The 68774-nt window shown below is 42.7% G+C and overlaps 3 protein-coding genes and 10 non-coding genes across 28 annotated transcripts; 1 reads left to right on the top strand and 12 right to left on the bottom strand.

The window, feature by feature from the left end:
- Positions 1–2343: 2343 nt before the first annotated feature.
- On the bottom strand, positions 2344–7352 carry LOC116472437 (uncharacterized). Of its 11 annotated transcripts, none has more exons than XR_009214539.1 (12): positions 7267–7351; positions 6310–6362; positions 6080–6115; positions 5846–5885; positions 5499–5528; positions 5176–5213; positions 4790–4866; positions 4548–4601; positions 3990–4019; positions 3799–3821; positions 3571–3619; positions 3215–3389 (listed from the first exon to the last, which is right to left on the bottom strand). XR_009214539.1 is itself a non-coding variant. In XM_058442833.1 (4 exons), the coding sequence occupies exons 1-4, from the start codon at positions 4121–4123 to the stop codon at positions 3101–3103; spliced, it is 495 nt and encodes a 164-aa protein (XP_058298816.1). In that variant the 5' UTR covers positions 4124–4541; the 3' UTR covers positions 2344–3100. The 11 variants fall into 11 exon arrangements, 1 of the variants encoding a protein (XP_058298816.1); XR_009214540.1 differs by having other exon boundaries at positions 3215–3393; positions 7246–7342; XR_009214538.1 differs by having other exon boundaries at positions 7246–7342.
- Positions 3460–3536, bottom strand: LOC116473996 (small nucleolar RNA SNORD81). Its single transcript, XR_004249541.1, has one exon. It is a non-coding gene; the product is annotated as a small nucleolar RNA SNORD81 (small nucleolar RNA).
- LOC116474009 (small nucleolar RNA SNORD47) lies at positions 3684–3760 on the bottom strand. The gene has a single exon (XR_004249553.1). It is a non-coding gene; the product is annotated as a small nucleolar RNA SNORD47 (small nucleolar RNA).
- Positions 4142–4223, bottom strand: LOC116474013 (small nucleolar RNA snR60/Z15/Z230/Z193/J17). The gene has a single exon (XR_004249556.1). It is a non-coding gene; the product is annotated as a small nucleolar RNA snR60/Z15/Z230/Z193/J17 (small nucleolar RNA).
- LOC116473997 (small nucleolar RNA SNORD79) lies at positions 4667–4751 on the bottom strand. The gene has a single exon (XR_004249542.1). It is a non-coding gene; the product is annotated as a small nucleolar RNA SNORD79 (small nucleolar RNA).
- LOC116474028 (small nucleolar RNA SNORD78) lies at positions 4941–5005 on the bottom strand. The gene has a single exon (XR_004249569.1). It is a non-coding gene; the product is annotated as a small nucleolar RNA SNORD78 (small nucleolar RNA).
- Positions 5285–5345, bottom strand: LOC116474012 (small nucleolar RNA SNORD44). Its single transcript, XR_004249555.1, has one exon. It is a non-coding gene; the product is annotated as a small nucleolar RNA SNORD44 (small nucleolar RNA).
- On the bottom strand, positions 5623–5690 carry LOC116474026 (small nucleolar RNA SNORD77). Its single transcript, XR_004249568.1, has one exon. It is a non-coding gene; the product is annotated as a small nucleolar RNA SNORD77 (small nucleolar RNA).
- Positions 5953–6034, bottom strand: LOC116473987 (small nucleolar RNA SNORD24). Its single transcript, XR_004249534.1, has one exon. It is a non-coding gene; the product is annotated as a small nucleolar RNA SNORD24 (small nucleolar RNA).
- LOC116474031 (small nucleolar RNA SNORD75) lies at positions 6198–6257 on the bottom strand. Its single transcript, XR_004249572.1, has one exon. It is a non-coding gene; the product is annotated as a small nucleolar RNA SNORD75 (small nucleolar RNA).
- Positions 6952–7031, bottom strand: LOC116474010 (small nucleolar RNA SNORD74). Its single transcript, XR_004249554.1, has one exon. It is a non-coding gene; the product is annotated as a small nucleolar RNA SNORD74 (small nucleolar RNA).
- An 86-nt stretch (positions 7353–7438) lies between the features above and the next one.
- Positions 7439–26822, top strand: ZBTB37 (zinc finger and BTB domain containing 37). Of its 6 annotated transcripts, XM_032160950.2 has the most exons (5): positions 7439–7692; positions 8227–8422; positions 9510–10458; positions 12780–12879; positions 24998–26822. In XM_032160950.2, exons 3-5 carry the CDS (start codon positions 9536–9538, stop codon positions 25484–25486), a joined length of 1512 nt encoding a protein of 503 aa, XP_032016841.1. In that variant the 5' UTR covers positions 7439–7692; positions 8227–8422; positions 9510–9535; the 3' UTR covers positions 25487–26822. The 6 variants fall into 6 exon arrangements, with proteins under 6 accessions (XP_032016841.1, XP_032016843.1, XP_058298814.1 ...); XM_032160952.2 differs by lacking the exon at positions 8227–8422 and having other exon boundaries at positions 7562–7692; positions 9507–10458; XM_058442830.1 differs by lacking the exon at positions 7439–7692 and having other exon boundaries at positions 7741–8422; positions 9507–10458.
- A 17194-nt stretch (positions 26823–44016) lies between these two features.
- On the bottom strand, positions 44017–58117 carry SERPINC1 (serpin family C member 1). The gene is made up of 6 exons (XM_032160948.2): positions 57839–58117; positions 54788–55003; positions 53725–53862; positions 49885–50275; positions 47796–47860; positions 44017–44280 (listed from the first exon to the last, which is right to left on the bottom strand). The coding sequence occupies exons 1-6, from the start codon at positions 58100–58102 to the stop codon at positions 44104–44106; spliced, it is 1251 nt and encodes a 416-aa protein (XP_032016839.2). The 5' UTR covers positions 58103–58117; the 3' UTR covers positions 44017–44103.
- Positions 58118–68774: the final 10657 nt, after the last annotated feature.

The raw sequence follows: 68774 nt of genomic DNA, 5'->3' as shown, positions 1-68774 counted from the left end.
TGTAACACCAGTCCAGTGATTGATCATTTGGAAAATATTGGTTCACTGAGTTATGCAAATCTTCCAAATGTTGACACGTTTTGATATACAATATCTAAAACAAAATACCATTAATTAATATTACCACCAATCTCATTACAAAAGTCTTTAAGTCTGAGGAAGCTATAAGGGGCACAGAAGTGTATACAAGCCTTCCAAAATTTTAGGTTTCATTTGGAAGCTTGAGTTTTATCATTGGCAACAAATGTCATCAGTTTTTTCCAAGCTGACCTGTTCTTTTTTGAGCAAATCTCTGCCAAAATTACCCCTAAAATATGAATAATCAATTTGTCAGGTTTTTTTCAACTAAAAATGTTCTGTGAAAAAAAGCAGCTAGTTCAGCTTGTATCTCAAACAATTGTAACTACTTTTTCTAGGGAAAAAAAATCTAGAAATCCATACTTTGTGGCAGATGTGCTTCATGCGTACTTCCCATTTTGTCACACAGAATATCAAAATAATGTGTACTCAAGGTCAAGATTTACTAACAACTAAAATTCCAAAACTGCTAAACAGAATGCTGAATAAGGTGATCCAATTTTTTAATAATTCATTTGAGACAACATCTCACCCTGTCACCCAGGCTGGAATCCAGTGGTGTGACACAGCTCACTGCAGCCTCAACCTCCCTGGGCTCAAGCGATCATCCCACCTCAGTCTCATGAGTGGTTGGGACTACAGGCATGCACCATCATGCCCGGCTCACTTTTTTTTAAATTGTAGAGACAGGGTCTCACTATGTTGCCCAGGCCGGTCTTGAACTCCTGGACTCAAGCAATCCCCCCGCCTTGGTTTCCCAAAGTGTTGGGATTACAGGCATGAGCTACTACATACAACTGAAATCTTTTAATATGCCTGTCAAAAAGTTTTCTGATTCAGAAAATGGCACTTATATATAAAAGAGGGAACAAGAAGCTGGATGTGGTGGCTCGTGCCTGTAATCCCAGCACTTTGGGAGGCTAGGTGGGCGGATCACGAGGTCAGGAGTTCGAGACCAGCCAGGCCAAACATGGTGAAACCTCCCTCTCAACTAAAAATACAAAAATAGCCAGGCATGGTGGCCCACGCCTGTAATCCCAGCTACTTGGGAGGCTGAGGCAGGAGAATCGCTTGAACCTGGGAGGTGGAGGTTGCAGTGAGCCGAGATTGCGCTACTTGCATTCCAGCCTGGGCAACAGGAGCGGAAACTCCATCTCAAAAAAAAAAAAAAAAAAAAAAAAGAATAGAACTTGGCTGGATACAGTGGCTTACACCTGTAATCCCAGCACTTTGGGAGGGCAGGGCGGTTGGATCACTTGAGGCCAGAAGTTCAAGAGCAGCCTGGGTGACATGGTGAAACTCCATCTCTACTAAAAATACCAAAAAAAAAATAAATAGCTGGGAGTGGTGGCACACACCTGTCATCCCAGCTACTCAGGTAGTTGAGGCACAAGAATCACTTGAGCCTAGGAGGCCCAGGCTGGAGTGAGGTGGCACGATCTTGGTTCACTGCAACCTCCACCTCCAGGGTTCAGAGTAGCTGGGACTACAGGCCCACACCACCACACCCAGCTAATTTTCGCTTTTTTTCAGTAGAGACCGGGTTTTGCCATGTTGGCCAGGCTGGTTTCGAAGCCTGAGCCATCACCTGGCAAAAAGATACTTTGAAATGTAACATCGTTTTTCATTTCAAAATCAAGGTATTTTACCAACTTGTCTTTGGTACCTCCCCAAAAACTGATCTACTACATTTGCACTTTCATCCATTTTTCCAACATTAATAAACTTGAAGTACTTAACATTCTTGTGGGGGAAATAAGAACAAAACACGTAATAGGTCATGGTGGTCGCATGAAGAGTAAAGGGTAACCGTTTGGGATAGGTGGTGGTAGTTTTTTTGTGCTTTTTTCTTTTTTTGAGACCAAGTCTTGCCGTTGCCCAGACTGGAGTGCGGTGGCATGATCTCAGCTCACTGCAACCTCCGCTTCCTAGGTTCAAGCAGTTCTCCTGCCTCAGCTGCCCAAGTAGCAAGGATCACAGGCACCCACCACCACACCTGGCTAACTTCTGTATTTTTAGTAGAGATGGGGGTTTCACCATGTCAGTCAGGCTGGTCTCAAACTCCTGACTGTGTGATCCACCCGCCTCGGCCTCCCAAAGTGGTGGGATTACAGGCATGAGCCACCACGCCCAGCCTTTTCCTTTGAGATGGAGTCTCACCCTGGCACCCAAGCTGGAGTGCAGCGGCACTATCTCAGGTCACTGCAACCTCTGCCTCCCAGGTTCAGTTCCCCTGCCTCAGCCTCCCGAGTAGCTGGGACTACAATAGCTCACCACTACACCTGGCTAGATTTTTCTATTTTTAGTAGAGATGTGGTTTCATCTCTTCAATTACCAAAATGAGTTGGTTGCGATGGTAGGTGCCTGTAGTCCCAGCTACAAGAGGCTGAGGAGAATTGCTTGAACCCACGAGGTAGAGGTTGCAGTGAGCAGTGGTTGAGATCATGCCATTGCACTCCAGCCTGGGCAACAGGGATTGTCTCAAAAAAAGGAAAATTCACAGGGTAACTGAAGTTTTATTATCATTAATGGGACTGAAGTGCTTTAGCTCAGAAACAGATTTGTAAAACCATTACTGCTAACAAAGACATCATTATAAGCAAAGCTGTATCGACACTGAAATAATAACTGACCCACCTTGGAATTTTGGCCCCAATCTACCCGTTTCCCTGGGGGCAGATTGCCTTAAACCAGTTGTGCCCCTTTTACCCACTTTTGGCAACCCTTAACACTTGCTTGCCAAAAACCTGTCACCATGGCTATGGATTGTAGATTTTCCCAATTCCATTAATTCCTGTCACTAGTTGGGCATTTCTGTAGTGTCTTCTGTAACTTACTTTCCCAGCCTCAGACTCACCATGACTTTCTCCAAATAGCTCTATCAATACTTTAAGCTCAAAACCAATTAGCACGGGGGCCTATGAAACCTGACAATTTGCTCATATGGAGAATTAGGAAATATTGCACTTTAATGCGTAAGACACCTTGTAAAATACCCATAAAATTTTAACTGGCTGCAGTGTTAATGAAGCAAATGCCACGGAGTTATAATAGCCTTTGAATGTGATTTATGCTTACAACTAATGAACAAATGAAAAGCACTGTCTTTTTTCAAGTAAACACTACACACTCCAGATGGATTGCAAAAATTTATTAAAATTGGAGACATTGTTTTAATCTTCTTGTGCCATGAGACTCCATCAGGCGGTCTACAAAGACCATTGGGAGGCTGAAGATCACTTGGGCCCAGAAGTTTGAGGCTGTAGTAAGCTTCAAAGGCCACTGCACTCCAGCTTGGGTGAGGCAAGACCCTGTCTCAAAAAATAAGACAAGACTTTTAGCCACATTTACAGACTTCAATTAAAATGCTACATGGGAATGCAGAATATCAGATCTTTTATTGCCATCAAGTAATCAGTGAGAGAGTTCAAGTTGGATTGAGATCATCATGTATTCTGCAATTATAATAGTCCCAACATTTCCAATCCTTACCTTTCAAGCAGTAAGCTGCATGCTTGCTTGTTGTGGTCAATTAAAAACCCTGAAAGCAAAGCCAATATATTAATCATGGCAAAAAACAAATGTGTGATGCTTGTTAGTAGAGTAACCTCAGAATCAAAATGGAACGGTTTTATAGTGATATCATTATATTTCATTTGGCAGAATCATTACATCATTGGTTACGTTGAAAATTATCACATGTACCAAAAGCTGACTCACCTAGTTTAGGATAACAGGTCTGCCTGTTTGAAGATGAAAAATAATACCCATTTAAAATTTGCCCTACTAGATTTCCTTCTCAGTCACATTTTAACTTTTAAACAGCTAATCACTCCCATCTACAGATTAAGGTGTATATGCCACCAAAACCTTTTGCCACCTTAAAAATTTCCTTAGAAGTTTAAACTAACCTGCATTTCTTCAAGCATGAATTCTGAGTCCTGAAATTAAGGGACAATACACCGTAAGACAACTTGCATACAATTAGGAGTAATCCAAAATCTCCAAACATTATAGAATGGCTATATTCCCCTTTCCAGGGCATAAACTAGAATGTTACTGCCAGATACATCAGATAGGAGCGAAAGACTTAATATTGCTCATCAGCGTTAGTCTGCTGAACTATGTTATCATCATTGTATCGGCTTTGCAACACTTAAAAACCAGACTTGAGGCGGGGCACGGTGGCTCACGCCCGTAATCCCAGCACTTTGGGAGAATGAGGAGGGCAGATCACTTGAGGTCAAGAGTTCAAGACCAGCCTGGACAACATAGCTGTACAAAAATTAGCCAGGCATGGTGTCACATGCCTGTAATCCCAGCTACTCAGGAGGCTGAGGCAGGAGAATTCCTTGAACCCGGGAGGCAGAGGTTGCAGTGAGCTGATAGTGCTGCTGCACTCCATTCTGGGCAAGAGCTAGACTCGTCTCAAAAAAAAAAAAAAAAAAAAATACTTGGGACTGCTATACCTTTGCTTCTTTAAAACTTGCTCCACACAGTGTAGTCAAGCCGACTCTCCATACCTGCGGAAATTTAATCTCCTTTACCAATAGGTAGTAATAGGTGGATTTCTAAAAGATTTCCCAACTACTGTTTCAGTTTAAGATTAATCTCCATTTTCTTTCTCAGAGAGATTCCCATCTGCTTTAATTTTAAAATCATCACTAACAGTAGCTCAATCAATTAACGTTAACATCAACAAAACATGTACCTTTAAAAGGTATGACAGGAACTGTCTTCACGTCCTTATCCAAGCAAGCCATCCATGGATAAAAACGTTACCAGGAGCTGGAATACAAATGAGGACTTCCATTAAAATGCTAAACATCATTAAACTCTTTTCAAAGTTGTCTGTCACAGGGTTCTTCAGTGTTACCTTTGTCTACATGCTCATTTCAGGTCAGACATTTGATCAACATCATTACACAAACCCCGTTCCAAACATGCTCAAGGAAAACACATAAACACCGTTCCAAACATGCTCAAAGAAAATACAGTCAGTATTCATCAGCCAAGCCTTAAGCCATTAGCTCAGCAGTAAGCATATCACCATCAGCATTTTCATTAAGTCTATCTACTGTTTTCATTAATACTTACCAGAAACATTAGGCTGGTCCAGACAAGTTGGACTCCACCTAAGATATAAGAGTGGTCTTAGAATAGCCACAGATGTTTTCTCCCCCTGCCAAAACTAACAAATGCCTTTAGTCAGTTAGAGCTAATTAAGACCTTCATGTTCAGTCAGTGTTTGCTTATCATCACCCAGGTTGCATTTACAAACTTTCTTATTAATCATAACAAGGCAAGAATCCGCCATTTATTTAATGCATTCAGCACTGGTAGGAGGTAACTCTAAAAAGCCATTTGTGCCGTAGGCAGTTTGCCCAGTTACCTGTTTACTTGGATATAATTTCACTTACCATTTCAACTTCCAGCTTTCTGTCTAATGCCTGTAATTTTAATACAAAATTGTCAGCAAAGAATATTTTAATGGTAGATTGGTGGTACACTGCTTAACTATTAACAGCAAACCACAACCACCCCAGATACATCAGACAGATAGTACATCTCTTCATGATTCAATCTGCTGAACTATGCAACCATCATAGTATCTGTATTCACATTTTCTTCAGTATTAAACTTAGTGTCAATGAGAGCAATTCTCATTTGAAAAGGAGGAAGAGAAACACTAACATAGATAATCATCATTGCCTTGGCTATTTTCTAATCCCTTAAAAGTAAGAAGTACAATATAGAGGTTTCTCACCTGTGTGCCAATGGCTTGAGTTAGGCTTGCTCTTTAGGACCTGGGAAGAAACAACTTCATGTGAACTTTGGTGTACTCTCTAATGTTCCCCAAATCACCATTTTGGGTGCCTCAGTTAAGATAATGGTGGTTAAGATCCTCATCATTCTAGCACTCAAGAGTAGCAAATAAACTGTCATCATTGTGGCACATCCAATGGCTTTAAATCTTTTTGAGAGAGCATTTTCAACTTACTTCAGTAGCTATTCTCATCCGTCCTTTGGGACACAACTAGAAAACAAGAAGATGCAAGCTAAACAGTGACAACGAACCTCACGGCAGTCACGTTAAATATCAATGCTGTTAACATTAAAGCCTCAGAATAGAATTTCAGAAATCCCTTCTGTCCACTACTCTTAAAGCATCACAGGCTAAGACCACCTCTTAGATTTCATTCTTCCCACCACACTTTCCCCGATTCTTACCTGTCCATAAGGTGCTACCCAGAGCCACATTGCATCTGCACCCAGCACCATACCTAAAGAGATCGGGTACAGATTTTAATTCATTGTTCCACGGTTCTTTATGTCGTCTTTTTAAACCAATGATGCATTGGTTTATCTAGCGACAGGTAAAAGATACACTTAATGTTAGAAAAGAGCACTGCACCCGCAGTTAAGAACCACTAATGGCGGCCGGGCGCGGTGGCTCACGGCTTGTAATCCCAGTACTTTGGGAGACCACGGGTGGTGGACCACCTGAGGTCAGGAATTCAAGACCGGTCTGGCAAACATGGTGAAACCCCGTCTCTACTAAAAATATAAGACTAGCGTGGTGGCACGCGCCTGTAGTCCCAGTTACTTGGGAGGCTGAGGCAGAATTGCTTAACTCCGGACGGGGAGGTTGCCGTTAACCGAGATCGAGCCACTGCATTCCAGCCTGAGTGAGTGAACGAGGCTCGGTCTCAAAAAAAAAAGAAACACGAATGGAAATATTGATGGCACTGCGGAATGCAGGCACTTAAGAGAAGCACGTGGACTACCACCGACAGCCTTTCATGAGAGCGGGCGGCTGATGGAGGCTCGGGTGACGGCCCTTAACAATAGCTTACTCAGGTGACTCGGCATGTGCCACCATCAGAGCGGTTGGCATTCATCATCACTCTCAGATGTCCCTACCAACACAGGCTTCATCAGAGGCAGGGCACGAGAGCCGAGGCTTCTCCGCAGTTCTACCCGAACAACATAGTCGCAGCTTAGGTCACGCATGCACCATATGTGCAAATCCCCCCACCATCCTCAACTTGTAGGCCCTGCAAAGGCGCGCGACTGGCTTAGAAGTCCCAGTCAGTTCAGGGTCACCTTAGCAGACAAAGGCTGGAAGGCCCAAAAACCCGCAACATTCACAAAGATAAAACATACCTCACAAAAGTCGACTCCTACCTCGAAAAGACAAGATGGTGCCTGGGCTCCTGTTTATAAGAGTTCTTTTGATGACGTCACGACGCACGCTCCCGGCAGCGTCCGCTTCGGCCCCTCCCCCTAACCTCCCTCAATTTTCCCCTCATCCAGTACCACCTTCTTCCCACCCCCCTAAGCCCGCCCCTTTTCCCCGCCCTTCCTCGCCATTGTGGGCAGAGACATGACCGTCCACGTGATGCCTTGCTCCCCCCGCTCCTCCCGACTGAGGAGGAAGAGCAGAGAGGGGAGGGGGCGCGAGGCAAGGAAAGCTCTGGGGGTGGGGGAAGGGGGGCGGTGTAAGGCTGAGTGATTTCCTTCCGGCACGTCGCCCGCTCCATGGGAGGGGGTGGGGGGTTTCACTTCCGGGACGGTGTTCCGGCCCATTCCGGCCCATTTCCACCCCCGGAGGTAGGTGCTGCTCCTTGACTGGACTCGGGCCCCACACCCCGGCGCCACTTCCCTGCACCTGGGTCTCCTCGCCCGCCCTCCGCCGCAGCGCGCTCCTGGGGCGCTCAGCTACTTTCCTTCACCCCGCCTCCAGGCACCAGGCGACCTTCCACCCCCTTGGCCCCCGGCCGGGCTGATCTGCCAGACCCGCCCCCTAGCGGGGCCCCTCCCTCAGGACCCCGGGAAGGGCGGCCGCATCCCCCTCCCCCTCCCCCACCGTAGCCGGGACACACCCAGATAAGCACACCCACCTCTCGGCAGCTCCCCGCCCGCCGCCGCCTAGAGCCGGTCCCCGGGCGCCGCCCCCTTCCTAGTTCTTACCTGAGCGCTGGCTCCCCCGCCCGACGCCTTGTCCCCCCCATCTTCTCCAAAGTTCCTCAGTGACATTTTGCCCTTTAGCCAGTTCCCCTCTCCCCAGGCTTCCTAACGCAGAAGAAAGCTGCTCAAGTGCTGGAGTGGCCAACCCCATGCCGTTCCCAATTCTCCCTCTTACAGCTCTCACCCCTCCAGTGCCGACGGTAGCGAAAGACTTTCCTCCAGGGGCTTCCTCACTGGGGAATTGCCGGAAAGAGCAAACAAAAAAGGCGCTGGTGTAGGCTCCAAAATAAACACATCTGAATTCATGATGGCATCGACAGAGGCTCTTATTGGATTAAAAGTTTCAAAACAAACAATAACGCTTTGGAAAAAGGTCAGATTGGCTAAAGTTGATTGTTGAAAACAGTGTATACACTTCCCTATTTAATAAGTGTGTTGTTAATGCGGGGCAGTACTGTGAGCTTGGCAGAATAAGTTTCTGAAGTTTCAGGTGTGGTGTAACTGTGTAATATATAGATAAGTGAACGCACATTGGGCTTAAGTAAATGTCTTCCTGTTCGGATTTATACAAACTACTTTCAGTAGTTGAAACTGTACTTTCAACTATCTTGTATACAGCTTCAGGTTTAGTGTTTCAGCCATTTTTTAAAAAATATTTTAATGGAAAAATGTTGGGCATACTTGGTAAATGCTGTATTTTTTCACCGGATCTGGAGAACTAAGTTTCAGGATGGAAGTATCATCACCACCTTGGAACTGCCAACTTCGAATTTGGCAGATTTACCCAGCCTTCCTAATTTTGACAACTGAACTTTACATTCTCTGCATCTTGGTTGAATCCTGGCACAGCTGTGGGATTTTTCCTAGAGTTTGCCTCACAGCCCTATAACCAAAGTCTTTTTGTGGGGGGGGGGGGGCTCTGATTCTTAAGCTTAGAAATATTAGCCTACATTCATGTGGGATAGTCCCTTTATAAAATAATAAGCATAATTCTTGCAGCAGGTAGTAAAATACTAAGAAGAGGGATATCAAGCCACGTATGTAGAATTGCATTTATTCAGAAAGCTTTCCTCCTCCAGAGAAAAGTTGTCAAGTTATGAGATGTTATGTTCAGTCTGCAAGTATCTTATAGTTAACACTTAAAAGTCCTTCCCCCTACCTTCTGTTGAACTTCTGTTTTGATGTTATATACCTTTTTAGTAAGGAAAGCATAGTCATAACATGAATTTTTTAGGAGTCTAAAGATCACTTTTTAGTTTTAACTGTATCCTCCTGTGAAACTTAAACTAAAAAACCTGTTGGTAATTCTGTTTCCACATCTAAACATAAGGAAGGTATTTCTTTTATCTGGAGATTTTGAAATTTTACCAGATAACTATGTTTAAATACTTTCGAAATGGAAAACATCCGGGAAGTAAAATTGTAGTTATTAATGAGAATATGGTTTCTTTTTTCAGCAGGGTTGAATGCACCCTCAGGCACGACCATGGAGAAAGGTGGGAACATACAATTGGAGATTCCTGACTTCAGCAACTCTGTCCTGAGCCATCTAAACCAGTTACGCATGCAGGGCCGTCTCTGTGATATTGTGGTCAATGTGCAAGGACAAGCTTTTCGGGCTCACAAAGTGGTGCTGGCTGCCAGCTCCCCCTATTTCCGGGATCACATGTCCTTGAATGAGATGAGTACAGTCTCCATTTCAGTCATCAAGAACCCTACTGTTTTTGAACAGCTCCTTTCTTTCTGTTACACAGGGCGGATATGCCTGCAACTGGCAGATATCATCAGCTACCTAACAGCTGCCAGTTTTCTGCAAATGCAGCATATTATAGACAAATGTACACAGATCCTGGAGGGCATTCATTTCAAAATTAATGTGGCTGAAGTTGAAGCAGAATTAAGTCAAACAAGGACAAAGCATCAAGAGAGACCTCCAGAGTCTCACAGGGTTACGCCAAATCTCAACCGCTCCCTTAGCCCACGACATAATACCCCAAAGGGAAACCGGCGAGGTCAGGTTAGTGCTGTGCTGGATATCAGAGAGCTAAGTCCTCCTGAGGAGTCCACCAGCCCTCAGATCATTGAACCAGGTTCTGATGTAGAGAGCCGTGAGCCCATTCTTCGGATCAACCGAGCAGGACAGTGGTATGTGGAGACAGGAGTGGCTGACCGTGGGGGTCGGAGTGATGATGAAGTTAGAGTTCTTGGAGCAGTACACATCAAAACTGAAAATCTGGAGGAGTGGCTTGGGCCTGAGAATCAGCCTTCTGGAGAAGATGGGAGTAGTGCAGAGGAAGTAACAGCCATGGTGATTGATACCACAGGCCATGGTTCTGTAGGACAGGAAAATTACACTTTAGGGTCTTCAGGAGCCAAGGTGGCTCGGCCAACAAGCAGTGAAGTTGACAGGTAGGTTTGGTTTGGTTTGGTTTTCCCATGTAATGGCTATTGTGTAGACATCACTAAAGTGTCCTCTGTAGTACAGAGAGCATTTTCATTACCTGATTTTCTTGGTCAGAATAAGTTGATGTTGGGGAAACTGAAGGTGTGCCGAAAGACTTGCATTCTTATTTTTTTAAACCAGGAAACTCCATTCCTGAAGTATTCACGATGTTGTGAGAACTGTGGTAAAGTTAGACACTTCCATGAATCAGAATAGCATCTGCAGCCACACTAGGATAGGATCAGTAATTGCCAGGGCTTCCTCGGGATTCCAGGCAGGGAGCCGATCATCAGCTGGGAACCTAGCAGCATTGCCCTTCCTTGGTGTGTTATCACACAGGTAGGTGGCCTCCAGGAGTCTCACTTTCTTTTGTGGCACTGCTTACTTTTCTTTGCCCCCAAGTACTAAATTAGAGGAAGTATGGTACTTCCAGTAATTGTTCTTTTCAAATTAGTAAAATAGTAATTCTGAAGAAAAGCATTATGGATATTTTTCATCTCTTTTTCCCTTGTCATGTGATGGTATCTTCCCTGTTTTCTTTCATGGGTGACTGCTGCTACCACAGGCCTGACGATCTCCCTTTTTTTTCACCAGTGCTACTATGCCCCATGCCTCACTTTTCTCTTTTAATACATTGTATTTATTAGACATTTCTTTTTGGTGGAAATGCCATGGGTTTCAGTCAATTGAGAGAAAGTCTCAATTAAAAGAAAGAAATATTACTAATTTAGATTGGTAATATTTGTTCTTTTTCCCTCTTAAAAATAAATTTAAATTGACTATAGGAGCAAAGAAAACTAAAGAACTATTACTTTGGTCTTGAGAAACAAATGTATCACAGAGATTCAGTTAGTGTATACCGTATCCACTTCAGGTGGTCTTTTTATTTTATTTTACTTATCTCATTTGAGACGGAGTCTCGCGCTATCACCCAGGCTGGAGTGCAGTGGTGCGATCTCGGCTCACTGCAAGCTCTGCCTCTTGGGTTCACACCATTCTCCTGCCTCAGCCTCCCGAGTAGCTGGGACTACAGGTGCCTGCCCCCATGCCCGGCTAATTTTTGTGTGTGTGTTTTTAGTAGAGATGGGGTTTCGCCATGTTAGCCAGGATGGTCTCGATCTCCTGACCTCGTGATCCGCCTGCCTCAGCCTCCCAAAGTGCTGGGATTACAGGCGTGAGCCACTGCACCCGGCCTTATTTTATTTTATTTTTGAGATGAAGTCTCACTCTGTTGCCCAGGTTAGAGTGCAGTGGTGCAATCTTGGCTCACTGCAGCCTCTGCCTCCTGGGTTCAGGCGTTTCTCCTGCCACTGTGCCTGGCTTCAGGTGCTCTTGATTTGAGTATTGTCTTCCTGTGTCCTTATTAAAATAATCTTGAGTATAGAACTTGTCCTCCTATGTTAGAACTGTATCAGAAGTTCTCGGGTGATGGATGCACCAAAATCTCACAAATCACCAAAGAACTTATTTATGTAACCAGATACCACCTGTTCCATGATAACTTATGGAAATAAAAAAAATTTAAAAAAAGAAAACTATCAGAAGTAGTATCAGGGCCAGGTGTGGTGGCTCACACCTGTGATCCCAGCACTTTGGGAGGCTGAGGCAGGTGGATCACTTGAGGCCAGGACTTTGAGACCAGCCTGGCCAACATGGTGAAACCCCATCTCTACTAAAAATACAAAAATTAGCCGAGCGTGGTGGCGCACACCTGTAGTCTCAGCTACTGGGCCAGCTGAGGCAGGAGAATCGCTTGAACCCAGGAAGTGGAGGTTGCAGTTAGCTGGGATCGTGCCACTGTACTCCAGCCTGGGCAACAGAGCAAGACTCTGTCTCAAAAAAAAAAGTAATATCAACTTCAATGCAAAGATTTTTTAATCTCCATGATCTATATCAGTAGTCTAAAATACAGATTATTATGGGACCTTGGGAAAGAAACAGCCAAAAACCTGGTAATTATGTAGAAGAAACAAAATTATAGGCCCCGTTTTAATTTATTCTTTTATGGTCTCCCAGTATTTATATAAAGAAGAAAGGTTATATTTAGCTTTAGCTTCACCAGCTCATATGGTCTGTTATGTCGTTTTGTGTTTATTAAATTTACTAGGGCTAACCTATTATTTCAAATCAGATTATGTATTAACTCCACGAAACTATTCCTCAGTTATTTGTTGCTTGGTTTGTTCCCCCTTCCTCAGCCATAGAATAAAGAGGGGCAACATCACCATTTTTCAGGTTCTTTGATGCTGCTTTTCTATTAGTCCCCTTTATGTTCCTCTTCCAACAGATTTAGCCCCTCCGGCAGTGTTGTTCCCTTGACAGAGAGACACAGAGCCAGAAGTGAGTCTCCTGGGAGAATGGATGAGCCTAAGCAACCCAGCTCCCAGGTATGGAGTTGTGGATTTAGAACTGCTGTGGTGGTTGGAGGAATTGCTACTGTGTATGAATAGAAAATAATGAAAAAGGAAAGATGTAGGAGAGGTAACAGTGGCCCTGTTAAAGAAATACTGTATTTTTTTTCCCTGAGGGTAGCAGAAGTTTAATATTAAAATTATACAGAGACATCACCAGAAAGGAAAATTGCAGACTGGCATTTCTACCAAGCATAGATGTAAATATTTTGAAAAGAACATTAACAAATTAACACTGATAGCTGGTTTAACATTTTAAAATTAATCATTGTAATCTGTTTCATTAATAAGGAAAAAGTGATAAATTACATGTGACAATTTTGATAGATACAGAGAAGAGCAATTGGCTAAAACTCTTAGCAAACTAGAAATACAAGGGAACTGGCTGGGCGCGGTGGCTCACGCCTGTAATCCCAGCACTTTGGGAGGCTGAGGCAGGTGAATCACCTGAGGTCCGGAGTTCGAGACCAGCCTGACCAACATGGAGAAAACCCGTCTACTAAAACTGCAGAATTAGCCGGGCATGGTGGCACGTGCCTGTGATCCCAACTACTCCGGAGGCTGAGGCAGGGGAATGGCTTGAACCCGGGAGGTGGAGGTTGCTGTGAGCTGAGATTGCGTCATTGCACTCCAGCCTGGGCAACAAGAGTGAAACTCCGTCTCAAAAAAAAAAAAGAAAACAGTAAAGAAATACAAGGGAACTTTCTTAATCTGATTGAAAGTATCTATCTAAAAAATCTATAGAAAACATCTTTTTTTTTTTGAGACGGAGTCTCGTGTCTCACCCTGTCGCCCAGGCTGGAGTGCATGGAGTGCAGTGGCACAATCTCTGCTCACTGCAAGCTCCGCCTCCCGGGTTCACGCCATTCTCCTGCCTCAGCCTCCCGAGTAGCTGGGACTACAGGCGCCTGCCACCACGCCCGGCTAATTTTTTGTATTTTTTAGTGGAGACGGGGTCTCACCGTGTTAGCCAGGATGGTCTCCATCTCCTGACCTCGTGATCCACCCACCTCGGCCACTTAAAGTGCTGGGATTACAGGCGTGAGCCACTGCGCCCAGCCCAGAAAACATCTTAATAGTAAATTATTGAAAGCTTCCCTTGTGTGATGGGAAATGAGACAGACTGCTACCACCACTTCTACCCAGCTTTTTATTTGTAGTCCTAATCAGTACAATAAAGCAAGAAATACAAATTTATAGCGTAAGGATGAGAAAGAAATAGAACTTTTGTTATTAGTAGACAGCCTGACTTGTTATGTAAAAAATGCAAAGTGAAATACTGTATTTGATTACTTTTTTTTTTAATTCTTGCTTGTGGGCCTGCAGGAAAATACACTTTTGGTGTCAGCAGAGTTTGGGAAATATAAAAAAGTAAGATTGTGGAACTCTTTCCTGATTATAATAACCGTACTATAGACCTAATAGTAATAAAAAATAATCCCAGAAAACTACGTACAGGTAATTTAGGACCTGGAATGGAAAGTCTGATTTTTATACGTGTGCGTGTATGTGTGTGTGTGTACATGTGTACTGTATATACTATAGTATACACACACTATATATACTGTGTGTAGTATACACACACACAAAACACAGTTACCAAGTTACTGATTTTTTTTTTTTTTTTTTTGAGACGGAGTCTTGCTCTGTCGCCCAGGCTGGAGTGCAGTGGCGCGATCTTGGCTCACTGCAAGCTCCACCTCCCGGGTTCACGCCATTCTCCTGCCTCAGCCGCTCCGAGTAGCTGGGACTACAGGCGCCCGCCACCACGCCTGGCTAATTTTTTTTGTAATTTTAGTAGAGACGGGGTTTCACCGTGGTCTCGATCTCCTAACCTCTTGATCCGCCCGCCTCGGCCTCCCAAAGTGCTGGGATTACAAGCGTGAGCCACCGCGCCCGGCCCAAGTTACTGATTTATAGCATTTTATTTATATGTGTGTGTGTGTGTGTGTGTGTGTGTGTGTGTGTGTGTGTGTGTGTATTTTTTTTTTTTTTCTTTTTTTTTTTTTTGAGGCAGTCTTGGCTCTTGTCACCCAGGCTGGAGTGCAGTGGTGTGACCTCGGCTCACTGCAGTCTCTGCCTCCTGGGTTCAAACGATTCTCCTGCCTCAACCTCCTGAGTAGCTGGGATTACAGGCGCCCGCCAGCACGCCTAGCTAATTTTTGTATTTTTAGTAGATAACAGGGTTTCACCATGTGGGCCAGGCTGGTCTTGAACTCCTGAACTCAGGTGATCTGCCCACCTCAGCCTACGAAAGGCTTACAGTTGTGAGCCACCGCTCCCGGCCTGCATTATATATTTGTAAACAAATTGCTTATGATTTTTTTTTTCTGAGATAGGGTCTCACTCTGGTTGACCAGGCTGCATTGCACTGGTGTGATCTCAACTCACTTTAGCCTCAACCTCCGAGGTTCAGGTGATTCTCTCACCTCAGCCTCCTGAGTAGCTGGAACTACAGGTGCGCACTACCATGCTCAGCTAATTTTTTTGTGTGTTTTTAGTGGAAATGGCGTTGCACCAGTTTGCCCAGGCTGGTCTCAAACTCTTGGACTCAAGCAATCTGCCTGCCTCAGCCTCCCAATTTGCTGGGATTACAGGCGTGAGCCACTGTGCCCAGCTGCTTACACATTTTTATGTGTGTTTGCTATTTCATGTACTGTGTCTTGTCATTTATTTTCTTCTGAATATTTTGTTAGACTAACACATTCTAGAAAGGATAGGAATGATGGTTTTTTTTCTATTTTCTTTGCAACTTTCCTTAGCAACTAGTATGAGTAGTTGGTTGATATTTTTGTTTTTTTCTCACAGGTCTGATTGAATGATTTTTTTTAAAGCTCATGAACTCACCAAGTAGAAGACAATAAATTGTGAACATTTTTGCCTTTAAAAAGTAAACACTGTTGAATTAAGATTACATAGCTCATGTTTCTACCCTCTGCATTACACTGATAGTATCTTGTCTAATTTTTAACTAAACCACTGAATTATTATTACTTTTCTTTTTAGACGGAGTCTGGCTCTGTCACCCAGGCTGGAGTGCAGTGGCGCAATCTTGGCTCACTGCAACCTCCACCTCTCTGGTTCGAGCAATTCTCCTGTCTCAGCTTCCCGAGTAGCTGGGACTACAGGCACATGCTACCACGCCCAGCTAATTTTTGTATTTTTAGTAGAGACAGGGTTTCATCATATTGGTCAGGCTGGTCTCAAACTCCTGACCTCAGGTAATCCAACCGCCTCGGCCTCCCGAAGTGCTGGGATTACAGGCATAAGCCACTGTACCCAGCCTAAACCACTGAATATTTATTGTGTGCATGGTGTAGTAATAGCAGTAAGACATTGTTACAAACTACGTTTTTTAGTTTTGATAAGATGTTAGAGAAAATATTAGGAGCTTGGAGGAAAGGTAATTTCGCGCGTATTATTAGGGCCCTTTTTCTCCTCATCTCTCAAATGTGGTACGATAATGCAGAGGAGGCTGTTAAGCAGATATAGGCATGTGTCACTAATTGACAGTATATTCGGAGAAATGCTAGACCATTTTGTCATTGTGCAAATATAGAGTATACTTACACAAATTTAGATGGTATAACCTACTGCACACCTAGTTTATATGATATATCCTGTTCCTCCTAGGCTACAAACCTGTATAGCATGTTACTGTACTGAATACTGTAGGCAGTTATAAAGTAAATATTTGTGTATCTAAACATAAATTACTAAATATCGTAGTAAATATTTGTGTATCTAAACATAGAAACGATAGTGTAAAAATATTGTATTATAATCTTATGGAAGCACGGTTACATATGTGGTCCATCATTGACCAAAATGTTATGTAGTACATAACTGTAAATTCAGTAATGAGACAGACATTACAACTTAATGGGAGCATAAGACAGACTAACAAATACACACAAGAAAACTGTAAGACTCTACAGTGTAAACTTCAGTAATAGTGTTGTGGGACTAAGATTGCTTAAAAGGCAATGGAATAATGAAATCAGTGTCCACTTAAGGAAAGTGTTGTCAAGATTTTCTTTTTTTTTTTTTGGAGACAAGATCTCGCTTTGTCACCCAGGCTAGAGTGCAGTGGTATGATCATGGCTCACTGCAGCCTTGCCCTCCCTGGCTCAAGCAGTCCCCTCACCTCAGCTCCTGAGTAGCTGGGACCACAGGCATGTGCCACCACACCCAGTTAATTTTTTTTTTTTTTTTTTGTAGGCACAGGGTTTCACTGTGTTGCCCAGGCTGATCTCGAATTCCTGAGCTCAGTGGTGGCACACACCTGTAATCCCACCACTTGGAAGACCAAGGTGCAGTCCTCTCACTTTGGTCTCCCAAGGGGTGGGACTACAGATGTGAGCCACCACATCCAGCCTCAAGGATGTTTTAAATGCAGTTTTTAAATAAGTTAGGAAGGGATAATTTATTCCATTTATAGATGAGATAGGGATAAGAATTAGAATTCTGTAAGAATATTTACCTTCTTGAAGCAAAAGGTACAGACAGGCTATAATGAAATAAGAGATAAGTAAGATTGTGGGAGATTATATTAAGGGTAATATATATGCCTTAATGGATATGAAAGTTTAATATGGTAAGTCTACTCACCAGTTTTTTCCCCCTACTACAGAGAACTACAACAGGGCAAGGACTTACAGTAAGAATGAATATTGATAGATTTGAAGAGCTTCCTGATTATGGGGGTGATTAAACTGGAACACACTAATAAAGTTACTCTTTTACTTAAAAACATTCTGTATCTTTTTCTATGACATGAAGATTAATATACTTGGCCTAATTTTTCAAGTGATTTACAGTCTTTTTAACCCAACTTTTCCCACCACTCATCAGCTTCACTGTCTCAAACAGATAGACTCTCCCTGTGTCAGAACCACATTAAACTATTTCTCTTTCTGCATCTAAAGTCTGAATGCCTCATTTCTTTTCAGGTGTCTGGGTTCAGCCAAGGCCCAGCTCCTAGTTTTATCTGTCCTAACAGCTCCAGTCCTCTTTGATTTTTCCTTTTTAGGCTACTATTATAGCATGGTACAATACAATTTTTCCTAATTCTCTAGACTCAATATATGTTGTTCCTTTTTTATTTACATTAGTTTTGTGTCTCCTATTAAACTGAAATCTCCTTGAGAGCAGAGACCACATTTTCTTTCCTCTTTTTGTTTTTGTCTTTTGACAGTTTTAGTACCAATAAGTCTTTGTTTATTCATTGTATTTTCCCAGGGAAAGGAGAAGGGAAGGAAGGGGAAAGAGTCAGCCTGTGTTACAGAATGAGTAGAAAATGGGCAAGGAAGTACCCAGTACAGCAAAATCAACCATCAAATAAACACACCCCAGCGATGGGGTCACCAATGCCCAAAGAGGCTCTGTCTCCTGCAGTTCAGGAATGAGGGGAAGGGACCAGGAAAAGAACAGACAGGTACAGACTTTCCTATCCTCCCTTCCACCTCATAAATTCAAGATTTCACATAAACCTTTAGTTTCTAGTGGTAAACATGAAGTTACATTTGTTCATCTCCTATTAAGCAATCTTGTGGCCACTTTGACATAAATTTCTTACACCTGTATAAAAGTTCTTGAGTGACTTGGATATAAATTCAACATTTAGGCCGGGCGCAGTGGCTCATGCCTATAATCCCAGCACTTTGGGAAGCTGAGACGGGCGGATCGCTTGACGTCAGGAGTGAGGTTCAAGACGAGCCTGGCTAACATGGTAAAACCCCTTCTCTAGTAAAAATACAAAAACATTAGCCAGACGTGGTGGGTACCTGTAATCCCAGATAATTGGGAGGTTGAGACAGGAGAATCGTTTGAACCTGGGAGGTGGAGGTTGCAGTGAGCCAAGACCGTGCCATTGCCCTCCAGCCTGGGCAAGAAGAGCAAAACTCCATCTCAAAAAAAAAAAAAAAATCAGCATTTATTCTCTTTCTTGGCTTCCTGACCTCACTTTCTACATGGAAAGCCCCCAATTGCTTCTCTCTACTTTAGGATTAAAGATAAGGTAGGTTTAATCCATCCAGAATCCAGCAGTGTCTTAAGGGTTTAGCATGAATCACATCAAGAAAAATGGTCTTGACTCAGGAGGGACGGGGGTTTCCTAGCTTCTTCAGGATTTTTGCATCAATCGGTTCAGAGTTGTGGAGATGCCCTAAAAATTAAATATGTGTATGCGTGGGTGTGTAGATTTTCTTTTGGGGGTCAATGGAAAAGAGGGAGAAGGGTAGGAGACAAATTTTTAGGACAGAAGATCTGGCCCAATAGGTAATAGGGAAAGGAGAAAATAAAAGAAAGGATGGTTCAAGATCCCCACTTTTAAGAAGAGGGCTCCCCAGTCTAATGTTTCAGATTTTTTGCCAGGTACAGAACCTTCTGTCAAAGATGCTTTGGCTATTTTTCTCTCAATACAAAAAGAAGTTTGTAAACAAACCCCAGAAGAACACAGAGAAGTAATTTGCAACTATCGGCTGGGTGAGGTGGCTCACACTTGTAATCCCAGCACTTTGGGAGGCCCAGATATGTGGATCACCTGAGGTCACGAGTTCGAGACCAGCCTGGCCAACATGGTGAAACCCCATCTCTGCTAAAAATAAAACATGAGCCGGGCATGGTGGTGGGCACCTGTAATCTCAGCCACTTGGGAGGCTGCAACAGGAGAATCACTTGAACCTGGGAGGCAGAGGTTGCAGTGAGCCGAGATGATGCCACTGCTCTCCAGCCTAGGTGACAAAGCAAGACTGTCTCAAAAAAGAACATGGAGAAAGACCAGCACATTATATTTAGACAAACTAGGCCACCTAGCAATCACCAACTCAGTGAAGTCCTACAAAGCCCAGACAAATACAGTAACTAATGGGGTGTGGGGGAAAGCATTTAGGGGAAACAAGAACACGGGATCGGACATACTACCCAAGTGTGTTTTATTGCATTTGAGAGACCACATTTTCTTATCTTTGTATCTCTGACATTATCTTCTTAGTGCCTGATTAATAGTTGTTTTATCTCTAAGTAACTCTAACTAAGTTTACTTAGTAGTTGCCCAATAAATAGGCACCTACTAAATAGGGAGTTATTTAGTTACTTGTAAAATCCTTAATTTTGGAGATCTTTCAAAACCATTAATACACCAAACCAAGTGACTTTTTAAGGCCCTTCAGTTAACTTTGGATCTGTGGCTAGTAACTGAAAATTAGAATGGTAGAAGGCTTTGAAGTCCATGTAAAGAATCTAGACTGATGTTTGTTTTAGAAAATATGGAAACTTTTCATTTATATGGAGTTTTCATATAAATTATATGGAATAATTCATTAAGAAATAGCTATTGAACCAGGCACTGATCAAATTCCTAGATATTTGGCAATGCAGAATGTCCCTGTGCTTACAACAGAGTTTACAATCTAATAGGTAATTGCCAAGTGAGAGGAATGAAATAATCCACCTCTTGACAACAGAGAGAACCATGAGGTAGCCATTTTTGCCTTTGCTTCTTTTTAAAGTTTAAAACAAAACTACAAAAAGTATATTGCTGCCATTGACAAGGACCCAATCTACATTTTGTGGTGTTCTATTGCAACTTCACTGCAGTAATTTTTTGGATGAGACTGATCATAATGTGTGATGTTTATGCTTACAGTTTATCACTGATTACTAAAATGCATTTACTTTCTGCATGTGGACAATACTGTATGATATTACCTTCCTTAGAGTTGGGGAGATTTCTTTTTTTTTCTTTTTTTTTTTATTATGCTTTAGGTTCTAGGGTACATGTGCACAACGTGCAGGTTTGTTAACACATGTATACATGTGCCATGTTGTTGTGCTGCACCCGTTAACTCGTCATTTACATTAGGTATATCTCCTAATGCTATCCCTCCCCCCTCCTCCCACCCCACGACAGGCCCCGGTGTGTGATGTTCCCCACCCTGTGTCCAAGTGTTCTCATTGTTCAGTTCCCACCTATGAGTGAGAACATGCGGTGTTTGGTTTTCTGTCCTTGTGATAGTTTGCTGAGAATGATGGTTTCCAGTTTCATCCACATCCCTACAAAGGACATGAACTCATCCTTTTTTATGGCTGCGCAGTATTCCGTGGTGTATATGTGCCACATTTTCTTAATCCAGTCTATCATTGTGGACATTTGGATTGGTTCCAAGTCTTTGCTATTGTGAATAGTGCTGCAATAAACATACATGTGCATGTGTCTTTATAGCAGCATGATTTATAATACTTTGGGTATATACCCAGTAATGGGATTGCTGAGTCAAATGGTATTTCTAGTTCTAGATCCTTGAGGAATCGCCACACTGTCTTCCACAATGGTTGAACTAGTTTACAGTCCCACCAACAGTGTAAAAGCATTCCTATTTCTCCACATCCTCTCCAGCACCTGTTGTTTCCTGACTTTTTAATGATCGCCATTCTAACTGTTATGAGATGGTATCTCATTGTGGTTTTGATTTGCATTTCTCTGATGGCCAGTGATGATGAGCATTTTTTCATGTGTCTGTTGGCTTCATAAATGTCTTCTTTTGAGAAGTGTCTGTTCATATTCTTCACCCACTTTTTGATGGGGTTGTTTGATTTTTTCTTGTAAATTTGTTTGAGTTCATTGTAGATTCTGGATATTAGCCCTTTGTCGGATGGGTAGATTGTAAAAATTTTCTCCCATTCTGTAGGTTGCCTATTCACTTTGATGGTAGTTTCTTTTTTTTTTTTTTCTGAGACAGAGTCTGGCTCTGTCGCCCAGGCTGGAGTGCAGTGGTGCAATCTCTGCTCACTGCAAGCTCTGCCTCCCAGGTTCACGCCATTCTCCTGCCTCAGCCTCCCAAGTAGCTGGGACTACAGGCACCCACCACCACGCCCAGCTAATTTTTGTATTTTTAGTAGAGACAGGGTTTCACCATATTAGCCAGGATGGTCTCAATCTGCTGACCTCATGATTCACCCACCTCGGCCTCCCAAAGTGCTAGGATTACAGGCATGAGCCATTGCGCCCGGCCCTGATGGTAGTTTCTTTTGCTGTGCAGAAGCTCTTTAGTTTAATTAGATCCTGTTTGTCTATTTTGGCTTTTGTTGCCATTGCTTTTGGTGTTTAAGTCATGAAGTCCTTGCTGATGCCTGTGTCCTGAATGGTATTGCCTAGGTTTTCTTCTAGGGTTTTTATGGTTTTAGGTCTAACATTTAAGTCTTTAATCCATCTTGAATTAATTTTTGTATAAGGTGTAAGGAAGGGATCCAGTTTCAGCTTTCTACACATGGCTAGTCAGTTTTCACAGCACCATTTATTAAATAGGAAATCCTTTCAGAGTTAGGGAGATTTCTTAGGGTATTGTTACTCTCAAGATTATAAATATGAATTTGTAATGTTTAATAATAGCCAACATTTATTCAGCACTTTAGTGTATTAACTCATTCAATGCTCAAAGCAACTAGTGAGGGGATGCTATTACTATATTCACTTTACAGGTGAGGAAACTGAGGAATAGAAGTGTTAACTAACTTGCTGCAAGTCACACAATAAATAGAACTCAGATTTGAACACAGGTTCCAGCATCTTTAATTGCTATGTAATATTATGCATTCATTGCATAATATTTTAGGACCATTGAGGTCCTAAAAGTTACCATTGTATTTAGAAAAAAGAGTACTGTTGGCCGGGCACGGTGGCTCAAACCTGTAATCCCCGCACTTTGGGAGGCCAAGGCGGGCAGATCACCTGAGGTCGGGAGTTCGAGATCAGCCTGACTAACATGGAGAAATGCCGTCTCCACTAAAAATACAAAAAATTAGCCGGGCATGGTGGTGCGTTCTGTAATTCCAGCTACTCGGGAGGCTGAGGCAGGAGAATTGCTTGAACCCGGGAGGTGGAGGTTGCGGTGAGCCGAGATCGCACCGTTGCACTCCAGCCTGGGCAACAAGAGCGAAACTCCATCTCAATAAAAGAAAAAAGAGTACTGTTACTGTGTTCAGTTCTCATGAGACTCCTCTAAAGCTGGCAAATCATATGATAACCTTTGTACCTTATGGATGAGAAGACAGCCTTAGAGAAGTTACTCTGTTTTGTCCTTGGTCACCCAAGACCTTTAGTGGGATGATTCCTCATTCTTTATGTGAACTCAGTTTTTATTATCCAGGAAAATGAAGCAGAAAGAAATATTAATATAAAACAAATAAAATAATCTTAAAACCTCAGTCTTAGTATTCAACCCTTGACTTTACATGCTGCTTCCCAAACCTGTTGAGAACTGCCTTTATTGGAAAGGCTGAATAGCACCGTCAGCATAGGAAGGGACAAAACACATTTAGAAATTAAAAGGGCACAAGATCTTCTATATCTTAGGGGGAAAAGTACGGGCACAAGATTAATTGCTAACTAGATGAATCTTGCTTCAGTTACTCCGGAATCAACTTTGACATTTTCTTCTCTTTGCATTGGTACTTTATCCTTTGTTAAACATATAATTCCCTCCTAGATATTTAAAAAGGTTTTTATTCCCCTAATATGATTTCAGAAGTCAGTCATTATTAACTCAGGGTAAAAAAAAATTTCTGATTGATTTTTTAAATATAGAATTTTGAAAAGAAGCATTTCTAAATCCAAAGATTTTTTTTTTTTTTTTTGAGGTGGGGTCTTGCTTTATCACCCAGCCTGGAGTGCAGCGGCCTGATTACAGCTCACTGCAGCCTTGGCTTCCCAGGCTCAAGCGATCCTCACACCTCAGCCTTCCTAAGGAGCTAAGACTACATGTGCGCACCACCACACCCAGCTAATTTTTTATTGTTATTTTTTGTACAGGTGGGATCTTGCTGTATTGCCCAGGCTGGTCTCAAACTCCTAGGCTCAAGTTATTCTCCCACCTCAGCCTCCCAAAGTGCTGGGATTATAGGCATGAGCCACCACATCTGGCCTTAAATCCAAGATTTTTAAGTAATTATTGAAAGGAATATGTTCATACTGCCTCCTAGTTTTCAGATAAAAGAAACCCATGCCCTCAGACAGTTTACTCTGAAGTCAATTAAACTTTAATAGTCTTTAGAGTGCAAATAATATGTTCGTATGATACTGAATATTTTACATAAAAAGGAATACTGTCACCTACAAATTGTATACATTTTTATAAAGCTAGCTACTGCTAGATTAAAATGTGGTATTAATGATAATGTCACAATTTATAATATGTTGCCATTATATATTCTATACTATCTGATATAATAAATGGTAGCCATTAGCCACTTGTCACATGTGGCTATTTAAATTTCAATTGTAATTAATTGAAAGCACTTACAATTGTAAAAATTACTCAGTTGTATTAGCCATAGCAACTCAATAGCAACAGGTGGCTGGTGGCTACTGTAGTGAGTGGGGTAGAGCATTTTCATCATCACTGATAGTTCTGGCTGAGTGTCGTGGCTTACACCTGTAATCCTGGCACTTTGGGAGACCGAGGTGGGTAGATTGCTTGAGTCCAGGAATTCAGAACCAGCCTGGGCAACATGGCAAAGCCCCATCTCTGCAAAAAGTACAAAAATTATCTGGGAGTGGTGGTGTGTGCCGGTGGTCCCAGCTACTCAGGAGGCTGAGATGGGAGGATCATCTGATCCTGAGGAGGTCTAGGCTGTAGTGAGCCGTGATCACACCACTGCACTCCAGCCTGAGTGAGAGTCCCTGTCTCAAAACAAAAACAAAAACAGATAGTTCTGTTAGACCAGCACTGCCTAAGTATTTGATTGTCTAGAATATAATTGTAAGATTAGGATCCAGGGTGTAGTGTAAGTGGGCTTAGTTTCTCCTCAGATTACTATAAAATGGTACATTCAGCAGGGGTTTAATAAGCATCCAGTTTGTCAGCCAGAAAGTAACTTTACTGTGTTGTTCTTTTATAGTAATGGAATAGAGTAGTCTCAATTTTTTAAAAATTATTATGGTAATATCTTTACTTTTTGGTAATAATTTTCTGTTTGATTCGCCACTAAAAAGGTACATATATCTTAGTAACAAGTAAAAATAGATTTGATTGCTTTTAATGTGTATGCTTAATAATATTTGTTCCTTCTTGGTTATTTTCCTTACCTGGTACAGGTAGAAGAGTCAGCAATGATGGGAGTAAGTGGCTATGTGGAGTACCTCCGAGAGCAGGAAGTATCTGAGCGGTGGTTCCGGTACAACCCTCGTCTCACCTGCATCTATTGCGCCAAATCATTCAACCAGAAGGGAAGCCTGGACCGCCACATGCGCCTACACATGGGGATCACGCCATTCGTCTGCCGCATGTGTGGCAAGAAGTATACCCGGAAAGATCAGCTGGAGTATCATATCCGCAAGCACACAGGCAACAAGCCCTTTCACTGTCATGTCTGTGGCAAAAGTTTCCCCTTCCAGGCCATCTTGAATCAGCACTTTCGCAAAAACCACCCTGGCTGTATACCCCTGGAGGGGCCTCACAGCATCTCCCCTGAAACAACTGTCACATCTCGAGGACAAGCTGAGGAAGAGTCACCTTCACAGGAAGAGACAGTTGCTCCTGGGGAAGCTGCCCAGGGCTCTGTGTCCACCACTGGGCCAGATTGAAACATCCAGGGGGAGGGGGCTGACCCTCTTCCCCTTTGAGCCATAAGCAGCCAGCATCAGAGCCATGGGCTGATACTTAGATTCACAAAATGCCACATCACTAGGCCAGAAGATGCTCCCAAGATGTTGCCAAACTGGAGGATCAGCAACATACACAAAAGCACTAAAGGCTCCTCCCTTCTTATTGCCCGCCTCACACTTTGGAAAATAATCAAGCAAATCAACTTTCTAATTCAGGGATCAACAGCCTTGGTTTGTTAACTTTATAAGAAAAAAGGTTTTTTAACAAAACGATGGTGATAAATGGTCATTTATCTATCAGTCATGTTTGAACACTGTACTTTGGTCCATATCATCTTGGTGGCTATAATTGCCCAGATCTAAAAAATGCAGCAGGAGCCTCAACCATCTGAAGCAGCCAACCACAAGAGAGGAGGTAGTCATGATGGTGATGAGGAGGAGAAATTTCTCCTCTTCCTTCCCTGCCATAACATGCATTTTTGTGTTTCAAGAAAAAACAAATGAATACTGGTGGTTCTTATTTTGAAAGGTTAGACTTTATCTTTCCCCTGACTAGGCATCTAATACTTTGCCTGGTTATTTCATATAATCAGCCATCTTGAAGCAGTATTCTAGTGGACAGCATCACCTGAAGCACTTGGCAACTGGGAGTGAAATGAGCAGCAAAGTGTATGCAATAGGTACTGCTACATTTGGGGGCTTGAGTGTTGTGTTGAGGAAGAGGAGAGCAGGGAGGGAAGTGTTTATATGTTTTGCAAATATCAAACAGCACAGAGCCGTTCTGCAACTTCCTGACTGGTATTTGTAAACCATAGTGCTACACATCCTTGGGTAATGGCTCTAGTTCAGGTGAATTAATGTGTTAGGCTGACTACCAAAGTTTCATCCAGTCTCTTTGGCTCCTATTTTCACATTCAGCAATATTGTACATCAAAAATGTCACTTTCCAGTGAAATGAGCCTGGATTGTATTTTTAAATCCACAGGTCTCCATATTTGATAACTTTTATATGAAGTTTTAAACATGTTTTTTCTGCAGTATTGTGGTTGAAGAAATTCAACTCTATGGTTCTTACTGCAACCACAATTTCATTTCCTTATAAATATGTAATAGTTTATATTTTCAGGCGTATAGAAGAACCTCACTTAAACATAACTATGTCTCGGGTCTGCAAACCTAGTAATTCATAAACCAACCATCAGCAAATAGCTGGTGACTCCAAGAGCTTTGCTTTTTAATAATATACTACAGGGCACTTATCAGAAAACATCATGCAGAATCATGTTGCAATAAATGATCAAAGGATCAATTTTGATCAGGTTTGGTTACTTAGTCATTCCTAAGATTTTTAAAACTTCAAGGGACCCTTTTAGTAATTCTGGGTATTTCTAAGATTCTTAATCCAGCACTGAGAGAAAGAACTTACCAAACATGTAGAGCTTTAGATACCCTGTCTTTCATGCGGTGAGAGAAGGAGGAATATTAAGGGATGCGGGCAAATAGATGCTTATAACTTACAGTGCAAGTTGAAAAATCTCTAGCTTCTCTTGACGGAGCACTAGTTGTTGGGGTTCTTTTAAGTATTTAAGTATGTAATGGTTTAAGAAATTGTTTCAGTGCAGAGGCATAGAGTATTGTAAAAGAGATTTGGCAGAGGGGCAGGTCATACCTGCACTGGTGAACCATTTGTGAGAATGTTAGTCATGTGCTCCTTTCCTGAGATTGCTTTGTGGTTTGTGAAAAGGTGGGTAGAAAAGAAAGAAATTTCTCTGAGATAAGAAATTAGAATGCAAAGGGTAGATCTTAAGCAATCTGAGAATTGTACATGTACATAAAGCTGCACCCTCTCACAAGAGAAAGGTTATTTTATCTTCTGAAAAAGCATAGAAATGCATCTTTTATGGGAAGATAATGATGCTACCATTTAATAAGAGCCTACCCTTAAAGGCAGCATTGAAACTGTATTTTGTCTTTAGAAGACATAGACTGGTGCATCCTCCGCTTTAGTTAGGCAACAGCATGATAGGGAAAAAACTGTCTTCTAAAGCCGTCTTTAGGGACTGGCTATGCTCTGTGGCATAGAAAAGGTAAAGTTGAATTAGACAAAAATCTTTAGGGAAACAACTGGCAATAAGGTTTTCAGTGGACAGATTTTGTCATTACTAAATAGGCAGTGAGGTGAGAAGTACAGATTATGCTGCTTTGGATGGAGCTTTTAAGCCTACCAAAAAACTTTTAAGTCCATCCTACTTTTGAGAAATAGTATGCTAGAAAGTTCTTTTTTTCTTTTTCTTCTTTGTTGTATTTTTTAGAGACTGTGTCCTGCTCTTGTCACCCAAACCAGAGTGCAGTGGTGCAATCGTAGCTCACTGTAATCTTGAACTCCTAGGCTCAAACGATTCACCTGCCTCAGCCTCCAGGTAGCTAGGACTATAGGCATGCACCAGCATGTCTAGCTAATTTTTTAATTTTTTTGTAGAGACGGTGTCTCTACAAAATTTGCCTAGGTTGGTCTTGAACTCCTGGCCTCAAGTAATCCTACCACCTTGACCTCCCAAAGTGCTAGGATCACAGGCGTGAGCCAGTGAACTTGGCCTGGAGAAAGAATTCTTTGTTGCTTTGTTAGTTTCTTAGATTATATGTGAGAAAATGGAGCTTTTTAAACTATTACCAAATTTTAAAGGTGAAGTGCAGTAATTTCTGTAAAGAGAAACTTTGCAGCATTTGTCAATTCTCCATCCAGGGTTAGCAACAAACAAATGAGGTAAGGACTATCTCATTCATGTGGAAATGCTATGAATGTTTGGTGGGTTTCCCCTCCCTTTTCTTTTCATTCACTTTAAATAGCTTTTTCCTATATTGATACTGTGAATAGGGTGCTTCCTGGTTATCTAGGACCGCTTTAGCACAATCATGTTTGCTGGTTCTCTCAATTGGCCTAGCCAGAGCCACAAAATTCATGAAAATTTAAGGCAGACTAGCTTTTAAACAAATTAAAACTTCTGAAAACAATTTCGGCATTTTCGTTAGAAGAGATATCATTATTCTAAATAACTGTCCAAGATTCTTACCCACATACACTGTGACATTGTCCTAGTTCTTAGCTAACAACACGTTGGTCATAGGAGTTACTGATGTTCTATCTACACACCTATTGGTGTGTGCACAGAGGACACCTCTCAAGGATGTACTAAATGGACTTTGGTTGATGCTGAAAATTAATTACCAAATCCTAACTTGCAAGTGTTACCTTGTGAAGGGAACTGCATTAGCAATGAGAGCTACATCATCATGAAGTACTTTAATGCCATGAAATTGCAAACACTGGGACTGTTTTCATTTATTGAGTGACACTTAGTAGCAAAGGAGCTATCCAGTAGTCTCAGCAAAGAAGAGAGACAGAAGTATATTAATCTATTTTCATTCTAAGATGTTCCTTTATTATCTCTGAACTCTAATACCAGTATAAAATATAGCATTGGCATGAACAGTTAATGCTGTACTTAGGCAGAAAGGCTCCTTTTAATGACTTGTTCTCTCTTTACTCAGAACCATATTTACCTCTGAACCAAGTTGAATTTTATTTTATCCAAGTTGCAAACTACCCCATGCCATTTTTATTATAATAGAGGGTTAAATCTAATCTCAAATACATAAAGGTAAATTCATAGAGGATAAAGTTTGGGAATGAAGAGCAGTTAAGGAAAATTTTATTTTTTGTCATTTTTTAAATGTTTCCTGTTCCCTCTACGTCAGTGAAACAAGGTTTTCCAAAGATGGTTTGAAGATAGAAAAAACTTTTTCCCCCCAGCTTCATAGTTGACATCTGGCATTGGTTGGAATTGGTCTGGTGGCAGAGTGAAATAGGGAACTTCATGTTTTTCTTTTTTTTCTTAAAGGCAGGATCTCACTATGTTGCCCAGGCTGGTCTCAAACTCCTGGGCTCTAGTGGTCCTCCTTCCTCAGCCTCCTGGGGAGCTGGGACTACAGGCATGTGACCACACCTGGCTGTAAATGTCATTCTTAATAGCTGAATAATCTTTGGTCAAGCAGTAACTTTTCCAGAGTTTTAGCTGTTACTTGACATTAATTATGTTTCTTTTAACTGGTGAAAACTGTGTTTATTTTGTTTGACTAGACTAACTTAAATTAAAGCAATGGATAATGGAAAGGAAATTGAACAAAGACAAAAGTCTTCATCATAGTGGAAAGGCATTTAATCAGGAAGAAGTTGGAATCCTGGAAGTTTTTCTTTTTTTCAGGTACAAGAGGCATGATTTTTTTCTCTTCCTAAAATGTTCTTCCCCTTATCTGTGTACTTATTAGTTCAACTGAGTCTTAATTGAACTTAGTCTTTGGAAATTGAGCTCTTTATTTAGGTTATATGTGAAAGAGTTTAAAATATTGAAATACTTTGGTTGCTAAGCAGATCTAGAAAAGGAACAAGCAATTGTCAGGCAAATCCCTAGGTTTGAGAAGATGTCCTCAGCAAAATATACCCCTAGGACTTATGGAATTAGATCAGGGTTCAGCAAACAGTAGTTTGCCAAATGCTGAGGCTACTTGCTTGTGTAAAGAAAATTATAATGGAATAGGGCCGCACTTGTTTAGGTATTGTTTATGCCTTCTTTCTACTATAATGGCAAAGTTGAGTACTTGTGACAAAGATCACATGGCTGCAAAGCTTGAAAATATTTACTGTGGGGTACTTGTTAGAAAAAATTTGCCAACTCCAAGAAAGAATTACCTCCTAAAGTTGTTACTCATGACATTTTGCCTTTGTAATAGTTTGGTTGAAGTTTTAAATTCATGTTGTCTCATATACATGTTTTCTTGAAAGAGTTTGCCAACTTTTTCTAGATCCTCTTCTCATAACTCTTTTTGTGCTCCTTCATGATTCCCATTGCTTTAAAAGCATTTAGAATTGGCCTATGGTTGGCCGGGCGCGGTGGCTCACGCTTGTAATCCCAGCACTTTGGGAGGCCGAGGCGGGCGGATCACGAGGTCAGGAGATCGAGACCACGGTGAAACCCCGTCTCTACTAAAAATACAAAAAATTAGCCGGGCGTGGTGGCGGGCGCCTGTAGTCCCAGCTACCCGGAGAGGCTGAGGCAGGAGAATGGCGTGAACCCGGGAGGCGGAGCTTGCAGTGAGCCGAGATTGCGCCACTGCACTCCAGCCTGGGCGACAGAGCAAGACTCCGTCTCAAAAAAAAAAAAAAAAAGAATTGGCCTATGGTTTGTCCTTGCCTTAATGGTGCAGGTATTTTAAAGTTTAGTTGTAAGTAAGTTTTGCCATTCCTCTGAGTTAACTTGAACTGGTTTGCATAATGGTGACAAGAATGAATTCTTTCCCAAGTGGATTAAAAACTAATTTCATTATGAAGAAGTATTTTGATTCATATCCAAAGTACTGTTTTTCTAGATTAGAACCCCTACCTTTCCCTTTACAATGTATCTTAATTTCAACTTCTTTAAACTTACTCTGTTCCATGTAGAGCAGTAAAAAGCCAAGTTTTTCTTCTTTTTTTCCTGGATGTTTTGAAACATAATGAAACATCTGAGGATTTCAAATTCTTTTTAGTCCTCTCTTCCTATTTCTGTTATTGTCTATAATTCTTCTAAATACATATTGGACCATTACATGTTTGCTTTGTGAATGTTCATTCTTAGTGTTCAGATAGCCTACTTATACTCAATGTGGGAAAAATGGGAAATGTTAGGGGGTTAATAAACAGAAATCCTTGCAGGAAGCCGGGTGTGACAGCAGACACCTATAATCCCAGCTACTTGGGAGACTGAGTTGAGAGGCCCACTTGAGGCCAGGAATTTAAGGACCAGCCTGGGCAACATAGACCTTATCTCTAAAACAAAAAAAAAATCCTTGCAATAGAGGAGAATAATTGCTTCCCATTTGGAAATGATAGAGGGACTTTCGAATTAGATCTATCTTGACAAAGTTTTCTAGGCCATGCTGATACAGTATAGGGAGTTTGATTCTGTTGTGAGCTCTGTCAACATAGACAAAGTTCAGGTGAGTAACTAGCTTTCTATAATAGGGACTCTTCACTAGGTGTTTTAAAGTTGCTGCTTTCTAATTGGTTATTAGGAAGTTTTACATGATATACCCTCTGAGTAATAGATAATCCTCATCTATAAAGTTCCAGAATATTTGCCTAGGTTAGATCTCCCCTGGCTTAGAGCAGTTATACCTATAGTAACAGTAGGTTTTTGAGATTTTGGAGTATTACTTTTCTGATTAACCTAGGATTCTGATTAACCTGGAATGTGGGACTTGTGAAAGAAATTGGATTTTGTTAGCCCAGTGAATGATCTGCTCTATTTGAGGTCTTGGTAATAGATGTCAATTTAAATATGCATCTATTGAAAGCAATGGAGTTTTCCAAGCATTATGACTTCCTTGATAATTTTCAGTCTTATCTTTTTTCTTATTTTCTAGCCTCTTTCCCTGTCTTTAGTCTTCTTCCTCTTAAATGGTGCTTTTTCCAGGGCCAGTCTTTTTACTTTCTAAGCAAGCAGGCTTTTTTGTTCAGGATAAGCCAGAGTTAGATATTATGAATACTTTGAAACATCTGAATATGTTACATTCCAAAGTATGTAATTATTGATAGTAGGCCGGGCGCGGTGGCTCACGCCTGTAATCCCAGCACTTTGGGAGGCCCAGGCGGGCGGATCACGAGGTCAGGAGATCGAGACCATGGTGAAACCCCGTCTCTACTAAAAATACAAAAAATTAGCTGGACACAGTGGCGGGCGCCTGTAGTCCCAGCTACTCGGGAGGCTGAGGCGGGAGAATGGCATGAACCCGGGAGGCGGAGCTCGTAGTGAGCCGAGATTGCGCCACTGCACTCCAGCCTGGGCGACAGAGCGAGACTCCGTCTCAAAAAAAAAACAAAATAAAATTATTGATAGTAATATCAAAACCTGAAAGATATTGGTGCAGATTATTCAGTTTTGCTGTGTAGGCAGACTATGTTTCTCCTCAACTGTGACACACAACAGTGACTTGAGAAGGCAAATATTACTTGAAACCCCCATTATCTTTATAAAGGGTACGTATATAAATAAATTTCTTACCTGACATTTTTACCATTATCAATATATCAGTAGCTCGCATCTTAACATAGAAGAAGCCCATTAGCTCAAATACTGGAAGCTTCAAACAAGAAAGTAAATTACAAAAGCAAAGCAGTTAATGAAAAAAACTTGTCTATTGCCTGCGTCTTTCATGTCTACTCAATAGGTCCTGTTGAGGAGGCTAGAATACCCCATCCAGTTAAGAAAGGGGTTGTTTTGTTTTCTTTAAGACAGAGTCTTGGTCTTCATCCAGGCTGGAGTGCAATGGCTCAATCTTGGCTCACTGCAATCTCCACCTCCTTGGTTCAAGCAATTCTCATGCCTCAGCCTCCCAAATAGCTGAGATTACAGGCGTGTGCCACCATGCCTAGCTAATTTTTGTATTTTTAGTAGAGATGGGGTTTCACCATGTTGGCCAGGTTGGTCTTGAACTCCTGGCCTCGATTGATCCTCCCGCCTCGGCCTCCCAAAGTGCTGGACTTAGAGGCATGAACCACTGCACCCAGCCCCAGTTAAGATAGTTTTATATTCAGCATCTCATATCGCCTACACCATGATTTAATATACTGTGAATCTTAAGATTTCAGTTAATCCGTAATGCCAGGAGTTAAGGTATTTCATGGGAACATATTTCGTCTTCTATGAAATCACCTGTCTGCAGTGATAGGTAATATATAAGAGAATCTGTTTCATTAAGTAAATATTAAGTACTTTTTGATACCAGACAACGTGCTCGGGATTTGTATAATAAAACTGGTTTTAGACATAGTTTAGACATGATGTGTCTTCCTATACTTGAGAGTCCTAAGCCCACTTGGTTGGTCGTCTGGGATGTATTGCTTTTGAAAAGCCTGCACTTTTTACTGTAGAGATAAAAGATCAAAAAGGGGACAGAATTAGCTTTATTAAGTGCTTTATCATCATAACTGTGGTTAATACAATAATACTATGAGGTAATAACAGTAATGTTAAAAATAACTAACTTTTTTTGAATGCTTACTATGTGCCAGGCACAATTCTATGTGCTTCACATTGATTAACTCATCTAATCCTTATGACAATCCCGTGAGGGTAGATAACATCCTCATTTTAGATGGGAAGAAACAGACACAGCTGACTCAGGCTAACACTAGAGTTGCCTCTAGTAGGTGTAATTATATCACATTTTATAGATAAGGAAACTGATGAACCCAAGGTTACATAACTGGTAAATTACAGAGCCAGTATTTACCAATCTGATTCCAAAGCCCAGACTATCTGCATGATGTCATATTGACTCCATTTACTTATCAAGAGTTGAAGTTGACTGGAATATATAGTAGCCAGCAACAGTACTGCTTTTTGTGAATGTGTAATTCAAGAGTGAGTGATTAGAAGATTCTTCAGAAGCTGATGCAGTTGATCTCTAAGCAGAGTTGAATAGTGAATATTTTTGGTGGATATTGCCCACTGATTCAAAGGAGTCACCCGTGTGGTTAGGTCTAATAGTGAGTGAGGTACTATCAAGGCAGAAATTGAAAGATAGAGTTCCAGTTACCTGTTGCTGTGTAACAAACTTAATTAAAATTAAGTAGTTTTAATTACTTAAAATCAGCCATTTCCTATATCATGATTTTGTGAATCAGAAAATCCAGGAAGGGCTTGTCTGGGCAATTCTACTCCCTGTGACAATGAATTAGGTCACCTGGTGGTATTCAGCAGGTGGTTAGACAAGTCTGGAAGGAGTGTCCAAAATGATCTTACTTACATACCTGACACTTTGGTGGGGAGACTGGAAGGATGGGCTCAGCAGGGCTCCTCTTTCTCTCCATGAAGTCTAAGGACTCTTCGTATGTTCTCTTCATCAAGGTAGTCAGACTTACTACAAGGACAGCTAAGGCCTCTGAAAGGCTGGGCAGAAGAATCTAGTCAACTTAAAGGCCAGGCCTAGAACTATTATATAGCCGCCACTGTAATCTTGGTCAAAGAACTTAATGGTAAGATGACAGCAAGAATGAGGGGGGAAAAAAGAACTCAATGGTCAGCCCAAATTTAAGGAGAGAAGAAATACCCTACCACTTTATGGAAGGCATGTCCAGGACTTGGGGCTATTTTTAATGTGTTAATGTTTTTTTTGTTTTGTTTTTTGTCTTGACTCTTTGATGTTTATTCGTCAGTTGTTTGTGCTGTAGAAACCATTTATTATGTCTACCATGGGTCACTAAAGGAGCTAGAAGGAGAATGAGACAAATATCTGGAGCATACTTCATTTGCTGCCCTCTCCCTCCAAGTTTCATTTATATTATAGCAAAATTTTCATTTTGTACTGTGTTCCAAGTTGTGAACATTTGCCTGTTTTTGCTCTGAAGCCACAGTAACTACATGCGGAGCTGGAAATACTCTAGAGGGAGTAAAAAGCTTACTTTTTTTTTTTTTTTTTTTTTTTTTAGGACAGAGTTTCACTCTGTCACCCAGGCTGGAGTGCAGTAGTGCAATCACAGCTCACTGCAGCCTCAACCTCCTGGACTCAAGCAATCCTCCCATCTCATCCTCCCAAGTAGCTGGGACTCCAGACGTGTGCCACTACACCTGGCTAATTTTTGTGTATTTTTAGAGATGGGATCTCACCGTGTTGCCTGAGCTGGTCTTGAACTCCTGGACTCAAGAGATCCACCTTCCTCGGCCTCCTGAAGTGCTGGGATTACAGGCATGAGCCAATGTGCCAGGCCCCAAAAGCCTACTATTAAATAATTTGATTTATTAGAGATATCAGTTGTATTTTAAGTTTACAAATAGGTGAATACTCTTGTGGTATGGAAACATTGCATGGCTACTGAATCTCTTTCAACAGGAGTTTCTATTGGGTGGCTACATGGATCATATTCTTGAGATAGTGAAAAGTTTTACCTAATTATCTTAATCCCATCTCTACCTCTACACCTCCTCCAGCATGATTTTGTGCTAGATGATGAATCAGTTCCTTTCATTCTTGTTACTTTTCATACAGGAAAATTCATCGCCCAATTTTATATGTTGTTAATATTTTAAAATTAGCAGTTGTTACCAGCCTCTCTCATTTAAAATAACAGATCATTGAAATTTTTTGATTTTTGGTTAGATGTGTCAGATTTAGGATGCCTTATTTAAACTCGTGCTGTCTTACTAGACTGTTCCTGCTCTGAGAAGAAATATGGACAGAGGATGAATTTCACTGTCCATATTGATGAACCCCAAATCAATACACTTCTTAAGAAAGGTTTGAGATTATCCAGTCCGTGTGCAATGAATTCTTGGAGCATTAGCTGTGTGGGCTTCCTACTGATCATCTGCAGTTATCAGAGTAAAGAGATCTCTGTTCTAGGTCAGGCCTCAGCAATTACAAATACAGGAAATAAAGGAGTACTCAATGCTGAAGACTTAATTTAGGGTACCTACAAAATCCTGGGAAGGGAAAAAGAAGACCTTGGCATTTGTAGTTGAATAACCAGAGATGGAATGTGTGAGGCTTTTAGGCATAAAGATTTTTTTTTTTTTTTTTTTTTGAGATGGAGTCTGGCTCTGTCACCCAGGCTGGAGTGCAGTGGCGCAATCTCGGCTCACTGCAAGCTTCGCCTCCCGGGTTCACGCCATTCTCCTGCCTCAGCCTCTCCGAGTAGCTGGGACTACAGGCGCCCGCCACCATGCCCGGCTAATTTTTTTTGTATTTTTTAGTAGAGACGGGGTTTCACCGTGGTCTCGATCTCCTGACCTTGTGATCCGCCCGCCTTGGCCTCCCAAAGTGCTGGGATTACAAGCGTGAGCCACCGCGCCCGGCCAGGCATAAAGATTAATTAGATTTATCATATGAAGATTAGGGCAAATTATTTGATTTTTTTCCGGTTCATTCTTAACATGTTAAGGGGCAAATTTTAATGAATAAAAATTTAAAGGCCTTAAAACTTTCTTTTGGATTCACGTTTCCACTCTGGTATAATCCACTCTGGTGTAGTCTGCCCTTTATGACAGAGAAAGCCTTTGAAAATATTGTCCCAGGGAATGAAAAATCTTATGATGATCTATGGAAATGTCTCTCATTCTCTATTACAGCCCTTTGGGCCCTCCTATAGATTCTCTGTGAATCTAAGTTTGAAATCATTTGGTGTTTGCATGAAAAATAATTCTTACTATTCATTTAAATAATTCTTAAATGTGGTCTTAAATTGCAAGAGAGAACAAAGCCAGAAAAAAGGGAACCTTGTAGATTGACCAAATATTTATTCTTTATTTGCAGCATCACAAATCTAAACCATTTCAAGCTAATACAACAACCTGAGTGAGTAGAAATTCCTTAAGGTTTAGATTTCTGCTTTTAGTCGCATCTTGAAGCAGATGTTTATGACATATTTGAAGATGATCCACTGAGTTTCCTATAAAGTAGTAGAATCCTAACTATAGTGGTTCTTTAAGAATCACTGAAAAAACAGAATTGCAGTGCAGGGAACAAAGCTTAAAATGTGTTTCCTCTGGAAGCCAAGATGCTAAAAAAGGGGTCACTAAAAGTGTGACTGAAGTCCATCTCTAGAATGGCTATCAGTTAGATAGCAGAAATATTTAGAATGTATATGGCATTTCTGATATTTTTACAAAAATTTAAATCATGTAACTTGAATTTTTTTTAAAAAGTCTGTTTTCTTTTTGGAAAACTGACACAATAAAAAGAACACTAATATAATTCCATTGTATATGCATGTGCATTGAACCCAGAGTGGGTATACTAAAGATAGTTCATGCAAATAACTTATGGGAAGTTTGGCTATTTTTTCATAAATGTATGTTTATAAATATATTTAGTCATCTACTGTGACCTTGGTAGCACAGAAGCATTTTGTTAGCTGTATCATTAATTCTAAAAATCAAATTCTTGGCATAGTAGGCTAAGAGCTTTTTGTTACTTTGTATTTTGGCTAAGAAAATTATTTCTTGCACTTTCTATTTATAAAGATGTTATAACACAATGCACCCACTTAATGCAGCTTTTCTTTAGAGAAAAAAGATGTAGGTGTAAAAGTGAAATGTATGTTTTAAAACCTGGCAAAAGGAGGGACCTCAAAAAAATAAATTTGGCTTGCCATCTACCTGAGTAGGGTTGGGGATTAATATAAAACTTAGGTTGAAAGTAGCTGTTGGGATAGGTATACTGTTGCTGTGAATTGCAATATTGCTGTGAGTTGCCAGCTATGTGTGTGTAAGTTTATGTGAGTATGTGAGAAAAAGGTATTTCATGAAGGCATAAAAGTCAGTGTAGAATATCCTACCTCCCACTAGAGACTGAGCATATTCAAGATTGCTCTGTAGTCCCTTGGGCAGGAAGCTGGATTCCTCAGCCACTGTCTACCCCATTCTTCTCTATACTCACTTCAGCTTCTCTACCTCTGAGCACTTGGCTGAAAAAGAGTATAGCTTTCTGTAGCAAGCAAAGGAAAGCCAGACCCGAAATACAGAGGCTACAGTATCTGAAATTCTTACCATGTTCAGATATTAATATTTGATTTTGTTGCCCAAATCAAACAATGTCGGAACACTTGAGTTTAGTGCTTTTTTTTTTCTCTCTCTTCCACAAACTTCTCCTGGTTTACTGCTTTTATCCACTGGCTTCTGTTTGGCATGAGTAGCCAGTGGAGGTCAAGTCTGTTTTTAAAGACTAAAACACCTAATTCCTTTTAATGATGTGTAACATTTGTTTGAATCCTCAACTTTTTTGGGGGGGGGGTAGAGATGGAGTCTCCCTATGTTGCCCAGTCTCCTCTTAAACGTCTAGGTTTGGCTGGATGCGGTGGCTCGCACCTGTAATCCCAGCACTTTGGGAAGCCGAGGCAGGCGGATCACCTGATGTCAGGAGTTCGAGACCAGCCTGGCCAACATTGTGAAACCCTGTCTCTACTAAAAACACAAAAAATTAGCTGGGTGTGGTGGTGGCATCTGTAATCCCAGCTACTCGGGAGGCTGAGGCAGGAGAATCGCTTGAACTCGGGAGGTGGGGGTTGCAGTGAGCCGAGATCGCACCATTGCACTCCAGCCTGAGCAACAAGAGCGAGACTCCGTCTCAAAAAAAAAAAAAAATTCTGGGCTCAAGCGATCCTACCACCTCAGCCTCCCCAAAGTGATGGGATTACAGGCGCCAGTCACCACACCTGGCCCATGATGGATTTTCAGATGACCTCTTTTACTTTTAATCTCTCCAAAGAGATATTCTTGTTTTTAATGTCAGTATTGTTATAATAGTCATGATGTCCTCACCTGAATGTTGTAGGTGTCAGAAAGTTGTTTCAATAGTAATATGCCACTAGGCAGACCACCTAATCTTTAAATCCAGTTGTAGCCCTCAATTTATTTTCTGTTTGGGGCACTAGTGCACTGAGCCAAGTCAACTTGCCCACTTTTCTAATATTTCTTACAGCTAAGGAGGAACTGTTGGTCCTTTGATATCCCAGAATGCTTTCTACCTTGTGGAAATGCTTTTCACCCTAATACACTGATTATATTGTCTAAATGTCTAAACAGGGATTCTCTGTTTAGAAGTGAAATGAGAGAGTGATCCATTTTCAGATTTTTAAAGATTGGCTCCCGTATTTTAGGTACTAGCTGATAAGTATTTAGTTTCCTGGTGACTTTGGATACGGCAAGTGGAGATATAGAGAATGTGAAATTCCAAATGATAAGACAAGCATTACTCACAAATGACAACTGATACAGTAATTTCTGCCCAAATGCAATAAAAATCTTGTAGGGAGATGAAGTGGTAAAATTAAATTATATGAATCTTTTTACCACGACTGTTTATTTTTTTTCCTACCTGTAGCATAGTTCTCTGCCTATAAACCATGCTAATATCCTAGACCCAGGAATTAATTCTTGCTTAGGAAAATTTTTCCTTCTGGCTTATCTTTTGTTTGTGCCCAGAGTTTTGTCCTAGGCCTGTCCCCTGATCTTTTGCTGTAACACATACTTAAGGTGCAGCCTTCTTACCTAAATCAGTACTTTACTATTGGTGTTGCTGCCTATTACAGCCAGTTATTTATTTAAAAAGAAAGTGAAAAAATGCCTAGGTAGTTTGATTGCAGCATGTTAAATCCATAAATCTGGACAGAAGCCATGGAGTCTTACCTTTTCTCTCTCTAGCTTGGATGAACACCGGCCTTATGCTTTCTATTACAGGACTAGTTGACCCAGTTCTTCATATTGGTTGCACATTAGAATTGCATAGGACCCCCCTCTAGACATTTACATTTTGTTGGTCTGTTGTGCAACCTGGGCTTTAGGTGATTCTAATGTGCAGCCAAGGTTGAGAATCACTCCCTATGTAATCCCTAGTGGTCATTGGCAGGATAACCTCAATACAGTTCTCTTTGACCTGAAAATATCTTTATTGATATTCCATGCATGGCTCTCAATTCAAAGTGTACAGTGGATCAAGGCTTAGGTAGTAAAATGGATCATCCATTTGTCCTCAGAATAATTCTGGAGGGAGATACTGTCATCCATCCAGTTTCCTCTCTATACCAAATACAAAGTACACATAAATAAGCAAAAAAATTTTCGAAGTTCCTTCTCTAGAATCCTCTTTCCTTTGCATATGTAATTTCAGTGGAGATTTCTCAACTAGCTGAAATGGAGCACTTGAATACATTAAAAGAGCCCAAACTGCTTACAGCAATTTCTATTTGTAAAATAAACAGGTGGTATTGTTAATGGAGAAAAGGAAGGATCCTGCCTGTGGTGATGGCAATATGTTTGATTATTTGTCTCTTAGCCTGTCTTCTAAGTGGGATTTCAGTGTCAGTTAACTTTCACTTTTCTTGGATTGTTTTTTTGTGAATGAAATGAACTAGCTAAGGCTTAAGTATTTCTGAATAATATATGAAATGTGAAATGAGTCATTTTAGGATCTTTCTTCTGGGATGTCAAAGACCTAACCAAGTAACTGCCAAATGAGGTTCCAGATTCATTTTTCTCATCCCAGGTAGTAAAGGTGTTTTAATGGGTTTGTTACTTGCCTGTGGCAACCTCACACAGAGGGGAGAACTGTTTTATTACCCTAAAATAGTGAGAACCACTGTTCAAACTAACTAGCTACCAAGTGACTTCTAACTCATGAAGAAAATTTATATTTAAGAGCAAGTTCAAATGTAGCAGTCTCTCTTCTGAGAGTATTCTGGATACCACGGAAAGTTTCATTTATATATTGCGTACAAGTGATTGGTAATTTGAACTTCAGTAGGTGATGTGTGCAAGGAGAAAAAGTAGGTCAAGGAGAAAGTTGGTTAGTGCAGAGGACTGAATTAGCATCAGTCTGTGAAATTTCATTAAAGTAGCACTAAGGCCTGGCTGTTTGCTTAGCATGTAAATGCTGCAGTGTCCGAGAAAATGCCTCCTATGCCTTAGAAAATTTGCTGAAGGCTTCCTGTTACTGGTGGACTAGAAAAGCAATAGCCTTTGAGACTCCAAAGAGAGTAGCCCCCTTAGGGTTTTCATACTGAAGAACCTTGTGGAGTACTGTGAAACATTGTTGAACTTTATGCAAATTATACTGCACTGGATTTTAAGATTTTATGGGGGGAGAGTAGAGCAGAGTGGGGAAGTAATGATAAAAGATAAATACGTAAACTTGTACTATATTTTAAGCAAGGAATGAAACAAATTCTCTAACAGGAATTCCCTGTCAGCACTGTGAAGTTTGGTCAAGTTCTGCCTAACGGGTTGGCTTGCTGATTCCTCTTAAACCTCTAGGAAATCCTTTCTAAAACAGCAAAACAAATGTTAGTTTGAGTACTGTTTCACCACCCTGCTCCATCCCCCTACTCTCAACAAAAGAAAAGCATTCCCAAACTATAGGCAAAAGAAATATGTTCTCAGTCCATTAATTTTTCATCTGCTATGATCTCAGTTCACAGTTTTAGCACATTGCATTATTTTGTGATCTGATAGCAGAATATCAGGAACTAATGGCTTCCTTCCCTTTAAGAAACCTTAAAGTTAGAACTGTTTTTTTGTTTTGTTTTGTTTTGTTTTGTTTTTGAGACAGGATCTTGATCTGTCACTCAGGCTGGAGTGCAGTGGTGCAATTATAGCACACTGCAGCCTCCACCTCCTGGACTCTATCCTCCTGCCTCAGCCTCCCAAGTAGCTGGAACTACAGGCATGTGCCACCACACCCAGCTAAATTTTCTATTTTCTTTTAGAGACAGAGTCTCACTATGTTGCCCAGGCTGGTCTCAAACTCCTGGGCTCAAGCGATCCTCCCACCTAGGACTCCCAAAGTTACAGGCATGAGCCACTGTGCTTGGCCTAGAACTCTATTTTTGGCATTTCTTTCTAAATGAGTACATTGAAAGAACATTTAGGTTTCTAGGCTCCTCATAATTTCTGAATGGGACCCGCTCTGCTCTGCCTCTGAAAGGAGAAGAAAGGCTGAGGGCTCAAAGACAGAAAAGTCAATGTAGCAGAAATTTGATTTCCTTCAGATGGACGTAGTCTGAAAGAAATCTATCCAGCTGTTCTCTATGGTGCTTATATGATGGGTGACAGCTGTCCCCATCTACCTGTCCCTGGCACTGTGCCTTCACACTGGTCACTGTGAAAAGCAGATCACACTGGACTCAGAGGCCAGAATCCAGGACAAGATCCCCCTTCTCATCTTGAGCCCATCACGTCTTTGTATAGCTGTTAATGTAGCATTTACTTCTCTATGGGAAACTCTTGGGTTTTTAACCCAAGAAGAAATTGTAAAGCATTTAAACTAGTCAGAAAATAAGATTCTGATGGTAGCGATCAAATAAAGAGATCATAGGAAAATTTCACTTCCTCTCAGTTGATATTAATAGCAAGGATCAACTACGCCCACCTCTTCCTAAGTTTCTAAAGGCTACCATAATATTTGTAAACAACAAATTTATCTAATATTTTTTACAACTTGCTAATCAAGGAGGATTCGTATTAAAACAGACAATCAGTTTCTAAAATGTTATCCCTGAAAGGGAATGGAATAGAGTATTTTTAGCTGTAAGAACCTACCAGTCTGTTTTTTCCCTTTGAAAAAAACTAATGTTTGAGATTTGTGTCTTTTTATCTGAAGCAGTTACTCCATTAATAGTAAAGATGCCTCGGGAAAGTCAGTGAACCAGAATAGTGCTCTTGCACCACTGAGGGTGCTAGACTGGCTTTGTGCATCTTATTTCCTAAGAATATCAGTTTTTATTATGACCTTAATTATAAATACCTATATATAGGAGTAGGATTTTCTCTCACCCAACCCTACTTTAATCATTATCACTAAGTGTAAACCACCACCTCCCCCTCTTTCCCTTTACTGAAAAAAAATGCACTTTAATTCCTAAGGAGAGTGGCTGTTCCTGGCCCTGAAACCAGATTACTTCAGGAGGAGAGTTAAGGAGGGAGAACTCTTACCAGACCCTGTGAAATGAACCAAATTTCTTAATGTAAACACACAAGTAATAACATCCACTTTTAAGTGGCCCCCACTCCATGCCAAAGGGAAAAAGAACCACCAAATTGAAAAAGGGTTCTAAATACCTGTCCTGATTTTGGAAGTTTCACTGGGGAAAAACTACCTAAGATTTTCACAGCTACCAATTTGTCAGAAATTTTGGGGGTATTTTGTGGGAGGCTGAGATTTTTTAAATTAAAAATCAAGTGAAAACACAAAGACTCTAAGATATGATCCTGATTTGTGTCATTTCTAAGTATCAGATTTGTTCTCCCTTCATTTGACAGGTGTTCTCAGTCTCTCCTCCTGTAAGATTCTGTCCTTCCCCTGAAGACAAGCCAATAGTTCTTGGTGGGGTTGCATGTCTCCTAGAGCCCCAGGACCCCTGTCATGTCGGGGAAGGAGGGAGGGCAGGAGGGTGGGCAGAGACTCGGGTTGGGGGAGGGAGATTCAAAGAAAGAGTGAAAATATGGGTTTATATAAACATATTTAAAGCAGTTTAGCAAAAGCTTTCTCGTTGAACAGCTTTAAGAACAATGTGAATGAAATCTTAGCAACTTGGTTAGTAATCTGAGAAGTCTATTAATGTATACTTGAAATTCTGTTTGTATAAAAATGCATTTTCCCCTTTATTTTAACACTGTGTAAAAGAACATTATGCATGTGAGTGGTTTGAGAATTAAATGGTTTAATACTCAGATTTGAATCTGTCTTTTCTATATATAGAAACTAATTTGTTTAAATTTTTGATATGTTTTAGTGTGATGGAAATACTCAGAATTCACTCTCCCTTCCCTTTCTGGCTCTCTACCATCTTTTATCGCTCTCTCCCTCATTTTCTTGATCCATATGTGGTTACTGGGTAAAGAACAACTTGAAGGCATCATTTTACCAAATGCCCCAATAGCATGTTTCCCCTTTCCTTGTCTTCATTTCAAATGCAGAGTCCATTTATAATGTGAGATGGAAGTAGTTGTATTTATTTTTACTTCTATTCACAAACCAAAATAGGAAGAGGTGCAAAGAATAAGAACATTTTACTTAACACAAGGGTTGGCTACTCTGCCCATGAAGATAATAGTGTTCAGAGGAACTTCTCTTATAAAAACCAGGAAAGGCCTGTTGGCCTTGAAAGTCACCCTGTTGGGGTTTAGCGAACGGCCAGCAATCACAACAGCGGTACTTGCAGCTGCTTCACTGCCTTCTTCATTTACCTGCAGGTCACATGGGGAATAAAACTACATTAGCCACTCTGCCGTTCATTATTGGCAGGTAAATCATCCACAGACACAGCAATTCCTCAAATGCTTTTGTTTTCCAGTAAAAAGTACATTTGGGTCAGGTTGGATTCCCTCCAGAATCCTACTTCTACTCATTCTTTCATGCAGAGAATGTAAGGTACTTGTGTTTGTCCAAGCCTTGTGCTAGGTAATAAGTGTAAGAGTTCCATTCAGATAACCCAGAAATCTGAATGTACACAGGTTATCACATTTCTGGCTGGTACCACTGTAAATGGTTTTACAGCAGATTTTTTTTTGTGCCAGCCGCTGAAAGATTTTTGGCTCAAGATCTGAACTCCATAGTTGAAACAGTTTCACTCTCGGAGCATCAAGATCCAAGATACAGCTACTCCAAAGAGCCACTCAGGAGCTAGGGCCTGTGAAAAGAGGTGGGTTCTCTGGCTGGACGAGATGCCATTTTCTTGGAGTAATAGACTGAAACAATGGTATTTGAACATGGCCGATAAGCAGGTCTAGGGAAACACCTTCAGAAAATTTTGCCCCTGGACCCAGAATATCACTAAAACTCTGTTTCTGCTCTTAATGAAAGCACATGATTAACCGGCTCCCTGGGTTTTGTGGAGCTGGTTGATGGTGTCTTCTCCTTCCTTCTCACTCTTCCTTCCCCTTCCTTTGTTCCTCCCTTCCTTACCCGCTATCTCCCCATATTACCTATTTCATGCTCATTCCAGCACTAAATTTATTAGCAGACTAGAGTGTTTGCATGACCAGGATCCTTTTATTCAAATCAGATTCTGGTTTTTAATGGCTTCTCAGATCTACCATTAGTTGGGGTCCTGTTTATTAAGGATTCCCAGGGTTTTCAAAGAAAACAGCTTTGTTGTAAGAACCATGGAAAAATCTTACATCATTGTGTACTGGGCTCAGGTGGATAAAATGAATCCAGACCTCTGCTTCTTCCTAGCAGTAACTCAGACCCCTCAAGGAGGTCTGAGTTGACCACTTCTAATTGGAGTCCTTACAAGAGGATATTCAATGACAGTTAAAACCCTGAGGACTCAATTTCCCTTGCAGTCTGCCTAAGTATTCTTTCTTCCAAAAATCCATGTGAAAGAGGGTGTGAGCAGTGTCATCTTAACTTCCAAAACCATTAATACAGCACTCTTGTAAAATCCCTTGTTCTGACCTCAATACCTCTACTCTTGCTATTGTCTTAAAGGTCATTGACATTCATTGTCCTATAGATTATATCCCCACACTGATGATTTTTGTACTTAGCCTTTCTGTCCACTCCAACTCCTGCTATCATTTGAGGCAATTAAAACATATCAGTAGGCCGGGCATGGTGGCTCATGCCTGTAATCTCAGCACTTTGGGAGGCCGAGTCGGGTGGATCACTTGAGGTCAGGAGTTTGAGACCAGCCTGGCCAACATGGTGAAACCCCATCTCTACTAAAGATACAAAAGCTTAGTCGGGCGTGGTGATGGGCACCTGTAGTCCCAGCTACTTGGAAGGCTGAGGTGAGAGGATCGCTTGAACCCAGGAGGCGGAGGTTGCAGTGAACTGAGATCATGCCACTGCACTCAAGCCTAGGCAACAGATCAAGACTCAATTTCAATAAAAAAAAAAAAAAATCTCATTAGGAGACCCATTCAACACCCTAGTCTCCCATTTCTTCCATCTCATCAAACCTAATGAGCATTACCTTCATTCCACTTAAGCAAACCTGTCCATGGCTACACTTTGGACTTGCCATCTCAGAACTGCTCTCCACCTTGGACTTGCCATCTTAGAACTACTCTACCTTTGAAATTATATTAATAGCATCCTTTTCTCAGACTATAACCTTGTGTTCTTTCAAGCTGTCACATTTCCTCACTCCCGTTAAAATTCCACTTTCCTCTGAGTTTGATCCCTGGATCTATATTTACTTAGCACCATTCTCTGAAACCTTTCTCTTTGACTACAACCTTCATTCTTTTCGATTTCTTCAATTCTAGGAACTTCTCTACCATTGTCCAATCTCCTTTCCCTCACAGCCTGGCTCCCGCAAAAAATAATCTATACCAGTGGTTCCCAAATCTCATTGTGCATAAGAATCCTCTGAGGAGTTTAGTACATACACAGATTCTCAGGGCCCATCCCAGAATCTCCAAAGATAAAGCTCCCCAGATAACTACTGCTGTTGGTCCATAGTTTTGTGTTTACTTAAGAACCAGAAGTTCCACATGCTGTACACAGCTATTACTCTAACACGGGGTTCCGTGCACACCTCAGTTGGGGGAACACTAGGTTAAGTGATATTCAACCATTTTCTTTACTGTGGGACTTCTCAGACCTCAGCATGCCAGTGTGTACTGTTCATCTCCCATGAGAGGATATGCATTTATTTGACCACCTTTTTGTTTCCTCCAGTGTAGTCTAGTGCTCTTGTTGTCTGGAGCACACTCTAAGACACTGATGCACACTCACCAGCTTCCCTTTCTTACCTTCCATTTGCTCTTTATCCATTACAATTAGGCATGTGGCCACACTATTCTGTCCTCAGGGAAAGGTAAGCTATGGGCAGTCTCCAAACTTGTTTTTTTTTTTTTTTTTTAAGATTTTTTGGTAGAGACAGGGTCTTACTGTGTTGCTCAGGCTGGTTGCGAACTCCTGGGCTCACATGATCCTTCCATCTCAGCCTCCCAAGGTGCTGGGGTTACAGGTGTGAACCACCATGCCCAGCCCGGGAGTCTTCTTACTTGATGCTATCCATTTTCTTAAAACTTCTCCCTGGGTTGGCCAGGTGCAGTGGCTCATGCCTGTAATCCGAGCACTTTGGGGGTGCCAAGGAGGGTGGATCACCTGAGATCGGGAGTTCAAGATCTGCCTGACCAACATGGAGAAACCCTGTCTCTACTAAAAATACAAAAATTAGCCGGGCGTGGTGGCACATGCCTGTCATCCCAGCTACCCAGGAGGCTGAGGCAGGAGATTCGCTTGAACGTGGGAGGCAGAAGTTGTAGTGAGCTGTCGCACCATTGCACTCTAGCCTGGGCAACAAAAGCGAACAAAGCTCTGTCTCAAAAAAAAAACAAAAAAAAATTCTCCCTGGGTTTCTGCGACCCCATACTCTTCTGGTTCTCCTCATGCTGTAAATTTCTTCTTGATGGCCTTTGCTGGCTTCTTTTCCTGTATCACGCTCCCTAAATGTTTGTGTTCCCGCTTGACCTGCTGCAGAAGAGGTAGTGGGAGGGAAGGCAAAACAATCACACCATGAGGGTTTCCGGGAGGGCTGTATTATAGCAGGCCTTGTGGAGGCCTTTTGCATGCCTTAACACTGGAAACAGGCCTTTTCCACATGTGTTCCTGTTGTTCATGCATCTCCTGTCTGTACCCTAAGAGCTAGTGGAGCAAGAACTCCAGAGTTAGAAATCACATGAAATACTGAATAATAAAGTGGCAGAAAAGTAGCATAGGAAGAGAGTGGGGAAGGTGTACTCACCTCAAGAAATGCCTTATGGAATGCATCTGAGACATAGAGGTCATCCCGGCCTTCTGCAACAATACCTGGAAGGAAGACCGGAGAAGGCTTTGTGAGATGGGAGAAAGTTGGCTTCAACCCACAGATGGGAATTCAGTTTGAATTAAGAGATCCTTTGGGCCTTTTTGAAACATAAGAAGAAATCCTAAATCTTCACCTAATCATACTCTCACAATGAATATGTGTTAAAAATAATAAAGTACTTTGGGGGCCGGGTGCAGTGGCTCACACCTGTAATTCCGGCACTTCGGGAGGCCAAGGCGTACAGATCACCTGAGGTCAGGAGTTGGAGACACTCTGACTAATATGGTGAAACCCTGTCTCTACCGTGAAAATACAAAAATTAGCCAGGTGTGGTGGCACATGCCTGTAATCCCAGCTACTTGGGAGACTGAGGCAGGAGAATTGCTTGAACTCGGGAGGCGGAGGTTGCAGTGAGCCAAGATCACGCCACTGCACTCCAGCCTGGACAACAAGAGCAAAACTCCATCTCAAAAATAATAATAATAATAAAGTACTTTGGGCTTGTTCAGCGTGGCTCCTGATGATTCATTCTCAGGCTTCAGCTTTTTGTGGGAGAGAGAAAGGGCAAGACTCTGTTCTTACAGAAAAAACTCGCTCCATCCAGAGGGAACATCTTTCTTTCCAGTCTGGCAACATTTTTAGTTTTCAAAACTAGCTTAAAGACAGCCCAATAGCGCAGTGGCTCATGCCTGTAATCCCAGCACTTTAGGAGGCCGAGGCAGGTAGATCGCCTGAGGTCAGGAGTTCAAGACCAGCCTGGCCAACATAGTGAAACCCCATTTCTACTAAAAATACAAAAATTAGCCAGGCGTGGTGGCAGGCGCCTATAATCCCAGCTCCTTGGGAGGCTGAGGCAGGAGAATCGCTTGAATCTGGGAGGTGGAGGTTGCAGTGAGCCGAGATTGCACCACTGCACTCCAGCCTGGGGGACAACAGCGAGACTTCGTCTCAAGAAAAAAAAAAAAAAAAAAGCCCAATAAAGATAAATCTAATTACTTAACATCGTAAACTTATTTTATTATTTATTTATTTATTTAGTGATAGGGCCTCACTCTGTTGCTCACTCAGGCTGGAATGCAGTGGTGTGATCACAGTACACTACAGCATTGACCTCCCGGACTCAGGCAATCCTCCCAGCTCCGCCTCCCAAGAAGCTAGGACTACAGGTGTGCGTCACCATGCCCGGCTAATTTTTTTTATTTTTTTGTAGAGACCATCTCACTATGTTGTCCAGGGTGGTCTCAAACTTGTGGGCTTAGACAATCCTCCCACCTCAGCCTCCCAAAGTGCTGGTATTATAGGCATGAGCCATCCTGGCCAGCCAACTTCTTTAAAAGATATTTTAATGCGCCAGGTGCGGTGGCTAACGCCTGTAATCCCAGCACTTTGGGAAGCCAAGGCAGGCGGATCACAAGGTCAAGAGTTCAAGACCATCCTGGCCAACATGGTGAAACCCCATCTCTACTAAGAATACAGAAATTAACCAGGTGTGGTGGCGCGTGCCTGTAATCCCAGCTACTCAGGAGGCTGAGGCATAAGAATCACTTGAACCCGGGAGGCAGAGGTTGCAGTGAGCCAAGACCGCACCACTGCACTCAAGCCTGGGCAACAGAGTAAGACTCTGTCTCAAATAATAATAATAATAATAATAATAATAATAAATGTCAGTGAGGCCTGTGTAATGGGAACCAAATTTCCCCAGCTCTTAATATCTGTCTCTTTGCTCTGAATTCCAATGCCCCTTCAAATTCCTCTCCACCTGGTCCCGTCTCCTCTACCTGATACAGATTCACAGGGCACCAGTGCTGGCTGGGCCCATGGAGATCCAAGAACAAACTTCCCTTTTACAGAAGAGGAAACTGAGGCCTCAAAAGGAAAAGAGATCTCCACAAGTTAGCAGTAGAAACTAGGATCAGTATCCAGGAGTCCTGACTTGTTGCTCCTTTCCATTCTTTCTCCAACTCTTCCACTTTTGGTCAGACTACCTTGCGGGTAGAGAAGGGAGGAAACTCCTTCCTAGACAAACCTGGGAGTTTGGACTTTTCAGGGCTGAACAGATCGACAAGGCCCATGTCTTGCAGCTGTTCCTTCAAACTGAAGCCGTCCTCAATGCGGAAGTGGGGCATGTGGACCACCAGCATCATCTCCTCCAACTCATCCAGCCACTCCTGCAGCACCTCTGGGGTGAGTTGCTTCTCCACCTTGGCCAGGCTCTTCTCAGGCTTGGGCAAGATGAGGACCATGGTGATGTCATCACCTTTGAAGGGCAACTCAAGCACCTGGGTGCCTTCAGCCACGCGCCGATAACGGAACTTGCCTTCCTGGTACATCATAGATGCTGAACACGACTCTCCATCAGCCTTGTAAAACAGTTCCTTCCTTGTGTTCTCAGGGCTGAACTTTGACTTCCACAGGCCCTGGAAGAGAATCACAAAGTAAGAACACAAACATTCATAGGAGGATAGTTATTGACACAAGACATATCCATATTATAGTGTTACATTAATATATAATTATTCGGAAAAAAGACTGGCGGGATATGCACAAAAAGGTTAATAATGACTGTGTCAGAATGATGGAATTATGAGTAGGTTTTTCTCTGTGTACTTTTCTGTATTTCCCCAGATTTTCAGCTGTGAGTATTTGCTTTTATAATCATAAAAATAAAAACCAAAACCAAGAACAATCTAGAAGCCTCTCTGCAAGTCTCTTCTTGAGTTTAAATCTAATTGCTTTGTGCTGTCTGCCTTCCACCAACTTTTTTTTTTTTTGAGACAGAGTTTTGCTCCTGTTGCCCAGGCTAGAGTGCAATGGCACAATCTCGGCTCACTGCAACCTCCACCTCAGGGTTCAAGCAAATGTCCTGTCTCAGCCTCCCAAGTTGCTGGGATTACAGGCACCCGCCACCACGCCCGGCTAACTTTTTGTATTTTTAGTAGAGACGAGGTTTCGCCATGTTGGCCAGGCTGGTCACGAACTCCTGACCTCAGGTGATCCACCTGCCTAGGCCTCCCAAAATGCTGGGATTACAGGCGTGAACCACCGAGTCTGGCCCCACCAACCTCTTTTCTAAGGGCCAACCTCCAAGGTCCTGGGCTCCGCCAGACACAGACACAGATAACAGGCAGAGGATGAGTCTTGACTGACTTCCTCTTCAAACTGGGAGGGACCCTGAGATAGAAGACACACTTTTCAAAATTACCATTCTTTATCACTTTCTAGCTCTTTAATTTGGGGACAAGCCACTTAACTCTTCTTCTTTTTTGGGTGGGGGGGACAGGGTCTCACTCTGTGTCCCATGTTGGAGTGATGCAGAGGCAAGCTCATGGCTCACTGCAGCCTCAACCTCCCAGGCTCAAACTATCCTTCCACCTCAGCCTCCCAGGTGGCTAGGACTACAGGTGTGTGCCACCATGCCCAGCTAACTTTTTTATTTTTTGTAAAGATGGGAACTCCCTGTGCTTCCCAGGCTGGTCTTGAGCTTCTGTGCTTGAGTGATCCTCCTGCCTCAGTTTCCCAAAGTGCTGGGATCACAGGTGTGAGTCATCATGCCTGGCCCATTTAACTCTTCTGAGTGGTGGTTTCTCATCTGTAAAACTAGGAGCTGGTGATAGCTAATATTTACAGAATGCTTACTGTGTGCCAGGAAATTTTCTAAGCATTTCGCATGTATTAACTTACACCTTATTTACATGCAGTAACTACCTCAGTATCCCTATGCAGTAGATGTATCATTATTACCACATTATAGGTGCAGAAATTGGAGCATAGAAAGATCTCGGATAACTCACCCAAGTTCACGCAGTCAGAAATGGAAGAGTCGGGATTTAAAATTAAGTAATCTGTCTGAGTGGCCCAGGTTTCATTTGTGATGTTGTGAGGATCAAGAGGGCTAATAAATGGCAAATTGTTCTGCAAACTGTAAAGGGCAAATACATATGGTGGAAATACAGTCTGCTCTATACTTGGGGAGGGGAAACCATAAGAGACAGAGCGACTGACAGCAGCAGCGACTGGCTAATCCCTTGGGCCCTGTGGGAGGGAAGAATGTACCTGGAGGCACATCCCAGGATGGGCAAAATATGCCACAATTCTACCTGCCTTAAACTGGTGGTCCCCTGAGTGTCAGTAGTCTGCTTATTCCCACTCCCCTCTTCCTTTTCCTTCCCAAATGTAATCAAGTTGACACAGTCTTCAGAACACTACCCTGAGGAAAACAAAGCCTTCTGCATCGGTAAATAATAGCACCTCCACTAAGTCTGAGGTGAGCCTGTTACCTAGAAGCGCAAAAGATTTAAGCTAAAACTGGACTTTACAGGAAAGAAAACATTTTTTAAAAAGATAAAATAGTCCAGGCGCAGTGGCTCATGCCTATAATCCCAGCACCTTGGGAGGCCGAGGCGGGCAGATCATCTGAGGTCAGGAGTTCGAGACCAGCCTGGCCAACATGGTGAAACCCCATCTCCACTGAAAATACCAAAATTATCCAGGAGTGGTGGTGGGCACCTGTAATCCCAGCTACTTGGGAGGCTGAGTCAGGAGAATTGCTTGAACCTGGGAGGTGGAGGTTGCAGTGAGCCGATTGCACCATTGCACTCCAGCTTGGGCAAAAAGAGCAAGACTCTGTCTCAAAACAAAAAACCAGCAAACAAACAAAAAATAAAATATATAAAAATAAATTTTAGAAAATAAGATTTAGGCAAAGGGAACTTTGAGTCATTGTAGAAGCTGCTCCAGGTGATGGGAAAAAAATCGCAGCACTAAAGATTGTGAACACATTGACTCTGTCATTTCGTTCCAGATTTCAAAATGGAGTTAACTGGACAGCAGAATCACATATATATGAGAGTTTGTCACTGCGCACACCTTGCAGTGAGACGTGATGGGTTTGTTTGTGTGCCCACTCTGCCATCAGCCTGGGGACACTACCACACCTCCCTGGATGGTAGCCCAGCAGCCATGGTTCAAACGGTTCTGGGCTCTCAGCAAATGTTTTGTCTGCCCAGACCGTGCATGGACCATTTCTCAGAAAGGGTCTACCTACACATGCCCAGTAGTGTTAAAGAGGATAAGCTGGCCGCATGTGGTGGTTCATGCCTGTAATCCCAGCACTTTGGGAGGTCAAGGCAGAAGGATTGCTTGAGCCCACGAGTTCAAGACCAGCCTGGGCTGTGGCATACAAAAAAATAAAAAAATTCATCTGGTATGGTGGCATGCACCTGTAGTCCCAGCTACTTGAGAGGCCAAGGTGGAAGGATCGTTGGGATCGCTGGGAGGTCAAGGTTGCAGTGAGCTGTGATTGTGCCACTGCACTCCAGCCTGGGTGACAGAATGGGATTCCGTATTTAAAAATAAAATAAAATAAAATAAATGGAGGCGAGAAGGAAATAGGGCAGGGACAAAGAGGCAGAAGCAGGACCTTTGGAGAAGTTGATTCAGCTCTGCCTTCTACTGTCGGAATCTGTTCCTGTAGCCCTTAGGCTTTTTTTGTCCATTTAGATTGACCTGCCGGCTGGGCGTGGTGGCTCACGCCTGTAATCCCAGCACTTTGGGAGGCCGAAGTGGGTGGATCACGAGGTCAAGAGATCAAGACCATCCTGGCTAACACGGTGAAACCCTGTCTCTACTAAAAATACAAAAAATCAGCCAGGCACTGCACTCCAGCCTGGGCAACAGAGCGAGACTCTGTCAAAAAAAAAAAAAAAAAAAAAAATTGACCTGCCCTGCTGACCTGTGCCTGTGTAGCTTTAGGCAGTCCATTTGCCCTCTCAGGGCTTCGGTCTCACCATTTAAAAAAAAAAAAAAAAAAGGTAAGCTGAAGAGCAAGAGGAAGTCCCTGGGGTCTCTCCAGGGCCATTCTGAGTACCTTGAAGTAAATGGTGTTAACCAGCACCAGAACAGTGAGCTCGTTGATGGCTTCCGGGGGAATGACGTCGGTGATTCGGCCTTCCGTCTTATTGGACACCCATTTGTTGATGGCCGCTCTGGATTGCTCTGCATTTTCCTGAGGAGAACAGAAAATAAACCTACGCACCTGTGCTATTCAACTGGCTTCTCCATTTTCCCAGGCAGCATTTTATTTTTCTCACCATCCCTCTGCCCTTTCCCGCCATTTGATTAAGAAGCCATCGCTCTAACCCAAATTGGGGAAGCCTCACATATCTAATATAGTTCCATGAATCTTTCCTGTAGTTGATAAATATTATCAGAAGAAAAAGAACAAAAAGAAATAGGAAGAAATAAATGAAAAGAAGGAAGGCAAAAATAGTTTGGGAAAAAGAAGATAAAATATTATTTTCTCTGACTTTGGAAAATCTTAACTCACAGAAGTAAAATTTCCAAGGCATGTTCCAGGGGGAGCAATGAATGATTGCAGGTTATATGGGGTTAGCAGGTTATATGGGGTTAGCAGGTTATACGGGGTTGGCAGGTTATATGGAGGAGAGAAATGCCCATGCAGTCAAATACATTTGAGGAATGCTGATTGAATAAAGCCAACAGATTTCTTTGTTTCAGAGTTTCTCAGAACCTTCATAGGCCCATGTGCTTCATGAATCTCCAAGAGGAGAATATAACATGCATCATGTACCAACTTTATTTGACCATGGTAACTGTTCAAATTAAGTAAGATATCTTGTAGGACTGGCATCTTCAAAACACTCTTTGGTATATATTTGAAATTGGTGGATGGAATGAAGAATTGATTATTTATTCACGTTTTCTGGGCAGTCACTACAATCTAAGCATGGATACCATTGATTTCTCAGGTTTCAAGTAAGAATAACTATTCCAGGGGTTCTGACTTGTAGTCAGCCCTCCAGCAATCTTCAGCAGCAAAGCAGTGTGAATTTGGATGCTGTTTCTCCACCTCCTCAATCACTGAGTGGAGAGGAAGAACTCGGAGGTCAGGAGTAACATCTGCAACTCACCTTGAAGTCCAGGGGCTGGAGCTTGGCTCCATATACCAACTCACTGATGTCCTGGTAGGTCTCATTGAAGGTAAGGGATTTGTCTCCAAAAAGGCGATTGGCTGATACTAACTTGGAGGATTTGTTGGCTTTTCGATAGAGTCGGCAGTTCAGTTTGGCAAAGAAGAAGTGGATCTGATCAGATGTTTTCTCAGATATGGTGTCAAATTTAAATACCTATAGAAGTCAAAAAAAATGGTGGTGGGTTTGGTGGGCAGCCTAGCTAACATGGGTGGTGAGCACATGCTGGTCAGTCCCTGACTAATAGCCACCTCAGTTGTGAATTCCTTCAAGCACAGTACCTGGGACAGCATAAATGCTCACCTCTTGTGTTCTGATGAATAAAAGGATAAAAGAAGAATGAAGGGTAGGAAGGATAAAGGGAAAAAGAGAGACTAGGTCGCCACCTAAAGTCTCTAAAGGGCTCTAGATCAACACACAGATGTTTTCTTGCTGGAATGGGAAAAGCCCTCTTGGTGATTCTGGACAGAGAAGAGAATCAGGACAGCGTCCTTCTTGTAACAAACACTTTTGTGGCATCTACTGGGGCCAGCTGCTCATGGAGGCTCTGGGATATTGGTGGTAGAGGTGAAAAAGGAAGAGCGAATCTATCAGCAAGGGATTAAACAGGCTCAGAATTAAAGAGTCTCAGGGTTGAAAAGGACTTAGAAGTCATCCATGCTTTGAAGCTGGAATCCCCCAGTGCCCATTTTCACCATCCCCAAGGCAAAATGGGCGAGGCTGTTCCCCTCCTGCCCTTTCCATGCTCTCTCCTCAGGCTACAAAAGACCTTTTGGTTTTATCTGTTCTCTGCCTTTGGTTTTCCTGATTTTGTTCCAATAGGCACTTTTTTAGGGGGGGGATTATGCTTTTGATCAAAAGCTTGGTGCTGAATTTCCCTTTTCTCCAGAGAGATTCAGTCTCACCCTGCTTTCCCAACACATGCCGTTTGTGTAGAGGGGGGGACCCAAGGAACATGTGTGGTTTGGAAGCAGTGTTCTGTTCTGTTCTTCTTGTAGGAAGTGTTACATTTAAGATCTTACTTGGGGACAGAGACATGAGGGATATGGAAGTGCTTTGAGACCAGTACCAATGTATACAAAAATGACTGAAGGGCCCAGAGAAGGCAGTATTACGTGTCTTAAGAGTTTTGTTTTTTTTTTGAGACGGAGTCTCGCTCTGTCTCCCAGGCTGGAGTGCAGTGGCGCGATCTCAGCTCACTGCAAGCTCCGCCTCCCGGGTTCACCCCATTCTCCTGCCTCAGCCTCTCCGAGTAGCTGGGACTACAGGCGCCCGCCACCACGCCTGGCTAATTTTTTTATATTTTTAGTAGAGACGGGGTTTCACCGTGGTCTCGATCTCCTGACCTCGTGATCTGCCCGCCTCGGCCTCCCAAAGTGCTGGGATTACAAGTGTGAGCCACCGCGCCCGGCCTCTTAAAAGTTTTTAAACCCACAATTTCTCTCAGGGAGTGAAGACTTGGGTTAACTCACCCCAGAGCCCTGAGCAAAGGTGATGAAGTTCCATGGAAATTGACCACTAGAATAGAAGGAACCCTCCTAAGACCCACAGACTTTAGTGTCCAAGTTTCAAATAAGCACCATATACCATCTTGAAGGGACTCATGCCTCCGTATTGATGAACTCTGCTTCCAAAGTGTGATCCAACCTGAAGAAAGACTGTCAGGCAGCCAAGCCAAGGATAGATTAAAGATCTAGTGTTTCCATCCATGACTTATCATAGCCCCAGAGGCCAACAGTGATCAATCAATCCATGACATTTCATCTTATCATGTCCTACTTCCCTCCCACAAAAGGCAGTGGGGGGAAGGGGGTGGGAACTAAGTCACTGAGCTGAAATGATCCATACTTCCCAGAGCCAGAAAACACCCTCACATCCTTGAGGCTTCTCTTGGCTTTCCAGGGCCCCTGGTCTCAATACACCATCCTAGGCCCAGTGTAGTAGCTCATGCTTGTAATCCCAGCACTTTGGGAAGCCAAGTCGGGCCGATCCCTTGAAGTCAAGAGTTTGAGGCCGGGCGCAGTGGCTCATGCCTATAATCCCAGCACTTTGGGAGGCCAAGGCAGGTGGATCACGAGGTCGGGAGTTCAAGACCAGCCTGGTCAACATGGTGAAACCCCATCTCTACTAAAGATAAAAAAATTAGCCAGGCATGGTGTCGGGTGCCTGTAATCCCAGCTACTCGGGAGGCTGAGGCTGAGAATTGCTTGAACCCGGGAGGTGGAGGTTGCAGTGAGCTGAGATCGTGCCACTGCACTCCAGCCTGGATGATAGAGCGAGACTCCGTCTCAAAAAAAAAAAAAAGTTTGAGACCAGCCTGGCCACATGGTGAAACCCCATCTCTACTAAAAATATAGAAATTAGCTGGGCGTGGTGGCGTGTGCCTGTAATCCCATCTACTCAGGAGGCTGAGGTGGGAGAATTGCTTGAACCTGGGAGGCGGAGGTTGGAGTGAGCCGAGACTGCACCACTGCACTCCAGCCTGGGCAACAGAGCGAGACTCCATCTCAAAAAAAAAAAAAAAATACTATCCTAGAATTTCTTTCCACAAGAGCCCATATGCCTGATGTCACCAGATGGTAAAGCTACTCTTCTTCCACCAGAGGAGGGACTGGCACAACACATTGCCTGGCACAGAGGAAGTGCTGAATGAATAAATAAATAAGTGATCAAATGAATGAGTAAGCATATAGATGAAAGAATTACTAAAAAGAGAAGTTGAAAGAAGATACAAGCCTTCCCCCATTTTAAGGTGCTCAAAAGAGGAAACCAGGATTTAAAAAGTAGATAGCCAAGATTCCTTGGCTAATTTTTTAAAAAATGATTTTCAAAGGGAATTATAACACAGTAGTGATTCAAAGGGAATCGTAATGCATAATGAGCGCCTCTAGTGGCCTGCAGTGTCAGTTGAGGAGTCATTGGACTTGGACCTATGGAAGCCCCAAAGGTGCTCCTAACAAGGTGGCTGGGCAGAAGACCTTTGGGTCGTACCTCCATCAGTTGCTGGAGGGTGTCATTACAGGCACCCAGCTTGGTCATAGCAAAAGCCGTGGAGATACTCAGGGGTGACAGGAAAATGTTATCATTGTCATTCTTGGAATCTGCCAGGTGCTGATAGAAAGTGGTAGCAAAGCGGGAATTGGCCTTGGACAGTTCCCAGACACGCCGGTTGGTGGCCTCAGGGATCTTCTGTTCTGAGCCCTCATCCTCAGTTGCCTTCTTCTCCGGGGAGCGGTAAATGCACATGGGATTCATGGGAATGTCCCGTGGCTTGGCTGTGCAGATGTCCACAGGGCTCCCGTGACAGGTCACACAGTCCCAGAAGCCAATGAGCAGCAAGGACAAAAGATAAACCTTCCTGCAAGGAGACAAAATGCCGAGTTAAGCTAGGCTGCGACCCCTAGCCCCACTGCCCACCACAGGGTTGCCCCAGTAAAGCAGAGGATTCCAGCCCACCTGGTGTGACCAAGAGAAGGGTTAAAGCCTTTGAACCAAGTACAAGGGCCCAGGGCAGGTTCAGTCCTAGACTTCTTGCCAGGGGATAGTTCAGTTGCCTGGACATGGTCATGTTGGAATTAGAATCAACTGATGGTTATTTGGAGTATTATGTGCTCAATTCCCCATGCTGGGAGAAAAAAGAATGAGAAGCTTCCTGTTTGTGACATGGAACGTGCATGCCTAAAAAATCGGCTTTAGTGCCCAGTGAAGAGTCAGGGTGGTAGGGGGAGCCATCTACAGAAACTGTTTGGGGAAGGACTCTGATAGATGCAACAGAGAGATTTCAGCAACACAGGAGAAGTAAGAAGAAATGGATGGAGCAAAGGCAATATCTGGCCAGGCGCGGTGGCTCACGCCTGTAATCCCAGCACTTTGGGAGGCTGAGGCGTGCAGATCACTTGAGGTTGGGTGTTCGAGATCAGCCTGGACAACATGGTGAAACCCCATCTCTACTAAAAATACAAAAATTAGCTGGGTGTGGTGGTGCACACCTGTAGTCCCAAGCTACTAGGGAGGCAGAGGCAGAATCGCTTGAACCCAGGAGGCGAGGGTTGCAGTGAGCTGAGATTGTGCCACTGCACTCCAACCTGGGCGACAAAGCGAGACTGTGTCTCAAAACAATAACAACAAACAAACAAACAAAAACAGTGGCAATATCTGCGTGCTGAAGATTCCCACCTCTCTAGTTCCAGCCCTAACCCTTCCACTGCGCTCCAGACTGACTATTTGCTGGACAGTTCCACCAGGAACTCCTACAAGTTCTTTAGGGAAACAGGACCAAACTGAACTGGTAATTAATTCTCCCCCACATGCCTGCTCATGTGAATGGGCTCAGTGAATCCCGTACGGAAACCTGAGAATCACCCTGGATTCCTCTCTCCTCCTCATTTAGTCAAACCCCAGAGTCAATCAGTTCACCCCAGAGTCAATCAGTTCTGTTTTTTTACTCTTTCACCAGTTATTGCCATTGCTTTAGTTCAGGCTCTCATCCTTTTTTATTGCCTGGAATTTTTAATAGTCGCCAACATGGATTTAATGAAGGTAAATGAAGCTAATTTCACATTTTTAAAAAATGAGGTAGTTGGGACACTCGATGAAGCAAATCAAGAGATAAAGTCTCTTGTAATATTTTTTGTAGATAAGACAGGGTGGGGCAGGGGCTGCCTCCAGCTGGTTTATGGTTCCTGGGTGTACACAAGGGAGTCTGTCTGTGGGTACTGGATCTTCCCATCTTCTCCTGGGAGAGAAAGACAGGCACCCAGTGCAGATTCACGGACGTGGTCTGCTGGGCAAGCGTGGGGCTGGCTAGAAGCTGGGGCAGCTGAGGGGGACTTGCCTTCTTGCATGGTCTGAGTCCAGTTCTGCAGCCCTTTCAAGAACAGAGGTGCAAAGCCGGAGAGAAGCAGCGGCACCAAGGGAGATGTGGAAGGAAGGCTGAAGAAGCAGAGAGAGAGAGGAGAGGACCCTGCCATTCGTCTTCCCATCTCCACTGCCTTCGGTTGCCCACTCAGTCCTTCAGCTACATTTGGAAATGCCACTCGAGGCTGAGAGGACCCTGGGAGGGCTATGAAGCACAAATTAAAACCAAGACGGTTGCGCCACCACCCCGTTTCTAGCCTCCTGTGACAACTCAGATGAAGAAGGTAGTATGTGTGGCGTTGAGGGAGGGACAACTCTCACTGTGAGAAAAGGAAGCAGTTTCGGCCCTTTAGTCAAAGGTCACTGGGATTTGGGTGGGGGTGGAGTGGGGTGGATCTGAGTGGAAGAAAGAGCAAAAAGGTAGTGAGGAGGTCCTCATGGGTAACATTTGCTCTCTTCCCGGATGTATGGCAGGCCCTGGGGATTCCCCTTGGAGCGTCCCCTGGATCCCGTGAGTGCTGACGTCCTGCACAGCATCTTTACACCAGGGATGACATACCTCTTGTTTCTTAGGCTAGGGACGCAAGGTGTAGCTTAGGAAAGGCCTTACCCCAAGAGTGGGGGGTGGGAGGGAGAGCGCTTGAAATGACGTCTTCCAAACAGGTCTTTGACCGTAACTACCAGGGAGAGGGCCTGGTCTTCTCAAAGGTGTTGGAGGTCATTCCTGTGAGTCCTTTGGAGGTCAGAAAACCCAGTGGGGGCACGCAAGGGGAAAGCTCACCCCTCTTACCTTTTTCCAGAGGTTACGGTTCCTATCACATTGGAATACATGGTCGCTAATCTTCCACAGGCCTGGGCAAGTGGAGACAGTGTGGTCTGAGGCAATCCGTCTGAAAACTGGTTCTTTCCTCTAAATCTCGCAGAGGTTCCAGAGGCCAGGGTGGGGCAGGGAGCTGGTCAGGATGGGGAACTGAGGTCAAAGGCTGATGACCAGTTCCCAGGGTTAAGCAAAGTGTAGAGCCCAGTGTTGTTTAATTAGTAGAGAAGTTTTAAAGTTCAATCAGGCCCAGGGAACGCCTGAGCTGCCTCTCTTGCGCACGCTCCCTCGCTCTTCTCCTCAGCTTTATAGAAAAGGAAAAGGAGAGTATGTTCATACCCTCAAACTTGGTTAGGAAATACCTGACTGAGGAGAAACTTGTCTGCAGGATTTTTTGTTTCTCGTTAACCAAATCCGAAGATAGAAATAGTTAATGTCCAAAAACTTCTAGCCTTCTACCTGTAATTCCCTCTCTCATAGTTTTCTTTATGGAGAGAGGGAGAGAGAGAGAGAGAGAAATATCTAATTAGAGGAGGCAAAGAGGGACAAGCTGCTACCTTCAGGCATCTGAGCGCCAAGGTGTCCCTGGCGCAGACAAGGAAAACACAATGGTTACACCTGTGGCCCACAGAGAGACCCATTCCCCAGCAGCCCTGAAGTGGTGGGACAGGGACAGAAGAGCAGGGGTGTGAGCAGCTAGGAAATACTTAGTAAAACTCTACCGGAGGATCAGGAGGCAGAATGTGGGGCAGGTAAAAAACCCACGTACAACTGCTGAAATAAAAACAAACTAAATTATATTTATGTGTATCGTTATTTTTATTAGTTATTGGGGAGATTGGGTAAATTCAAACTAATGGAGATAAAGGGCAGGTTTGTTTACATTTCCCTCTTCTGAAATAGCCAAAAGCTCCACCACAAGGTTTGCAGCCGCCGAGTTCACAGGGCGCGTGTGCCTCCTGTTGTGTGATCAAGGACTCCTTGTAGTTGTTGTTGCAGTCATAGACATTTTAGAGAGCTCTTTGTTCATGAGAGAGGACGTCTCTCCTGGGCTGAAGCTGTGTCTAAGTTCTTGGCTGATTCAGACCCTGGATCCTTTGAAGCCCTCCATGTGCAGTGTGAACAGTTGCCAAGAACTGTCCCAAAGGGCCCCAGAATGCCCAGAGGCTCATCTGTCACCCTAGATTAAAGACTATTGAAAAGGCTCCTGTTCAACCACTTGAATTCAACAAATACATGAGTGCTACTTGTGCCAGCAGACACTGTTCTTGGGGCTGGGATTCCATTCGGGGGACACATGCAGCAATCACATAAAGAATCAGTATTTTAGGCCAAGCGTGGTGGCTCACACCTGTAATCCCAGCACTTTGGGAGGCTGAGGCAGGTGGATCACCTGAGGTCAGGAGTTCGAGACCAGCCTAGCCAACCTGGTGAAACCCAGTCTCTACTAAAAATACAAAAAATAGCTGGGCCTGGTGGCGGGTACCTGTAATTCCAGCTACTCAGGAGGCTGAGGAAGGAGAATCACTTGACCCTGGGAGGCAGAGGTTGCAGTGAGCCGAGATCACACTATTGCACTCCAGCCTGGGTGACAGAGCAAGACTCCATCTCAAAAAAAAAAAAAAATCAGTATTTAAAAAATAAATATGTAACGTGCCAGTCAGATGTTAATAAGGTTAATGACAGAGCGAGACCCCATACAGGTTTAAGCCACTCTGCCTGGTGCATATTCTTTTCTTCTTCTTCTTCTTCTTCTTCCTCTTCTTCTTCTTCTTCTTCTTCTTCTTCTTCTTCTTCTTCTTCTTCTTCTTCTTTCTTCTTCTTCTTCTTCTTTTCTTCTTCTTCTTTCTTCTTCTTCTTCTTCTTTTCTTCTTCTTCTTCTTCTTCTTCTTCTTCTTCTTCTTCTTCCTTCTTCCTTCTTCTTCTTCTTCCTTCTTCTTCTTCTTCCTCTTCCTCTTCCTCTTCTTCTTCCTCTTCTTCTTCCTCTTCCTCTTCCTCCTCTTCTTCTTTCTTCTTCTTCCTTCTTCTTCTTCGTCCTCTTCCTCTTCTTCTTCTTCTTCTTTTCTTCCTCTTCTTCTTCTCCTTCTTCTCCTTCTTTCTTCTTCTCTTCTTCTTCTTCTTCCTCCTCCTCTTCCTCTTCCTCTTCTTCTTCTTCTTTTCTTCTTCTTCTTCTTTTTCTTTTTTTGAGACAGAGTCTCACTCTGTCGCCCAGGCTGGAGTGCGGTGGCCTGATCTCAGCCCACCTCCAACCTCTGCCTCCCAGGTTCTAGCAATTCTCGTGACTCAACCTCCCGAGTAGCTGGGATTACAGGCCCCCGCCACCATGCCTGGCAAATTTTTTTGTATTTTTAGTAGACATAGGGTTTCACCATGTTGGCCAGGCTGGTCTGAAACTCCTGACCTCAAGTGATCCATCCACCTTGGCCTCCCAAAGTGCTAGGATTACAAGCATGAGCCACTGCACCCAGCATAGTTTTCAAATACAGTACTATTTAAAATTTTCCAAACCTTATTCTAATTTTGCCAATCATCCAATTAATGTTTTTAGAGACAGGTTGTCACTCTGTTGCCATTAGAGACGGGGGTCTTGCTCTGCTGCCCATGCTGGTCTCAAACTCCTGGCCTCAAGCAATCCTCCTGCCTCAGCCTCCGCACTAGCTGGAATTACAGGCAGGAGCAACCACACCTGGTTATCAAAGCAGTGGTTTTCACCTTCTTTGTTTCAGAATCCTTTTATAGTCTTGCCAAAGAACATCTAAATGTTATTATTAAAATAGTTACGTATTAAAATAGTTTTGGCCAGGCTGAGTGGCTCACACTAGTAATCCCAGCATTTTGGGAGGCCGAGGCGGGAGGATTGCTTGAGCCCAGGAGTTCAAGACCAGCCTGGGCAGCATGCTAAACTCCATCTCTATAAAAAAAATGCAAAAACTTAGCTGGGCATGGAGGTATGCACCGGTAATCTCAGCTACCCAGGAGGCTGAGGTGGGAGAATCACTTGAGCCCAGAAGGTTGAGGCTGCAGTGAGCCATGATGGCACCACCACACTCCAGCCTGGGTGATGGAGTAAGATCCTGTCTCAAAACATAAATAAATAAAGTGAAATCGTTTTGACCTCATATACCTACTGAAAGGTTTTCTGAATCTCCTAGGGTCCCTGGACCATGCTTTGGGAAGCACTGATTTATAGCCAATAAAAAAGAAAAGAAATGAAAAGAATTTTTTTTTCTCCTTTTCCTGGGGCAGAAGCACACATTGCATTTAGTTGTCATGTCTCTTTAGTCTTCTGCAGCTTGAAAGAGTTCTTCTCGTCTACGGTCATACTACCCTGAATGTGCTCGATCTTGGAAGCTAAGCAGGGTCGGGCCTGGTTAGTACTTGGATGGGAACAGTTCCTCTCTTTGTCTTTCATGATTTTGGCTTGTTTGAAGCATATAGGTCAGTTAATTTTGAAGAATGTCTCTCAATTTGGTATGTCTAAAATTTCTTCAGAATTAGATTCAAGTTATCCTTTTGGGGGCAGGAATACAACAGAGGTAATACTGTGTCCTTCTCCGTGTATCGCATCAGGAGGTACAGATGTTAATTTATCCCATCACTGGTGATTAACTTGGATTACAAGATTGTGTCTGCCAAGTTTCTCTGCTGTAAAATTACAATGTTCCCCCTTTTGTTAAATGTCTTGTGGGGATACTTCACATACTTGACAGTATGCAAATATATTGTTTTCCATCAAATTTTCACCTGCTAATTTAAGCATCCCTCAATGATCCTTTTGCAAGACTTAAAAAATTTTTTTAAATTAATCTTTTTTCTGAGATAGGATCTCACTGTTGCCCAGGCTGGAGTACAGTGACACCATCTTAGTTCACCGCAGCCCTGAACAACTTGGGCTCGAGGAATCCCGCAATCCTTCCATCTTAGTCTCCCGAGTAGCTGGGACTACAGGTGTGTGCTACTGTGTCTGGCTATTTATTTATTTATTTATTTTGAGAGGGAATTTCACTCTTGTTACCCAGGCTAGAGTGCAATAGCGCAGTCTTGGCTCACTGCAACCTCCACCTCTTGGGTTCAAGCGATTCTCCTGCCTCAGCCTCCCAAGTAGCTGAGATTACAGGCATGTGCAGCCATGCCCTGCTAATTTTTGTATTTTTAGTAGAGACGGGATTTCACCATGTTGGCCAGGCTGGTTTTGAACTCCTGACTTCAGATGATCCGCCTGCCTCGGCCTCCCAAAGTGCTGGGATTATAGGCATGAGCCACCGCACCGGCCTTATTATTTTAAAAAACTCTTTGTACAGGTGGGTTTTCGTCATGTTGCCCGGGCTGGTCTCTAACTCCTGAGCTCAAGTGATCTGCCTGCCTTGGCCTCCCAAATTGTTGGGATTACAGGTGTGAGCCACCACACCCAGCCCCTGCAAGACTTTTAAAGCACTCCTCCCTCCCTGTTATTTCCATGTTTCTCTAAAAAGGATTATCACAAAAACCATTAGAATTAAAAGAGATTAAGTTAGACAATACACTAGGCTGTGAGGAAACAAGCTGTTTCATCCATTGCTCTTCGGGGTACAAAGTGCCATAACTCTTTGTAGGTCCTTTGTAGGGAAATGTGGAAACACCAAAATTACAAATGCACGTACCCTGTGAATCAGACAATCCACTTCAGGAAATTCATCCTACAGCTACACCTGCATGGGTTTCAACAAGGTTAGCTGTCATGACCTGATTCATAATAATGAAAAGTTGGACACCACTTCCATCTGTAGATTGGTTAAATAAACCAAGGCACATCCCCACAGTGGAAAACTGTGCCATTGTGTAAAAGAATGAGGATGCTCTATATGGATGTACTGATATGGAAGTGTCCTTAGGATAATTATGTGGGGAAAAAGCAAGCTGCAGAAAGTGTTTATAGTATGCTATGTTTTTGTAACACAAAGTGAGGATGATGGGGTGAGGGGTGGCTAGAGACAAGGGTGGGAGTAGACTTATCAATATGTACCATCTTATTTAGTTTTCTAATGTTGAACATGTCAATGTATCACCTATTCAATACGTCTTGACTTTATGACACAAGAGTGTCAGTGTTGTATTCACACAGAAGCTTGGGGAGAGAAGAGGAGCAGGGCAGGATGAGGGCAGTGGCAGCACCAAAGAGGAACCTGAGGCAGGCTGAGCATCTGGCTGGTGACAGGGGAGAAAAGGAGAACAGGTCTGCAGGTGGAAAGAGGTGTTTAGGTGTGCCCCGCCTGTGAAAGTAATTTCTAATGGCTGTATAATATTCAATAGTCTATAACTTAACCATTGCTTTAGTGTTAGACATTAGCCAAGGTCAGACTCTTTAAATGTTTGAATATGATTTATGATCATATAGGTGCCATTTTAATAGGTGCTATTTAAAAACACTATATACCAGGGTCTATACTAAATGCTTCTCAGGCATTAGCTTATATAATTATCTCATCGGCTCTACCAGAAAGATACTAATTATGCTCAGTTTACAGATGAGAACACTACTATTCACAAGGGTTATTTGCCCCAAATTGCAAAGCTAGCAGAGCTGAGATTCAAACCTCCCTCTGCTTCTCTCAAAGCCCTTGTGTCCCAGCACGATAGATATGAAAGAAATGTCCAGGACTTCCCATGTTACAAACCACAGTGTACAACTGCTTTTCATCTGGTTCTCCTCTGGATAGTCTCTGTCGAACTTGTTCACAATTCCCTCCAAATCCAGTGCCCAGATATGAACCCAGGGACTACCACCTTTTCCTTTGCCTCTCTCTCTCTCTATATATATATCTATCTATATATCTATCTATATATCTATATATATCTATGTCTATCTATCTATCTATCTATCTATCTATATATATCTATCTATATATCTATATATATATATCTATATAGATCTATATAGATATATATATATAGATATACAGCCTTCACAGCTGAGACTACAGTATGCTCCACCACACATGGCTAATTTGTTTTTTGTAGAATCGAAATCACTATGTTCCCCAGGCTGCCCTCGAACTCCTGGTCCCAAGCGATCTTCCTGCCTTAGCCTCCTGAAGTGCTGGGATTAAACGCATGAGCCACCACAGTCGGCCTGTCTATCCATATTTTATTTGATGCACATCCCAAACGAGCATACTCACATCTCAGCCTGGGCATTCAGCATACTAGCTCTTTCTTTTTCCACAGGTCAGTCTATAAGCCACATGATGAAGATGAGACTGATCCTAAGCCCTGGAAGTTATCAGCCCGGGTATTCCCTGCCTCTCACCTCTTGGACCCAGCACTTTTGGGAAACTGAGATCCCATGCCCTGGAATGAAAGAAGTGGATCTATAATCATGTTTCTGGACCTAGAAGCCATGTGCCTCACTCTGTCCTATCCAACATTGCCATCAGTGGTTTGGAGGAAGACACAGTCAGGAAACAGTCAAGGGACAGTGGGTGCAGCGATCATCTGCTGGATCCCGGGCTGCGTCGCCCTCTCCACTACGCTTCTCCAGCAGGTCTCCCAAGAGTTCTCATTGGTTTCTGGGAGTCTTTACCACCAGCCTAGTCTCTGGTACTCTTCACACAGCTCCCCTTGGCTTTTATTATACTATCAAGGTTTGGATGATCCCAGATCCCTTTCCTCTTGGTTCATCTTAGACCGTTTAGACTGGGAAAGAAAAAAAGAGCTTGTATGCTGGGCAAACTAGTTTGTGACCGTGTGTGTGCTTACACACACAGAGGTATTCTGAATAGTATTTTTTTGTGTATATTTAAATATAATAAAGATATTTTAGGTTGGTCATGGTGGCTCATGCTTGTAATGATTTGGGAGGCTGAGGCTAGAAAATGGCTTGAGGCCAGGAGTGAAGAATAGCCTGGGCAGCATAGCGAGATCCTGTCTTTACAAACCATTAAAAAATTAGCCGGGTGTGGTGGCGTGCACCTGCAGCCATAGCTACTTCTTTATTATTATTATTATTTTTATTATTTTTGAGACGCAGTCTTGCTGTTGCTCAGGCTGGAGTGCAGTGGGGCGATCTCTGCTCACTGCAGGCTCCACTTCCCGGGTTCACGCCATTCTCCTGCCTCAGCCTCCTGATTAGCTGGGACTACAGGCGCCCGCCACCTCGCCCGGCTAATTTTTTGTGTTTTTAGTAGAGACGGGGTTTCACCGTGTTAGCCAGGATGGTCTCCATCTCCTGACCTCGTGATCCGCCCGCCTCAGCCTCCCAAAGTGCTGAGATTACAGGTATGAGCCACTGCGCCCGGCCAGCCATAGCTACTTCTTAAGTCCAGGATTTTGAGGCTGCAGTGAGCTATGATCACATTACTGCATGCCAGCCTGGGCAATAGAGCAAGGCCCTGTCTCTAAAAAAGAAAGAAAAATAATTTTTCTTTAAATTAATATTTTCATGGAAATTTCTAATATTTCTAGAACTGGAAATATTAGAAAGAGATAGACATCTTAAGAACTTTTATCACAAAAAAAAAAGTTTTTGAAAAGGACTCCCTACTTCTGTGTGGCACTGTTTTTCTCAATTCTGAGTGAAAAGATTGGAAGGCTTGTGCTTTGCTGTGTTAGGAGTAGGTTTGAGGAACCATGAAGAGGAGAGAACATAGCATTTGATTACCCTCTCTTTTTTTAGTACTTCCTTCAAGATCAGTGATACAATTCCTCTTTCCCTAGCCCTGCTTCCAGTTCAGTAGTAACTTCTATGAGCAGGTAATTCAGCAGGTCCATGTCCATTGCCTCATATCCTGGGCTGTTCTGTTCTTTCCTTTGGACTCAAGAGTAAGACCTTGGCAGGGAAGAGATAGCACCCAGCTTCTTCTGTGGTTACTGAATAACTCAAAGCTTAACCCTTCCATGGAAATTTGGCAAAACATTTAGCACAAAAAGCAGTCTCCAACTCCCTTGGGTTCCCAGTTTACTAGGTGAACATGACATTTTAATTAAGGTGAAATTAAACGTACCAAAATAAATCCTACACTATCATTTGGCAGCATTTAGCTGAGGCTCTCAAGGCATCTCGTTGGAATTTGCCCAAATCCTCCTGTTAGAAAGTTCAGTTTTGGCTTCAGGGAAACCAAATCAAAACAGCAAATATTTATTGAACATGTCCTGTTCAATGTACCAGGTACTTGATAAACATTCATGTTTGGAAAAATCCAGGTCCAGAGTAGTTCTGCTAACTTAATAACAAGAAATACGGCACTTTAAATTCCTCCCAAATAGAAAGTTTAGATT

This window comes from Hylobates moloch, unplaced genomic scaffold (assembly GCF_009828535.3).
Source record: "Hylobates moloch isolate HMO894 unplaced genomic scaffold, HMol_V3 SCAFFOLD_8, whole genome shotgun sequence".
NCBI classification, from domain to species: domain Eukaryota; kingdom Metazoa; phylum Chordata; class Mammalia; order Primates; family Hylobatidae; genus Hylobates; species Hylobates moloch.
This window is presented reverse-complemented; position numbering and strand designations above follow the sequence as displayed.

Bases quoted from the DNA above. Each gene is read 5' to 3' on its own strand.
- LOC116472437 (XM_058442833.1), bottom strand. From the start codon at position 4,123: ATGCCCTGGAAAGGGGAATATAGCCATTCTATAATGTTTGGAGATTTT. The intron at 3,822-3,989 runs GTTAGTTTAAAC...ATCTTCAAACAG, and splicing joins TCATGCTTGAAGAAATGCAG to GCAGACCTGTTATCCTAAAC. The intron at 3,390-3,570 runs GTAAGGATTGGA...TTTTTGAGACAG, and splicing joins TGCAGCTTACTGCTTGAAAG to GGTCTTGCCTCACCCAAGCT.
- ZBTB37 (XM_032160950.2), top strand. From the start codon at position 9,536: ATGGAGAAAGGTGGGAACATACAATTGGAGATTCCTGACTTCAGCAAC. The intron at 10,459-12,779 runs GTAGGTTTGGTT...CTCTTCCAACAG, and splicing joins ACAAGCAGTGAAGTTGACAG to ATTTAGCCCCTCCGGCAGTG. The intron at 12,880-24,997 runs GTATGGAGTTGT...TACCTGGTACAG, and splicing joins CTAAGCAACCCAGCTCCCAG to GTAGAAGAGTCAGCAATGAT.
- SERPINC1 (XM_032160948.2), bottom strand. From the start codon at position 58,102: ATGAATCCCATGTGCATTTACCGCTCCCCGGAGAAGAAGGCAACTGAG. The intron at 53,863-54,787 runs GTGAGTTGCAGA...TGTTCTCCTCAG, and splicing joins TCCAGCCCCTGGACTTCAAG to GAAAATGCAGAGCAATCCAG. The intron at 47,861-49,884 runs GTTTGTCTAGGA...TCTTCCTTCCAG, and splicing joins TGAAAAGTCCAAACTCCCAG to GTATTGTTGCAGAAGGCCGG.